Genomic DNA, 65,124 nt, shown 5'->3' with positions numbered 1-65,124 from the left:
GTTGGTACTGAGAATTGCTGATAATTACTGAGAATATTTTAAGGCTCAAAACAGCAATATTAAGATTCTGATAATATCATAGTTTTTGTAAAGTTAACATTAGTCTTTGTTTTTCCTGTGTAAAGATATAAATTATTTATGATATGAACAAATTTAAACACAAACAACTGATTTGAAAACATTCTATAGGTATCGGAACGTTTTTAATTTTAAAAACGCACTGGAATATAAGGCAATCTAAGCAAATGACTATATAGCGTGAGATAAGTTGATATACGATATTCTGACTGTGATTAAGGTTTATATAAATATGCTAAAACTTCTCTCAAGCCACGCGATGCAAATGCTTATTGGAAAAAATAAAACATGTTGTGGTACGTTGGTTTTCTTTCTTTCTCTCACAATACCTTTGTCTCTTTCTCTCTGTCTTTCTATATCTGACTTTCCATCTCTGCCTGTCTATGTCTGTTTCTCTCTCTCTCTTTGTTTTTTTTCTCTCTCCGTCTCTTGTTTACTAAAATAATGCAATTAACTGGTAAACATTGATGTTTAGTGTCCACATTGTGTTGGTGAGCCTCCCTCTTCTTGTGGCAGACGCTGCTCATGAAACACCACAACAAGTGGTGACTAGATACAACAACTACAAGGCAATATGTAATGGACTGGGTTATGAAAATTTGGGTTGCAAAGGTGAGAAATACATTTCATATACATGTATTTTGGGGAATTTGCATGTTAGATTTTAACTAATGAAAGGAATGAAAGAAATCTTAAATTAAAAGTAATTGAAAACACGTTTTACTCAAGTCCACGTCAAATTGTTTTTTAATACGTTATCCTATTATTAATATTAACAGTTAAATCAGAAACCGTTGTTTTCCAATCTTCACTCACCAAGACTATGACAAATATGAAAAACGAGGAAACAGTTATTTTTGACGACGTTTCGTTAAACGAGGGAAAAGCTTACGATAGGACCACTGGAATATTTACAGCGCCGTCTGATGGATTTTTCTCATTTACCTGGGCAACATTAACAAAAGGAGGACACTACTTCATAACTGAAATTGTGCATAATGGTCAAAGAATGGCATATAATCATAATGATGGAAGGGGTATCGATATATATTCAATGTCTACTTCCCATGCAAACATCAAAATGAAGAAAGGTGATAAAGTGTGGATACGAACCCATATAAACTTGGGTCAGTATGTTTATGGTGCAAAATATTGCAATTTCTCTGGAGTAAAACTCTAGCACATATATATATATATATATATATATATATATATATATATATATATATATATATATATATATATATATATATATATATATATATATGTATGTATAACTTTGAATAAGAATATATTCGGCGAAATATTCAGGGTTAATCGATTTTTTGAATAAATTAGAATATTAAAATGCATTCAAAGTCTTTAGATCTTTTATACCACGGGTGTATTAAACACAAACACTGGTGGGATATTTTTCAATTTGAATTAGAGTTTCAGTGTCAAAGGTTAGCACCAATTTAGATCAAGTAAACAAAAACCCGCATATACCAATCTGATGATTCGGTCTAAGCAATATCGGTATTTAAACCACACAGGTTTATTTTACTGAATATCAAAATCGCCAACAGAGGAAACTTCATGATCAGCATGGCTGAAACATCAACCTATTGGAATCCAGACCTTTGTTGAAAAAATATTACCAACAATCAGAGTAGATGATTAGCAAAAAGTCCACATGAACCAGCAACTACGCGTAGTAATACACACAAACTTAATATCTCTTGTTCAGCGAGGAGTAATAAGAAATATCGGATGAAATCCAGAAATATCGGATGAAATCCCGGTATGTTTAAGCTTAACACTACACGTAAAAGGCATTGTCCGCCATATTTCTCTTTCATCGCTGCCACCCGTACAATCTCTATATAATAATCAAACATATTAATTACAGAGTATTTCCCTGTAAACCTCTCACCTGAGTTGAAGTACATCTTGATTTGATGCTATATTCCATGAAATTAAAAAAAATTACGCATTATTTTAGGCCATAAGATTACTAACGTTAATTAAACAAATCAATGCATTATTACTATCAGAAAATGCACCGCAAACACGAAATACACCAGAAAATCTTAAGTCTACAAAAGGAATGTTACACTCGGCCACGAGTTTCAGGTGTCCAATCGGATGTAACGAAATCGAAAGATCTATGTGAATATGACCATTTGCAAGCGGTGTTAAGCTATTATTAATACATTTATACATGTAACAATAGCTGATAAGATATCAGTAATGATCACAAAACCAAAGAAGTATGACAATACAACTAGTTGCATAGTACATTTTTAAAAATATACATTATCTTACCAAAGATATCATGCAATGCACATATCACTTTGAACTGTAAACATTAATTACGTCATAAAATGACATCAATATTATTGCCAGGTTTTTTTTTTCTGCGTTTCGATTGTGAGCATGAATTCACGGGATACACACAGCAGGACGGGTAGATTTGGATCATAAGCTAACAAGTCATTGGTTATGGATTTTATTTTACTTGATTGTAATCAAGAATGACAAAAACAAAGAAAATGAGCATCCACACATCACCATTATTGAACATTGATTAAACAGGCGCACGTGCAGTACAATCTGTGGTTTGTTTTGGGAAAAGCTGAAACAGTTTTAAATGTACTAGTAAGTACTAGTATTGGTCCAACATTTGATTTCCACTTTGAACTGTAAACATTAATTACGTCATAAAATGACATCAATATTATTGCCAGGTTTTTTTTTTTCTGCGTTTCGATTGTGAGCATGAATTTACGGGATACACACAGCAGGACGGGTAGATTTGGATCATAAGCTAACAAGTCATTGGTTATGGATTTTATTTTACTTGATTGTAATCACGAATGTCAAAAACAAAGAGAATGAGCATCCACACATCACCATTATTGAACATTGATTAAACAGGCGCACGTGCAGTACAATCTGTGGTTGGTTTTGGGAAAAGCTGAAACAGTTTTAAATGTACTAGTAAGTACTAGTATTGGTCCAACATTTGATTTCCAGAATGGCCTCTATACACTAACACCAATGCATTGCTGTTTTTTTAAACTGGTAACAACGACATCTACGTAGACAGTAATGACGTCACTTGCCATTTAATGCTACATGCATAACAAAGCTCAACAAATCATAATAAGTCATTGTATTTTTGTAAACAGGCAAACAAATATCACTGTGTGTAGACTATAGCAATTTTATTACGACATGCTACAAACAGGTACATCTAAGCATATCAAGTTAATGCATGTACATGTAATTGCGATATTATTTTGTACTTTTTGAAAAAAAAATTTCTTGTTTTTTTTATTTTTTTTTGTAACGTTAACATTCTTAACTTCTCTAGTTCATACTTCCTCTTGTTTGTTTGTTGTTGTTGTTTTTTTTTGTTTTTTTTGTTTTTTTGTTTTTTTGTTTTTTTTGTTTTTTTTTAGTTTTTTTGGGATTATGTTAATTTCTTGGAGTTTTGGTAAAAGTATGATTTTTTTTTAGATATTTGAGACATTTTGGAGTGATTCTCGCATTGCAAATGGAACTGCAAGGAGGGGACAAGCTTTTCACAAAGAACATCGTACCACATGTTGGAGACAGTATTTCGGTTCCATCGTTAAAATCACTTACATAAGATTTTTACGAATCCTAGCATGAATTACATAATTATAGATCAAACAGTATATATTATAGATACAAATAACATTGACATTCTCTTTTAAAAGATATATCACTATGGTCTTTTTGTTAATCTCAATATAACTATCATCGAAATTGAAATTAAATACCTTAAGATAAGGAATGCATTTTATATTGCTGTTTTGCCCATATGTATAGTTTTATTTGATCTTAACACAAACATTGATTGAAATTAAGAAATATGGATTTAACAATATTTGTTTTAAATTAAACATTATCGCAATGCATTTAATTGTGGTATAGTTTAAGATATATATTAAGTGTCGATAGTTTGCCTTTTTTTAATCTCATTTATTTCAATAAACATGGTTGTATTCAGTATGTTTTCGTCGAAGGAACGGTTTACTATAAGTTAATGATCAGGAAAATCTTCATATCTACCAGAGCTTTATGAAACCAGTTTATTTGAATAATTTAACATAGCTCAAATAGAGTGTTCCATATAAATACTCTACATTGTTACATATTTGACAAAACATACTCAGTTTTCATTGCAACGGTATCACAATGCTTCACCGATCGTCAACAACAAAAAAAACATTTTTTAAAACTTTCTTTATGTTTTATCTGCAACAAATCTAAACGGGTCCTTTTATTCTTTAAACATATTATTGAATAAAGAAGCGACAGAAGCATTTGTAAATTAAAATCTAACCAAACAATAACATTGAGTAAAGTAAAAAAAAAGTACAATCATACAAGATTATACTCATTTGGGTCTCAAAATGGTTGATTATGAAAATTTTATCACACTCAAAGCTTTTTTGATGAGAAGATTAATTAGAACTTTCACAAAAAAGGGGCAAAGCTTTTGGAATTAATTTTGAAAATCAGTATCTCTGAAATATGGAGAAATGGTCCAGATTATTTAAACCATCTATGTAAAAATTAAGAAAAATTCTTTTTGGAAAGATGTGTTCCTCAGCTGGTCAAAAACATCTGAGCAAACTCAACTTAGTAAACCCCAAATTATAAATAATAATATATGGCACAATCCCAAAATCACCATAGATAATAAATCATTATTTTTTGCGTATTTATGAATTCATGTCAGCTTAAAGTAAGTGTAACTTTCATATTATGTAAATTGTACCGATGCCTGAAAATGATCTGATGAAGAAAGTTCAAATGTAAACGTTGCAATGTGGGTCGATATGACGTCTTTAAATTGTTGTTCAACCCATATTTCCAATCCAAGTGTGTAAACATAATGAATGTATGTGTTCTCTTAAGATAGCCTGGACAAAATCATTTTGAATACACGCGTGTCCCAAGGCAGCTCGTGGGTTTTCTGGCGTCTCAATCGAAGCCTCGACGTAAAAGTTGACCGTCATAGCAAAATCATGCATTATCTAAAGTACATCTAATAACTAGTAACTTCAAAATATTTCTATAAACTTGAATTATATTAATTCGAATATCAAATTATCAAGTGATATAAACTCAAAAACATGACATAAAAGGTCATGCATATTTCGACACTAAATGATTGTCGATATACCCCTGTAGCTCTTCATTAAAACTTCAAAATTGTGTTTTTAATTGTATATATATATATATATATATATATATATATATATATATATATATATATATATATATATATATCCAAGAAAAACCTCAGTGGTCGGTGAAATATATATAAAACTTAAATAAATGAAAACACAAAGATCCAGTAAAACATAAGCGCTTTCATATATATATATATATATATATATATATATATATATATATATATATATATATATATATATAAATATGGGCATTTTATCATCTTATTTCATCGTCTTAACCACTGCTAAAATACTATTTTTCTAAATTACATAGTTACTCAACCTGTTCTCAAAAAACCTTCCCAACCTTTGTACAGTTTGCACGGAAACGGTTCTAAGATTACTTACATTCTATATCTGTTTACAATGATTTCCAATCAATTTTTCAAGACTCTTAACCATGACAACATCAATGTGTGAATCTACAATCTAATCAGATTCCATATACTTCCTAAACAACCACGCACCGAGACCCAAATCATTTTTCTCACTAAAACTTATACTAAAAGTATTAGGCTTGACACACTATTAGGCATATCATTGCACACATTTCGATATATCAACTGACTTTAATACATACATCACAATCTAGCAATGAAACTTAGAAATTACCTACTTTTAATTTCATTTTCAGAGTTTTTCAATACAGACTCATTTTGCTGGAAAACAAATATGACTTCACACCACGAAAGTTTAACCAGAAAGATACAATTTATGAGCTTTCATTCAAGAGGCCTCTCGTTGCTGAACGAACATTATGGCGGGAGCTTTATATGAATCCTAACGTTAACATTACCGCCTATGGAAAGGCATTAGTTGACTACACTCATAATAACACTACATAATTATGAAAATACAAGTAAAGGTTATACATACGTTACGTAGCTATGGCAATTGTTTTATCAATAAAACAAGACATGCATTATTGTTTTTTAAATTTGTAATATAAAAACGTTATTAACATGCCTGCTGAACATTTCGAGAAATTGCTTAATTATTCAAGCACATGTATATTCTAAAGTATATTTCTCCAATTTTGTACAGGTATTGTATTTTATATTGTATTAATTTTTCTATAATTGTAAAAACAAATATCCTTGTCTTATCCTGCTTAACAAGAAGAAAGTATATGAAGATAATGCCAAATTTTAATCATTTTTGAATGTGTTTTGTCATATAGTCTAGCAGTTTTATCTCTCCTGTCCAGTGCAATCCAACCCACAAACGCCATTCACTGTCTATACTCAATCCGTGAGGATTGTACAGTTCTAAATCTTTTATCGTTGTCAAGAAATGTCCATTTTGATCTATAATGTGTATACATGAATTATTGCTATCTGTTACAATGATTTGACCTAATGAATCTGTAACTAAACATTTAGGCTTGAATGGCTTCCATGTTGGCGTAACATAGTAACGGAATCGAACTCTTCCTGACATGTTTAGCACCATAACACTGTCTGCATTACGATCACAGACACATATATCTCCATTAATATTCTCCGTCAAACAAAGCACGTGAAATCCGTTCTTAAAGATTGGTTTTCCATGTTCATTTCTCTCAATATTCTGCGATATTTTCATTTCGTGATAACGAATGATTTTCTTCTTTCGACTATGAGATACAACAACTAAAATGTCGCCTGATCTTGTGTAACACAATCTATGAGGTTTCCAGCCCCTGGGTGTGGTTATCAGCGTCTCTACTTTTCCGTACCTGACAATGTTGACTTTTCTTCTATTACAGTCACTGTATATCAGTTCTCCTTGACCTGTCACTGCGATACCATTAGGCCAAAATCGACAGTTGGTGTCGACCGTTTCTTTAACATATCCATGTATGTCAATACGTGTAATCGTTTTGTTATTGCCGCTGATCCAAGCCTGATGTTCACCAAAACATGACATGTAATATAAAGATTTATAAACAGTTGGAACAACATCAACAGTTTCGCTTGTAAATAACATTTTTCTTGATTGATATGGATCATCGGCGGATAAAAAGGATGGATATGTTTGTCTCAATGAAGCCTCGAGTTCACCAAATTCAAAGCCAAGTTTTCTACCTTTTACTGTCGTTTTTATTAAAGATGGTATTTCGAAATCGACATCTGTAAGAGCATTTCTGAATTCATGTAGTTTTGATTTATAGTTGGTGACATCTAATGCTGACTTACTTTCCAGGATTTGTTTGTTTTGATGAACTGTTTGAATCATATCTTTAATAAGATCTTTAATTTTAGTCTGGTGGGTTATTGCAGTTCTTAAGTTGCTGTCTTTTAAAGAGTAAATAACTGAACCAAATTTATGAAAAATTGTGTCTACTTCTTTGTGCCAAAGTTTTTCCAACCTCGCCTTTTCCTTTTCAACTTTGGATAATTCTGCTGTTATTTTGCTTATTTGGTCATTCATATAAACATCTCTTTCGCTGTACGACGGAATGAGTGAATTCTCAATTTCTCTTGTCTCCATCTGGATTTCCTGTTTCTTCGTCTCAAAAAATTCAACTAATTCTACTGCAGAATGTCTTTTATGATAACCAATGCAACACATAATGCAGATTGGAGTTTGACACTTTTTGCAATGAACCTCACATCTTTGACTTGGATGAAACTTGCACAAAGGGAACACAATTTGTGTCTTCCGATTTCTGAAGGGTACGATGTCATGTGACACGTATGGTAGTTTTTCCACGTGTTTACTGATACAAACTACACAAAGATTAACTTGACAACCATTACAAAACTGTTGGGCAGACATATGACAATGATCACAAATTATGGCATTTTGTGCCCAGGATTTAGAAGTCGCCATGGTAAGTCAGTCATTTAAGCACATCCTGCAATGGATAAATATGATTTTAAACCAATCTGAGGCTAAATTACTGCAGCGCTCTTAAGAGGAGTGTACGGCCATCTTGTACGAGAGTTGTCCCAAAATAATGTAGACAGGACACATAATTTTTAATCGGTTCACTGCAATTTCATCAGACTTCTATGTTTTCTTCAATGACCCTTTGGCAAACAATACTGAAAAAATCAAATCTGTACTTTATTTATTTCTCGAGAAAATGAATAATTAGTAACAGCAGGTTTTTGTCAGGCGGCGCAATGTGTGACGTCGAAAATTTCAAGTTTTACGTTGTTGCTAAACCCTCCACATTGTTTACAATTACATTTATGTTTTATTTCCGAGAATGTCTTAGAAAAAATATTATCTTTGAAGATGGACCATGAGTGCATATTCAACATATATTTATAGTTTTGTTTTGTTTTTTAAATATTTCTAAGTACACACATTCTGTCAGCTCCAAACTTGCCCTGTATTACTTGTGGTCTAACGTTCGTCTTGCCGAAATGTGTCGTTCAGCATTTTGACGTCCATTGATATCGTTCGGGGTTTCTTTTTTCCACTTATTGTGATCATAGTTGATTAAATATTTTCAATGTTGTTTAACTACTTATTCACAAAACGCATATTTAATCGATTTTGTTTATTTCAATTAATTCCAAAGCCGCTTAGGATTTATTTTATGGTCTTTACAAAATTGTATCAGTTACTGCTGCGCCGCCTTAAACGCTGACGTCGTCATCTTATTACGAATTAACTTTTCGACTTGTCACAAAACGCACTTTAAAATACTTGAAAGTTTTGTTATAGCCGAAACATTTTCTTGGTAAATCATAGAATTATATCAAATATCAGTGTATGTTTTATTAGAATTTTTTCATTAGAAAAGTACTTTTTCTCGCAATTTTCTTTTCATTATGTTGATTTAAACTTTTTGTTTTTGACATTGCGCCGCATGTCGAATTTCTGATCTAACATGCTTTCATTTCACTAATTAAATCTCAAACAATATTTGATTTTAAAACATTATTTGAATGAAAATTTCTTGAACCCTTTGTGGCACAAATTTCATCTTCCTTTGTCTTCGATTAACTGAATAACGCCATTTGTCTACGCTATTTTGGGACAACCCTCGTACATTTGAGGATCAAAATGTTAACATCTCTTAAACTGGCTTGTTTCTGCCCGAAACTGGCCAAAATGTTTTGCAAACAGATATAAAAGCAATAAATATAAAGTCCTACATGTCATTTTGTTTGAAAAGTATGCATACAAGAACAGGACAATGTCTTTTAAATCAGTCAGAACAGATGTCGAACTGCACAGCTCCAGACTTATTTAAAAATCTGAAAAAAATGAAGTTGGTTCATTGGTGTTCTCTCTACAACCATTTATTGAAATAAAAAAAAAGTTTGATTTTTTGCTAATATAAGTTATTACTTTGCCTCAAAATATGGTACCCAATTTTTAAAAGTCGGTATGGGATCTATTTTTAGAACAAGAAAAAAATCCAGTTATACATAGAACTCATTTGTCTATGGAGACATATTGACGTTATATTTATTTTCATAGATAAGAATGAATGCCAATTTAAAACAATTTTGAATTTTTTTGAATTTTTGAATTTGATATACATCTCAAATCTAAACATTTATCAACAAAAATTCTAAAATAATTTTTGTATCATTACTCAAGTCAACTGAAATGCCTTTTTTAGGTGATAAAAGATCAATTATCAATGCTTTATTTCTATAGAGAGAACTATATATGATATGAGTTAAATTTGGCCCCCACAAATCGCCATTTTTTAAAGTGTTCCGGGTACAATAAAATGTTATGTTATATTTTAGAAGAGTTGATGTGAAATATATTTGTCTCCTATTTATTTGATTTATTTGCACTCACTGGCAGTATATGACGTCAGAAGTGACGCTATTTCTATAATTCAATCAAAATTAGTCAAAAATTTATCTTTTTTATATTCGTATGAATGGGAATATAGAGCGCATGCTTGAACAAGGACATTTTTTGGTCACTTATTAGCCTTGGCTATATACATATCTAAATAAAATATTTTGTATGTTCAAGAATGCGCTCTATGTTTTCTAAAAGAAAAACTGATTGAAAACAAGCTGTTTTATGCTAAAAATGCAAAAATGGTGGGAAAAGGTTGTCTTTACGATGTCATATTTCTAACTTGTGGGCAGTTGAATCAAAATGAACATTATGTAAAAACATCACATATATATCTGTACAAAGAAAACAAAGAATTACAGTAAAATGATGATGTTCATTTTAGGGGGCCAATTTAGGCCCATATCATATATAGTCCTTTCATTTAAAGTTTTGAAGTAAACCACAGATTCAAATTTTCTCGGATTTGATTGACAACTGCTTTTCATTTACATTTCAACCGGAAATGCCTATTGCTATAGACGCACTCGCAAAAAGTGACGGACAGCTTGTCTTACCTCCAAACTGAACAACTCAAAATAATACTTATAATTGTTTTATTACTTTGTTACCACTTTGCTAATCATATACAAATAGAAAGAACTCGCACTTGTTTATAGTCTAGTGTCCGTCCTGCTGCTTTACTCTCGGGATCAAGTTCCTTACTAATAAATGCATGGGGTCTCGTTGGATGAAATAATTACAGTCAGAGAGACCTCATAAAATATTAAGGTTCATATACAGTACACTCGTTGAAAATATTACAAATTATCATTAAAAGTTACGAAGGTTTTACTCCCAGTGATGTCATATATATGGCACATTTTAGAGAGTCGAAAGCCACCTTTTCACTGTCTCCAAAACACATGAAGGTAAAACATCCCAACGATGACAAACTACGCCATGCAGCCTCGGATTTTGGTGCATAATCTCAACTTTTTGGCTTTTGTATCTAGGGTCTTGAAATACACCTCTGTGGACAGTATAATCCAAAAAAAAATATTTCTCTTTTCTAAGGGAACTATTTCATCTGCTTGAGGGTTCACGTTCCGAGTTCCACCACTTCTGACGGTTTCTTTCATTGGTTATACTGGGTCTGCACCAGCAATGGGGACATTCCTCAACATCGTTGTTCTGGGGAATGTGAAACGTCTTTTCAAAATTTTCCAGCATATCACCATTCTCATCTGTCTTAACAGCATTGTCAGAATACCTTCATCTGTTGCTTCTTCTCAATCCTGATATTAAAGTTAAAAAAAACTGTATAATTTGTTCTCTTTGCTCTGAATTTACCCTCAGTGAAAATAAACTTTTTTTTCCGCCAGTATTTTGTTACTGAGTATTTTGGAGGGAATTCTATTAGGGCAGAGGTAAAACAAAAGGAACTTTAAGTAATGGTACATTCTAAAATACTTTACATCAATTATTCATAGATATCTTGTAAAAATGTTTGAGTGTTTTTGGGCAAATGCTTTTTCTAAACAAAGAGAGTACAGAAGTAAGTTTACAGCCAATTATTTCATAATAAATAGCTCATTATTCTGAAACACCTCTGTGGAACAACAAAAGTTGATTTGGACGCTGATTTATTGACATTTGGCGGGAGGGGTTCCCCACAGAGCCAGAACTCATATGCATTAGACTCTTCCAACGGAGCTCTCATGGGGGTTAATCATCCTTATTTTTACCATATTTTTAAAAAGTTTTACACATATCATGAATTGAGACTTTTTGTCTTTAATCAAAACAACATTTAATGAATAATTTCACAAGCATATCCAGAGTATTACAATTAGATTTACCATTAATTGTGGAAAATACAAGTTTAACAGCAAGACTTTTCGAATTCTAATAATAGTCAAAGACCACTGAAATATGATACTGGGGGCATATGTGTATATACAAAATATATTTTTATTTATTGCCATCCATAACAAAAAGTACACATTGTTATTAATCTGAGTCTTTTATTTTGACCAAGGAAAAAGCAAACGTCAACGCCACCTACTTTTAAGTTTGAAATTCAAACAAGTGCTAAAACGAAGTAGGAAATGTTGTACAATCTCTAAAGTGTGAGAGAAGGTCTTGTAAGAAAATATGGAAGACATGTCAACAATACAGATATAATGGTTGCTTTGTTGAATTCTTGAAAGTTAGCTGCTGAAGATAAAGAACAAAGTCCTAAAACATCAGGAACCTGTATCAATGTTAAAAAGACAGGTATGCCAAGACTTTTTTGTGACATCACTATCTCCTATCGAGAAGCTTATGGAAGGTATTGTCATGGAAAATTAGAAGTTAGAAAAGTGACAAAACGAGGAGATGCTGTCTCTTTGAAGTTATGCTGTACAAAACCAGGACATGCTCCAAATAAGTACATTTGGGTACATCTCCCAATCTGCCAAATGGAAAATATTTAATAAACCAAAGAATAAACCATGCTTTCCTGTGTAGTGGCATGCTTACTTCCCATTACTCCCGATTTTGCAGTTCTGAATGACTTGGAGTGCTGTCGAAAGAAAACAGAACGTCTTTCAAAACATTTGTTCAACAGGAGTATGAGGATTCCAAAAGTATTGCATTGTTGGAGGAAATCGGTATGTACGAAGATTTAGATGGAATTGATATCATCACGCATGTTCGGCATGGGTGGCGGAAAAATACCAAGGACACCAGTATAATAGCAGTTGAAACTAGAACTCACAAGATTTTAAATTGCGTGCACATTGCAACTGCCGATGATCCTGTGACACAGCGACATGAAATGAAAAATTACCGTCAGAAGCAGAACAAGTCACAGTTCAAATTCACACCCATGACCGCAACATGTCCATCAATAAAATAGTAAAGGAAACAGCGAATACAACAAACTAAAATTATATTTGACATGAGATTAAAAGTGTAAAAAAGACAATGTCATTAGTTTTTAGCGGGTCTAGATACAAAGAGGGGAAAACCTGGACCGAGGAGTTGCATGACAAACCTAAACTTGTAGCAACTCATTTTTTGGGCGATAAAGAATTGCTATGGAGATTCCAGCACTTTAAGATCAATGTTAGAAAACTGCGTGGAACTCTACAAAGGCAATCACAAGCAGTGTCATTCAGAATCAAGGTGTAAAAAGGACCCTAACTATGAATCATTGAATATTGTCATACAGAACCCAGTGGCTGAAAAATTGATTAATATCATTACCAATTCACTAATTTATAAATACCCTGAAGATTTTAAATTAGGACATGACACTTACTACGTGGAAAGTTGTAACAACACTTTAAATATATATGAAGACAAAAGGATTGTTTTCGTAGTGACCAGTATAAAGTGCAGGCATTTCAGGTACATATCACTAGAATGAAAATGTTGGGAGGGATTTTACTTCAGTTTTTTACAAAAGTGACCCTAATGCCCCATGAAGAAAAGTGGGTAAAAAGAACTATATACAAGAAACAAACATATCAGTTCAAAATAACATTTGGAAAAGATACATTCAATTTGTGTTTTCAAAACGAAGAAAATAATAAAAAATAATCATGCTCCTTGTTTGCTTTTAAATCTCTTAAATCAGCACGTGCTTGTGGAATGTAGCTATCTCTAAATTACTTCTCTCTGTAGTGTTATCAGTTTGGAGGTGTAACCTGCTTTCCTATATGTTTTTACTAGGTCAACCCCGCTCTTTAAAGATATAATTTAGTTCTTTAAGTATGAATTAAAGTAAATTCTTTTTAGAAATGGGATAGAGGTCCAAAAAAGAGATTGTCTTAAATAAAAAAGTATACATCATATTTCAATAAAAATATACTTGCAATGTATCTCAATAGACACAAATATTGTTAAGGCCTATTTTTAGAATAGAGTACCTTACTTGAGACAAAGTTACAACTTAAATTAGCAAAATTCAAACTTTTTCTCAACAAATGGTTGTAGAGAGGAAACCAATGAAACTACTTCATATTTTTGAGATTTTTAAATGTTCCAAATAAGTCTTTAGCTGCGCAGTTCGACAGCTGTTATGACTGATTTAAAAGGCATTGACCTAACCTGATCTCTAAACATACTTTGCAAAGAAAATTGCATGTGGGACTTGATATCTATTGCTCTTATATCTTTTGGCAATATTTTCTGCACGTTTTGAGCAGACACAAGCCTGTTCAAGAAATGTTAACATTCATATCCTCAAATGTACAAGATGGCCGCACATTTCACCTTCAAAACACACTTAAGAGGGTTGTTTTCCTAAACAACATGTATTAGAATACTTTTGTAAAATGTTTTGCATTATTACGAGTATAACAATATTTTATTAAAAGAAAATAAATAGATTAAGTTCTATCAATACAAACAACGACCTTAGGAAAGAAACTAAGTATAATTACCTCAGTGCTGCCGGACTATCAACTTTCGGTTTGATGTTTGTATAGGATCCTAAAGTCTCGGTAATGGGACGTTTCGCTCCTATGGACGTTTCCTCCTAAACCATTTGCTCCGTTAGACGTTTTGCACTAAGAAGTGTCGTGGTTATATTATTTATTTATTTAAAAGTATATTTTTATAGATGTTTTAAGATATATTATTTCAAAAAAAGTTTTCAGTAGACAATAACACAATATTCCTTTTCTCTGAAATTTAATCCAAAGCGCTTTTGCCTGTTCGACCCTTCGGTGGATTTTATATAAAATAATTGTAACAGAAATAACAAACAATGACGTCGTTATTATGACGTCATAAAATAGACAATGACACGAACAGTGTACACAATATCTGGAAAATGCGGCAAATGATTTATACAAACTAGTGTAAATTTAATGAAATATGTACAAATGATAATTGTTTTAAAATTAGAGGTTATAAAAATGAAAGCTAAATAAATTCAATGCAGAATAAATATTGCAACTATCGATTAAGTTTAGGTTTAAATTAATTTATGAAATATAGTTCTTTTGCAAGTTGCAGCTGATTACTTTCTACGCGAGCTTTGTAAAATGGAAATATCTCAAACCGGCCTCTTCCGCACACATCAAAATATTCACTACACGGAGTGTTACGAACAGAAGGATCCCTTATCTGCTACTTATGTACTCTCACACGGTCGGCTAATTTGGTGTATATATATATATATATATATATATATATATATATATATATATATATATATATATATATATATATATATATATATATACTAGTATGCTGAGTATTATTCGTTTAATTGTGTTTTACTCATTTCAGTTTTGTGGCTGAATCGTCTGTTAGGCATTTTGGTGATATTATATTTATATTCCAAAAAGAGAACCAAACCGTATACTATTTTAGATATTTATCAGTTGTTTAATTAAGGAAAACATCATAATCACAAATGTGATGCAAATATGACTAGAAGAAAAATTAATATACACGTTACAAATTTACTTGTTAGTTTATTTTGGACACGTCATTTTGAGCGTTATTCTATGGAATATACTAAAGTGTCATCTAATATAACCCTAAACGCTGCTGCTCTTAGAAAAAAAAGTGTTCCTTATATATAGAGCAGGGTCGATCGTGGATTGAATTATAAATGTACAGGTTAAATCTACGATGATATTCATTTTATAAAACTGTATATCCTACTTTTTAAACAAGTTTCACTTTTTTAATTAGGTATTGTTTTATGGCTTTGCGAGTTTAAATTAACAGAAATTAATAAAGGAATTACATGTAATATATATTTATATTTTACTGATGTGTTATAATTGATTTAAAAACAAACTATCTTTGCATATTTATTTCTTATCTAAATGTATTCACAGAACCATGCGCCTCTCTATTTGTTTCTCCCTCATTCTCTTTTTATCTCTGTCTATCACTCTCTTTCTCTCTTTTTCCATCTCCCTCTTGATCTTGTAATTTGTATTAGTGAGGGTATATCAAAGTTAGGTTTTCACCGTCTGCTGTTTGTTATTGATTGTTTCATGACACATATTTTATATGTCACTTCGAACGGAAACAGATACCTCACCTACGTATGAAAGTGTGATTTACGACGTCATAAAACATGGGATGTGGATTTTGTTTTTTATTAATTGATATGTCATTTTTTTTTATATTAAAAGCAATTCAAGAAAAACAGATAAATGATTGCCCTAGAATGTATGACAGATCAAATTTACATAGAACAACTTGTAAGGAAAGTGTAAATCTTGTCAAGTTAACCGATCTTAAAATGAATTCATTACAATACAACTATCGTGGCATATCAATTTTATCCGAATTTGGCGGTATTACTGTGTATTGTAAATGTTAGCATATGTAATGGAAAACGGTACTGTGACCTGTTGACAGATAGTGAGACCCAAAGTGTGCCAACAAAGGAATACAACAATACAAAGTAAACAATTTTGAAAGCAAAATATTTAACACAAGAGTTCGTACAAATTGTGGATATTACACTAGAAGCATTTTTCGAACCATACCAATCTGATTCAAAAGTTTGCAAAAAAAACGGTACAAAGAGATTACAAAATTCATTTGGAAACTTAATTTATTCTTAGCAGTGTGATCCTCTTGTTCAAATACGCAGCACAGTTAAGGCTGTCAATAAACTCCGTTCAGACAAAAAGTACGGGAAATGTGCATTATGACATCACAGTATATTACAAACCTCGAAAGTACTTATTAATCTATTTATTAGTAAAATTAACTTATACTAATCTTTTAATTAAAAACAACAAATGCTATTACTTACAATTTTGATGTCCATTATATCGTACACACTGAAAAATAAGCGAGATGTCGTTCTCGCTGTACTACAAAATATTACGTCATATGCTTCAAAATGACGCATTAAGTTAAATCATTGAAGGCTATCATGCAGTTTTTTAGCGAAGAAAAATAAATGTCATACATTAACGGAAAAGTATAAATGAATATTTTGTTTAAAATTATTATTAGTAGAATGCTACCTATATAGTCTTATTTTCATTTTGTTAAAAGTATGCATCGTATAAAGAAGCCACCTCGGTTTTGTATAAAATATCGTATATCTAAAATCTGAGTACCAAAATAAATCACTTAATTGCAAGGGCATACACTTACCTGATCCCGACAAACTTTTACATGTGAATTTGAAATATGCTATGTAACTTAAAAACTTCTACGATCCTTGTAAAATCTTACAAATTAATTATTTTTTAATGAAATTAACCCCGTGACCTTCAAAACTATTCAACATATGCATTATAAATTACGGTTTCTACTAACAAATATTCTTATCTTAAAAAGTTCGCACCGTTTTTCAAAATCTACGATATAACATCAAGTTATTTTATAATTCAGTTGTGAATTTTGGCATGATTATGCCCTTGCAATATTGAATTTTTTAAATGACCTCAAAACCACAAATACATCTGCTTATACCATGCGACTGCCATATCACGTGACTACTATGAACATAAAATATTGTACTGTTATATATATATTTTAGAAATATATTGCATTTGAGTGACTGTTATTGATTTTAAAAAGGACATGCCAGTTTAACTAAAGTATACGTGTTTTCATCACAAAAATTTGCCCGTATTTTTATTGACCGCCTTAACTGTACTGCGTATTCCAAAAACCAAAATATACATAATCATTGTGAATATGGTAAAATTCTTAGTTAAAATAGTTTTTTTTTATGTTTTGTTTACTTTACAGATCGGAAAAACAGAAATAAATTGTATTAAAGTACAAAACAAATAAAAAGTAACTTTTGGTAATCATTTATTATGTGATGATTTTATAATCAATTTAATATACAATTAATTTTGTTTTTCCTTTTTAATGTCTGAAATTAACATGTTATTTTACTACGAGTATGTGTGTACATGCAATGCTATAAATATTTTACTGAGTACCATATTTTTTGTTTAAAATAAAAGCATGGAACTGAATCATGAATTATAAAGGATCAAAATAAGAAACGAATTATTAAAAGATTAGCGGAGGACAACTGTCCTTTTGATAGCAATAGTAGTTGCAAATAAAAATTGAATAAAATAAAAATCTGAGCTGATTTTATTTGAATAGTTGCCAGCAAAGAACAAGATAGGATAAGGGCCATTTATGGCCCCCTCAGCAAATATGTTCATTTTACTACCATGCATAGTATTGACCTCAGTTATCAACATGGTAGGATTTTTTTCTTGGTAACCCTTCAGTATAGTTGCCTTGCAACGAAACAAACGGGACCATGGTTACGGTCTAAATTAAGAAAAAAACCTCTTCATTCAATTGGGAAATCTTAAGTTACTGTTATTTGATTAGCATAAGTTTATTTAATTTCAGTACCGACATGAATTAATGCATTAAATACATAAAATTATTTACTCAGCATTTCAATGACAACCATGGATTTCCTTATTAACCAACTAAATAACTTCTATTTCAAGCCCGATTGCATTATGAGAAGTATACAAGTTAATAAAAAACTTTTAAAACCTTTTAAATAAATAATGTAACATATTTTTTTACATTAAGTTTCATGACATTGTGTTTCCTGTTACCGAAAAAAAAAAATTCCATAGCAACCATATGAATATACTATTAGATAGATCTGCAAATGTGTAAGGTTGTTTGTGCTTAACATAGTATTGACCTTAGTTCTCGACATCTTAGAGGATTTTCTTGGTAACCATTTGATTTACATATACATGTAGAATCATGCAATTCAAAAGATATGAGTGAGGGTTCTGTTATTAAATAGATAAAGGAAATACCTTGTCCTTTTACTTATATGGTAGTTACAATAAATTACGTATTTGTCATCCTTCTTTTTAAAACTTTTAAAACTATCAATAACATTAACACATCAAAAGAAAAACGTAATTTAAATTCAGAATTTCATTTATTCAATAACTATTTTCGTTAACCAATTTAATAATATTTCTAGCCCAAATACAAACAGCATGCACAAGTATAAAATGTACATAGTATTTAACATTGCAGTTATTTTTCCCTTATATTTTCTACAAATTGAAATGTGCATGTTTCCTAGCTATACACATTCCAGAATATATGTGTTCACAGAGAGAAAAAGGAGATAATGTACAAAATAGTATCATCTATTATATTTCAAATCCAATGATTGGTACCTGTACAAGTAACAAAGAATGGTACATACATGTATCTCCCTAAAGTATTAACAAACATGAATGAAACACATGTAAAAATTAGTATCGTCCATTATACTTCAAATATAATGACTTAAGCAAGCACACATGACATAAATTATTGTATTTATATTAAAGTAATGGTTTCAAGAAATCATATTATAGTCAACAACATTGTGATTGTACATGTACACATGTTGTATACACATCAAAGAATTCTTCACAACAGGGTACATGTAAATTAAATAATCAACATAATTTATCGTACTATCAATGTCTGATACATTCATGTACATTAGCAAATACATATAACAATTACATGAACATATGTGCACTGTAATAATGTTTCATTATCTGAAAGAAAAAAATCAACTTTTAACAACACACGTTTAAAAATATATGCTATATACATACTGTAAACTAACATTTATTCGCAACGACTTTATTTCGCAAGCCTAATCCACGTACGTTTTGTTATTACAATCATACGCCAAAGACTGGTTCATGGTGAGATATATTCGAGATGACAAGGCCCTTGCAAAAATTTATCGCATACAAATAAAAGTTGGTTTACAGTATATGCCTGCTCACAAAAATTCTGTTATATGCAATATTCTTTCATGGCCATTTACTTTGCATTTTCATCTGAATTGAGTCCAATTTTCATGAAGCAGATATACACAAGCTAGCACATACAATGAAGATTCATGATCTGAAAAAACAAATCAACAATACAAAACACATTTCTTAAACATATGCCATGAAATGCATTCATAAGCAATATTTCTAAGGTTTCACTATTCTGATTTTATTTAATTGATTAAATTGTCTTATAATTCTTCTTATATATTTTGATTAAGACACTATTCTTCTCAAGGTCACTGACTCGATTACTACATCTGTTTACAAGCTCAATACCTTACTCCTGTGCTATGATGATGTTCAACCATAATGTTTGATACAATTTAACAAAGCATTTTTAAAAATCAAAATGAGGTACCTTGCAATTTTTTTTATTCATATATGTTTGAAAAATATGAATGTTTTAATTTATTTTCATAAATAATTTTTAATAAAGAATAAATTGTATAATTAATTCATTTGATATTAATATTATGCATTTATTGAAATAAACATATTTCCACTTTTTCAGAAATACAACAAAAATATTCTACAAAATAATTTTAAAAGCATATATTCTTCTTTGAACAACAACATCTGGTTTTAGATTTGATACTTAAACGATCCATATGGTTATGTGTCAGTGTAATATTCCACCTTAATGCAAATACAATCACTATCTGCGTTTCATTACTTTCAGTACTTTAATTTTGTACTGGCAACAAAGTTGGGGGCTCTCTATATTCTAAAAATAGATTTCGAGGGGTTTAAAGATGAATTTGGTTTTCAGCAATACAATCGTGATTTAGCATTTTAAAATGTGAAAAGGATTAACAAAAACCAACCAGTACTTACATTACTTTGAGCTACTAAGTACTATAGCTACATGGCTTATGTGCACAGTTTCATTGTATAGGCTACTATAGCTCTATAGTGACATCAGGCAACAATCGTCGTCTGTAAAAAACGAATGTTTTTGTTTACACCACTTTTTTCATAAATTACAAATAATAAAACACATTCTATTTTAATTCATATGAACATTTTTCATAATATTTGTTCTAAATTAGTAAATTTTAACCTTTTATAAGGATATGGTATGTAGTCATTTCAAGCAGTCGGCAGCTGTGCTTGCAGGAACGCTACGTAAGCCACGTCAATCTTGGTACTTATTGTGTTGTTCACATTAAAATTCATACTTTAAAGGATAAAAACTAAATTAAATCATAATGAAAAGTAACATTGCTGATAAGTTTGTGAAAATACACATATGTAACTACATAAAATAATGTGCACTTACCAAACTTCTGCAAGTTCAGCTTCACCGTCACAATGTTTGTTTCCGGAAAAAATAACGCCGATCGATTCAGACTGATTATCATAATTTTTCACACGATTTTTTCTCCGAATTTTCGATATTTGAACACGAGCGACTAAGAATACCACGAAAAGTTATGGTATTCTTAGTCGCTCATATTTTTTAGAACACAGAAAGTTGAAAATAGTGGTTTTTTTGGTGTTTTTCAGAAATAGGCATGCACTCCATCCATTTACTTTTATTTTACCAAAACTTGTGAAGAAATCAAACAGTTTCTATAGTTAGTGCTTGTTATCAACTTTATAAAAAATATGATATTTGTTAATGTACGTGCAGTTTAGTTTATAAAAACATTGGGGGCATTTCTACTATATATATCCTATCGAGTTCTTTGTAAAACGTCTACAACAAATTATAGCATTGCGTGGTGTCTTTGTAATTCAATAGTAAAAGTGTTTGAGCTTTTGTATAAATATCAACCCGACTAGCAATATCAATGGGTTTTTTTTTCAGGCAAGATGACAATTTGATAAGGTAATTTCTCTTTCCCTTTCTCTTTCCCTCTTTCTTTTCACTTTTTCTCTCGCTTTCTCATACGAAGACGATTACTAAACGGTTTTGTCGTTTTATTTTCAGAACTTTCTATTTGTTGTTAAACTTCGTCCTTTTTGTAGCGGGAAATGCGCCTGAAACTCCACAACAAGTGGTGACTAGATACAACAATTACAAACTTAAGCAATATGCAATAGAATGGGTTTTGAATATTTGCGCTCTAAAGGTTCGGAAAAACATTGTTTCGATTTTAAATTTTGATTTTAAAATTTAACTTAATCTAATTTAAGTTAAAGTAGGAGAAAGCCACCCATGCAGCATACTTGTATGTGCGCTATAGAACTAACTTTTGTTAACTATAAAGAAAACGTTTAAGGATTGTGTTATTGATATGGAGATTAATGATATTCATTTTTAATCGTTTATATGTATGTTTGCTTAAAATTATCTTAATATTCTTATTTTATTCTTTTCTATATGATATTTTATTCATAATCCTAAAATTGATACAATTGCTTTTCAATCTTCACTTTTCAAGACTTTGGAAAACATGAAGAACCAGGAGACTGTGATCTTTGATAAGGTATCGTCAAACGAGGGAAACACTTATGACAAAACTTCAGGAATATTTTTACCACCGTCGGACGGAATCTATTCCTTTACGTTTACAATGTAGACAAATCCAGGGAAATAGTTCGTCACTGAAATTGTGCTGAATGGCCAAAAAATTGCATATAATCATACCGATGGGAGACAAAATCAAAATGAGGAAAGGCGATAAAGTGTGGATCAGAACCAATTCAAGCCATGGCCAGTATGCCTTTGGTGGACATTGGTGTTACTTTAATGAAGCAAACTTGTAGCATGCCTAGAACCGTACCAAAATAAAGCATTTTAAGTTCAAATACATTGAATTCAATATGTTTTGAAAGCACGATGGAGATGAAATTCAAAGAAATGTGTGTGCCTAAAACACAATCACAAAAATGTTTTTTATGCAATGAAATTTGGTTGTCAATTCAGTGTTTCAAATTCTTTTAGATTAGCTAACTCAAACGAAAATGTACGTTTGCTTTTTAAACTATATCAAAACTTAATTTTTTTCAAGGAAAGTAATATTTGGGTTTTTTTTTCAGGCTAAATATACGTTTAGTTGAAAACTGCAGATTATATAATCTAAATAAAGGCTCTTAAGGTATTGAATATAATTTCAAAATAGTTGTACCTACTGGCCTGGACTGTGAAAGCTCCAGTTTGAGCTACTCATATCACTTGAAGTCACAAGCTTTTTCAGTGTCGTGATTGGAATGTTGGTATTTGGCTAAAGTATTCAGAGAAAACCGAAAAAAAAACACCAATTAAGTATAAGGTCCCCCGAAAGGTGTAATATTGACGTTTTAAGTATTGTCTGGTCAGGACAAAACGTTATTATTATTCAATATTCATTTGGGTCAGAGATAATGATTTAGAATTATCAGAATTTCCAGTCCGTTTTAGGTTACTATACGCAGCTCTGTACTATCTCTGGCGAGTTGCATTCATTTTCTGTTGCTTATAGGTTTTTTTTATTTACAAGCAATTTATTTTCATCATTGATTTTCTGTTTCTTTGTCCAAATATTTGAGGATCACAGCTTAGAAATCACAGCAATTTAATTTGTTTTCTATTATTACAATCAATTAAAAAAAAAAAATGAGAATGTAATAAACATTACTTAGTCTCAGCGTCAATTGACGTATAAAATAAATACAACATATTTATCTACATGGTTACCTTGAGTGTGAATTCATAGTCAAAACATTACAAATCACTTCACTCACTCACTGTCAAACTGAAAATGTAAATATTTTTTTTGATTTTTTTTATGTTCTTCAAAATTGTTAATGATTGAAAATTAAAGTTGAAAAAGAAATATTGATGTTTAAAAAAATGATGATGGGATGATTTGCGCAAGTAATTATAAATTAACTTAGAATTAGTGTTTATCTTAGACTACTACCCAAATATCGTCCATAGTACATGTATATAGATTAAAACTTTATTTAAATAGTACTACATCTTTATTCTAGGTTACTGTTTATTGATACGTGTGCTTTACCCATCGCATCTAACATATTTAGTTGAATCTCTACGTCAAAAAAACAATATAAACTTCATTTAAGTACAACGCACATTGGCAATCTGTTGGGATGTTTAAAAGGAAAAAAAATCAATAGTTAAACAACTGTGATATTATAACGGACAACGGGAAATAATTAAGACTTTTATAAATGTCAGCTTTACAGAGAATTTTGTTCCATTAAAACAATAAGTAGATATTTAAACACCTCTAGTCTAACTTTGATCAAACAATATGTACATGAATATTTCGATCTCTGAATACATTGTGTGTAACATGTAAGGTATGAAAAATGTTATTGATCAATGGAAAACTAGTCATCAGTAGTTCTCGTGCCGACATTTTTGAGAATCGCTCTTTGCGACATATACTGAAAAGTTCTAAATAAAAGTAGAAATGTCCTTCAAAATTTTGCTTTGCTTTCATTCATTTAAGTGATTCTGAACTTCAATGCTAAGCACATGCCCATGAAATCAAAGCCTAAGAGATTCTAGATATAATAATAGGTATATAGAGACTCACATTTGTCAAAAAAGATAAAAACGTGACTTGCCTCCTGTAAGTTTTAACTTTTACAAAATGCTAAATTTCCGTAGCTAGTCAGTAATGTAGCAGACATATTCGCTGATTTTTTTTGTCGGTATTCCACATATTTGTAACTCTGATATAATCTTGATTTCCGTTTTCAGCTTTATATTTCATAAGAATTGATACATGTGCAATTACTTGCTATAACTAATTACGCCTTTAAAAATATTAACAAATGATTGAATGGCGTGAGTAATGTGTAATTTGATGCCCTAGCCATGAGCGTAGATTTCATATATAAATATGATTAAAATGATTTCAAACCACGGAAACGAACGGAATTTTAAAAAGGGAAAAACTATGAAAAGGTAGTCTCTCTTTCTCTCTCTCTCCCCTCTTTCTTTCTTTCTTTCTTTCTTTCTTTCTTTCTTTCTTTCTTTCTTTCTCTTTCTCTCTCCCTCTCTCTCCCTTATAAGAAATTGTGATTTACTGATCTATATGTAAGTAGCATTTTTCAGCCTCATATGTCTTTTGTTGAGCATCGCTATTCTTGTGGCAGAAACTGCACATGAAACGCCACAACAAGTTCTGTCTAGATACAATAATTACAAGACCATATGTAAAGGACTGGGGTTTGAAAATATGCACTGCAAAGGTAGGAACACATCTTTAATATGCATTTTAAAATGTAGGTACGACTGCGCTTTTTTCAAATTGTGTTGTGCGCGGGGGTGTTAAGGAAGCATATGGAATCTGAGTTGCATGTAATTCCGTGAAATCACAAATCTTAGTTATGATATACATATTCAAATATATAAGCAACGAAACGTAGATCAAAAACAAATAAAAAATACTGAAGACAATTTTTTTTCCAGAAATTAGTTTGTGTTACGTAGATTTACACATTGATGACGACATGACTAAAAGTTGACTGTCGTGTGAATTTGATCGGAAAGCATTGTAAACATATTCAAAATATAACTAATCTAAGAACTCTAATAAAGTATTGTGGTGTAATTTATTGAGATTGGAACATGAGAATACAGGGGGAGATGTTAGTTTTATCAATCATTCGCTAAAAGGTATGTAAATTTTCTTTTATTTCTCGGCCAGGCTTTCCTCTGTCGTTGTTTATGATGTAAAAATCCGACTAGAACAACACTACCCCGTATATATTGAACTTTGAATTTTATACGTATTGTTAGTCTGATCAATGCTTAAATTGAAAAGTGCTACTAGAATAGCATGTTGTGTGTTATTTTGATGCAATTTGCCGTTTTCCGTGCAAACTATATAAAAGTTAGGACGGTTTTACTAGAACCGGATAAATAACTTTTTAATAAGGACAAACATACGATTCTAGCAGCAGTTTTGATTTAAACTGAGATGTTTCGCTTTCACTTGGTATGCTTATTTTATTTTGGAAACCGCGGGGGAGTGTTGTTCTATCTCATTTTATGTTAAGGAATATACGTAAGCTATTAATAGTTGTCACTTGATAATGTACCAATGCGGCAGTAATGTACTACCCGATTTTATTGCACTGACATCTATTTTAAAGGATAATACTAAGGTTTTAATCTTATTCAAAATCATTATTTAATTTCACGATTTTGAATATGACAGTCAAAATAAGACGCTAAATTGCCTATATGCTTCCTTAACACCCCCGCGTGAATACAATTTTTAAATTCAATATTTTTTTCCATTTATTACAGTCAAAACAGACATCATTGTTTTTCAATCTTCACTCACCAAAACCATTGAAAAAATGAAACAAAACGAGATTGTGATCTTTGATAAGGTTTCATTAAACGAAGGAAATGCCTACAATGTCACTTCTGGAATATTTACAGCACCGGTTGATGGAATGTATTCTTTTTCTTGGACGATATTGACAAAAGGGGGTAAATATTTCATCACTGACATAATGCTCAATGGTCGACCAATTGCATTTAATTATACCGATGGAAGAGGACAGGTTGGATACTCTATGTCATCTTCACATTTTAACCTTAAAATGAAGAAAGATGATAAAGTGTGGTTAAAAGCTGATGGCATTCATGGGCAGTATGTTCATGGTGGAAAGTGGTGTACTTTTTCTGGACTAAAACTGTAATAGAATTGTTACTATACTGAAATATTTAAAGCTACTCATATCTATTTTTTTTTAAAACAGCAACCTTTAAATGAAAAAGATTACGTGTGTTGACTTAGTCATCAATTAAAGATATATTTAACTTTCAGATTAATACCTTTCAAAAGTTATTGTAACAATTTTAGATTAATGTTTATTTCGCCATGTTTCATATTTTTAATGCTTGCGTCAAGTAGAAATGCATATTAAACGCCTAGTGCGCTCCTTTCCTTTGAGACTAAATTGTTAAGGTTTTCAATGACATAGATATTTCACAATTCTTTGGGATCCTGTTTAATTTGTTTCCCTCTTAAATTGAATGAAAAAAAACGTATTTCATTATTGTAAACATCTAAAATTAGTTTAATTCAATTGATAAAAAAAGCAATAGTTGTTTCAAATTTATGTATTAAAACCAGCGCAAGCATGATGGAATAAATTTAAAAAAAAAACGTGTCTTAATTGATGGTATTCACCTTAGCTCTGATAGATTTGTAGACTGTATTCTCCGTAAAAAAAATGAAAAAAATAGTTATTTAACTTATACTTTTGAGTCTTATTGAAGGAATCTTACTTTTGATTCATTTGGGTTGGTTGTCAAAAAAGAGTTTTTACATGTACATTTAACAAAGTATTTCTGTTAACCAAAAAAAGAATTAACTTAAAATCAAAATAAAGTTTTCGTTTTAAAAAGGAATACACTGTTTGATGTCTACTATTAACATTTCTTTTTCAAATATGCATAAAATAGACTGCTGGCTATTAAAAACGTCGATGTGTATTCAGGTACTCCAGTACTCGTTCGGTTTCTACGACCAACAACTAAAACTTCTTTCTTGTTATAAAGTCTTGTTTTTCCTTACAACACCAGTTTTCGGGCTAGGAATGAAAATAAGAGCTTCTTTTTTTTTTACATTGTTGGTGCATACGTTACACAGTCGTTCAATAGGTGCCCTTTCTATGCAGTATGCTACTTATGTATTGGTACCTTAGATCTCTTTTAATTTTGAAGATCCATTTACTATTTTGAAAAAAAAAAGTTTGCATACAATAATGAAGCTACAGAGACCGATTTTGTTCTTCTTTTAAGGTTAAAAACCACTGCAGTTTATAGTTCGATTTGATGTTTGTATAATTCAAAATTTATTAATTATATCAGTTATTATCTCAACGCGTTTGTTTTGATAATCACTGATCTTAAATTCGTGATAATGGGCGGGGAAGTAGCTCAAGCCTGTGTAACCATTCCAAAAAAGAACTATTCAGGACAATTTTAAAAGATATTTCGATTAAACGATATAACAATTAACATTTAAATACATTTATGTTCATTTAGAGACACAATGTTGTGCAATTTTGAAAGGATATATTTGTTCTATTATGAATAACATACCGTAGGCAATTACTGAACATTTGTATCTTTTATAACTTGAAAGGTAGCTCAAGAATCAAACAAAACAAAATGATTCACATTTATGCTTTATTAGGTGCCTAGTTTGATAGGTTTTTTTTTTTAGATAATAATAGTCAAAAAAGTGTATGGTAATACATGTATTACCAAAATACTAGTTTTGTATTCAAACAAAGCTTGAAAATATTGGAAAATGGATTTCAGATGTAATATTTTGAAACAGTTTCCACTTGTTTAATGAAATAAGGAAAAATCGATAATGACCCTCACTGTGCTATACATATGACTAGTAAAGTTGATATGTATGTAATAAAGTTACTCGTTATTTTCTTTTTAAGATAGCGTTATCAACATTATCTCTTGCAATTTGATTGCCACTAGAGGGACATTTTATATAAACCTTATGCTGCTTCGAAAAGACATTGTTGCCCAGTGTGGAGATCAAAGTAGATCGTAGGTTTAATTACCGACGTACAGCTGTTGGTTATATACGAGGATATTTATTTAATAAAACTGTACATATCATATTTTTTATTCAAGTCTCGCTTTATAATTCAGATATGTGTGTGATTTTACGAGCTTTAGGTCAGAAAAGATAATGAGCGAATAAATAACAATGTTAGTCTAGTGTTTTCTCTTATCCAAGTGTATTTTACAAGGTTAGAAAGAACGTGCAATGTGTATATTATTTGATACAGTATATCATTTTTAATATTTAAAGTAGGACACTAAAATAAATATTTGATGGTCCTATAAGGTATAAAGATCCAACTAATATAGGATAATTTGTGAGGCGAATGAACATTTCCTCAAGTTAACCGAGCTTAAATTTGTTACATTTCGATGCAAGTGTCCTGAAATATCATTTTTTTTCAGAATTAAGCAGTATCACATTATGAATGGTAGTGTATGTCATGGATAACAGTGATCTTTTTACCAATTTTAGGACCTCAATTATGACAAAAAAAGTCATAAAAAAATTATTTTGAAATCAATTTTTTTTACGCAAGACGATCAACAAATTATTATATTACACCAGAAGAATTTTTGGACGATACCAACCTGATTCAAAATTCCGATATTAGAAACGGTACAGAGTAATTGATTTAGAAAAAAAACATCATTCGGAAACTCATTCTTAGTTCAACAATGTAATTATCTTGTTTAAAACGCATACTTTAATAATGAACTCAATTTTACTTTACAGTTGTGAATATGATAAAATTCTTAATTAATATAGTTTTTATGTATCCATCCTTTCTCTTATTTATATAATGGATTGGAAACACAACAATAAATAGTAGTAAAATGCAAAACTATGAAATGATACTTTTGGTAATCTTTAATGTAATAAATTTGTAATTGGCTTCCAGGAGCTACTTTTCTTTTAAATGTCTGAAATAACATGTAATTCGTATAGTTATATGTATACCTACGAGGCTCTAAAATGTTTTAATACTAGTAAGTACCTTAATGAATACTTGATACGAAAGCATCGAACTTAATCGTGAATTACAAAGGAATAAATAAATGAATAAAAAAGTGTATGTCTTTTGATAACACTCAGCGTCGGATGAAAAGTAATGTGTAAATGAGTAAATTTTGTTAGCTATGTACTTGTTGGTTGCCAAACAAATTGATGCAAGCAGGCGAACATTTTTTAAACATACATGTATCCAACAAATGATCGTTTAGCGTGAGGTGTTTGTTATTTGATAGTAAAAGTGGTTTGAGCTTTTGTATAAAAATCATCCCAGGCCTTAAATTTTCTGTTGGGTGTTTTCGCAGGAAAGATAACACAATGAAAAGGTTCTGTGTCTCTGTGTCTCTCTCTGTCTCTGTTTCTCTCTCTCTCCCTCTCTCTCTCTCTCTCTCTCTCTCTCTCTCTCTCTCTCTCTCTCTCTCTCTCTCTCTCTCTCTCTCTCTCTCTCTCTCTCCCTCTCTCAGATGAAAACAATTACTGCAAGATTTTGTATTGAACATTGTAAATATTTTCAGAATCTGCTATTTGTTGATGACCTTCGCTTTTCATGTTGCCAGAACTGCACATGAAACGCCTCAACAAGTGGTGACTAGATACAACAACTACAAGGCGATATGTAATGGACTTGGTTTAAAAAAAGTGCAATGCAAGGGTTTGAAAAATCTTTTTATATCTAAATTTTGACTTTAGGATTTAATTATGATAAAGATTATCAGGGGTCGGTATGACCTGTTGCACAATACAGAAGTAAGACATGTATACACTGTTTTGGCCTAACACTAAAAATCACACTACTTATTGATAGCTGGATTCCATGCACAAATTCCACATATTATCAGCAGGTGTACGACTTATTATTAGAATATTGACATGACTATCCTTTTATCATTTTTGTTAATTATGGAAATCCCGCTTGCGCCCCAGCAAAACCTATAAGGTTTGTTGGAGCGTACAATGTGAAACCGATTTGTTGTGTTATTACAGACAAACACACTAAAATATAAATATTTTAATCATTTTCATGTCTTTGGATTTCGTTTATAATATTTTAACTTTCATTTTTCTCCAGTAGATCCTAAAATTGATATTATTGCTTTCCAATCTACACTTACCAAGCATTTGGAAAACCTGAAGGCGAAAGAGACTGTGGTCTTTGATAAGGTTTTGTTAAACGAAGGAAACGCGTACGACAAGACTTCCGGTGTATTTACGGCACCGTCCGATGGCATTTATTCCTTTACATGGACAATATTAACAAAACATGGAAAATACTTTGTCTCTGAAATTGTGCAAAATGGCCAAAAAGTTGCATACAATAATTCCGATGGAAGGGGTCACGATGGATGGCCTATGTCAACCTCACATGCTAACATCAAAATGAAGAAAGGCGATGAAGTGTGGATCAGAACCAAGGACACCTCGGGGTACTATGCCCATGGTGATGATTGGTGTTGTTTTTCTGGAGTAAAATTGTAGTATATCTATAGCGACATCAAAATAAAGCAACATGTTGAAAAAAAACCGCAGTGAGGTATTTTTGTTCTTTCATTTGAAAATCAATTTTGACAATATACATTGACCTGCTACACTTATACTTATATTCTAAAAAAAGCGAAAGTCCAGGATGCCTTCCCTATTATTGAGTGCTGTTGTTTACCTTGTGTGAACTTGCTTAACCTTTCATAATCCTTGACTGCAACGTGATATAATTTACGGTAAGCGTGTTCGACGTGACCTTACATACCATTGACCACCATTTATGCGAATATATTATCTCTCAGTTGAATTTTCAGCAGATTTAATTACTTATAGTTTATTATTATCGCAACTGGTAAGACATTTAGTGATATATAAACCCATGTGGTATATAAATATGTCTTGTCCGACCTGATGAATTCAATTTACATCTCTAATATATCGGTCCACCCATTCCACTGATCTTTATTAATTAAAAAGACAGTGTTGCAAACCAGAACAAAATCCAATGGTACATGATGTAAAAACCGACGATACTGAGTCAAAAATTGCTATAGAAAAGACTAAAGCTATTAACATTAATTAGGACGTGTCATTTCTATTCACTCTAATGATAAAATCATCAAAATCATTACATATTTTCTATTATTCATTAATTTATAGGGGGCTGTGTTCATGTTTCGGAGGGTCATCCTTCCCCGATCTGCAGTAACAACATATCTAGGTTTTTTTTAAAGATCTTTTCCCAATTAACAAGAGATTTAAAAAAATGAACCATTTATTTTTAAACCTGTTTAAAAAAAACCTAACGTATTTGTCTCATCATATGCCTACCACTGTTGCAAACATGGGGTAGTCCATGTATGTACAACGCGGACTCAGGACCTAACATAATTGACACAATGATGATCGTCTTCCACCTTGTCAACGGCAACAAAATGAAAACAAAACGGAGACATATGAAATAAAACCGCATAAACCACATAATTTAATTCCCAATTTTCAGCTCAGATGGCATACAAGTTAACAATCATCATGATAAGTCCTTAAAAAAAGATAAAGGAATGTTAATGTAAATCTGCTAACGGTTGATATTTTGAGGTACAAAATTATAAAGTAGAGCGTTCTAAATCAAGCATTCTCTCAATACATTGTTAAACCAAATGAAAATACTGTTTTTAAGAAGACAAAATAATTACCTGGGTTTTTTTCAATCGTTTTGTATAAGAAGTATTAGTCTTTTTAATAAACTTGTTTCTTTCTTTTTTTGTCTCAGTTGAATGAATCTCCTGATAAACATGTCTAGCATTCCGATAAAATAAATTTGTATGGTACGTACGTAGCATCGACATGCGAAATGCAGTGCATGTTTTCTCAGCATTTTTGAAAGAATTTGAAGTATATGGATTGCTTTCTGGAAAAAAAACAAACACTTAAAAGGAGCTAATTTGCTCCAGATGCTGTTGACATACGGCTGAATTGAAATTGAAGGAAAGGACGCACATATGACTCTCTCTCTCCCCCTCTCTCTCTCTCTCTCTCTCTCTCTCTCTCTCTCTCTCCCTCTCTCTCTCTCCTCTCTCTCTCTTTCTCTCTTTCTCTCTCTCTTTCTTTCTCTCTCTACTAATATCTATATTATATCTACTTTTTTTACGTCAGATGTTTGTTATTGATCAGTGTCATGACAGACGCCCAACCTGGAACACCAGTTGGTAACCAGATACAATAGACCTACATCCACGCATACTTGAAAAGTTAAAAAAAACATGCAACACTAAAAATTTATATGATACATTTATGGATTATTTTATGTATTTTTTTTAAATATTGGAAGAAATAAATTATAAGAATATAAGATAAACTTTGTTTGGGCACTTTTTATGAAGCCATACCCTCATTGCATCAATTCACCTGATGAAAAGTACACATTTGAACCCGAACAGTTTTGTTTTAATTTGACAGACCTGAATTTATCAGATGTGATCAAAAAGGAAATTGAAATATCCGCTAAGGTGTTATTAATCAAAGGGAAACAGTGAAATTACTGCATTACAGCTGGGGTTGGGGAAAACAAATTAAGAGATATCCAACACTTTGACCCATGGGCTTATTAATATGAGCTTAAAGAAGATGTACATACTGCAACCTAAGAATATATATATCTGGAGAAAAAAAAACTCGGTTTCACAGACAATTTTATAATGCAAATATCGTGATGTATTGTTGTTTAAACTAATTATGGGGCTGATGCAAATGTTTCTCAAATCTCAGAAGTGATACAATGCCGTCTTTTTAATAGGGGGCTTTGAAAACAGTCGCACGACGATGCATTTTTTGATACATGCATACGTGTAAAGGAATCCTAAAAAAAGTATAAAAGTATATTCCCAATGCAGATCGCAGACTCCAGACCATTAGGTCCTAGAAGGGATCAAAATCAAAAACCAACAAAGGAATATAAAACTTCAGGGACAGTCTCAACATAATTAGCAGTTGTTAAATTACTACTTCCTTGATGTTCTTAGAAATGACAAATATTCTTTTTCATTGTTATTTTAACATGTTTTTCAAGTCTGCATGATTGTTATGTGAAAAAAAAATGCTTGCGTCATCAGCTCACATCACATCATCTTGTCTTAGCGACCATGACAAGGATTTGAAAATGAATATCACAAAAATAATGTAGTGAAAATAAAATAATAGTCAACGATCATCTGTGTTTTAAGTATAGATCATCACGTTATTTTACAACTGTGTGCGTGTAGATGTGCAAGGCTCTGAAATGTATGAAATGTTAAATATACTTCACCAAGGACTTTTTTGTATATTTAAAGCAAAGTCAAGGCATTTCGTTAAACAGTATAAAGATCCGAAAGAAGAGATATTTCATATATATATATATATATATATATATATATATATATATATATATATATATATATATATATATATATATATATATATATATATATATATATATATATATATATATATATAATACATTGAAAAGCAATCATCATTTTATATTCATTGTCAGTAAGTTGGATGAAATGAAAACACTCGAAATGGTTGCCAAAGAAATGAAAATATGGTAGCTGATAAATTTGCATTCATTTTGACCGTGCGCCAACGAAGTTTACAAGATTGATATAAATAGGGGCAAAAATATCCAACAAATGATTGTATAGCGTGAGTAGTTGGTAATTTGATAATAACATTGCGGTATATACGTTTGAGCTATTCTATAAAAATCCAGCCAAGCCAAGTGATGGGAAGGTTTTTTTTTATCAGGAAAGATAAAAGATATGACAAGGTAATAATACAATCCTTTTTGCTCTTTCATGAATGCCTTTACTACAAGTTTTTGTGATTTTAAATAACATTTCATATTTTCAGAATCTGCTATTTGTTACTGAGCTTAGCTCTTCTTGTGGCGGGAAGTGCACATGAAACTCCTCAACAAGTGGTGACAAGATACAACAATTACAAGGCGATATGCAATGGAATGGGTTTTGAAAATTTGAGCTGCAAAGGTTTGTAATCCATTTAATTAACAGTCGTTTGTTTTATATCACAAAGGATCGGAAAACAATAAGTTCATGTTCAATATTTATATTTTGATTTTAGGGTGTGTAGTTAAATATGACTAGGGTTTTCTATGAGACGTTTAACTGTGTAATCTAAGTGTCACCGTAAACTTTTATTTTTCCTAACAGTAAATTTATCTAGTTAAGCTGTTGTAAAGTTTCCTGTCTTACTCCTCTTATTATATTATTTTTTTTTTAAATTGAATTCGGGAAATTGACAGCAACAAGAATCATTCATTTCAAATCACTTTACAGCACTAAAGTTATTTTTAAAATGATGGAGAATCCTTAACATGACCACGAAAAACATTAATAAAAATAATATACATTAATCGAATTCAAACCATTTCGTTTCTTTTTGTTTTATAATACACTGTATTTCTTCTTACTTTGATGTTGTATTTCTAATTTTGAAATAGATCCTATTGCTTTCCAATCTACACTTACAAAGAATTTGGAAAACATGAAAAACGAAGAAACTGTTATCTTTGATAAGGTTTCACTAAACGAAGGAAACGCTTACGATAAGACTTCAGGAAAATTTACAGCTCCGTCCGATGGAATCTATTCTTTTTCGTGGACAACATTAACACCAGCGGGAAAACATTTTGTCACCGACATTGTTCGCAATGGAGAAACGATTACAAGAAACTATACTGATGGAAGGGGTCAGAACGGCTAGACCCCGCTATGTCAACCTCAAATGCAAACATTAAAATGAAGAAAGGCGAAAAAGTATGGATTAGAACCCATGGAAACAATGGACATTTTGTCCATGGTAGTGGAGAATGGTCTTTCTTTTCTGGAGTTAAATTATAGCAACTCTATAACGATATCAAAATAAAGATTTTTGAAAAAACATTTCAAAAGTTTTGTATTTTCAAATCCTGAAACACAAAGAGATACCTCTTTCGACAAATATATCTTTATAAAATTGTTCATACTAAGACAGTTTTATTTGGTTTGTAAAAATGTTATGAATTAACTATCTCAATAATGAAAAGATGAAATTAATTCTTTTATTTACAAAAAGGTCAAATAAATGATTTCCAATAACGCTTTAATAGATAAATGACACAATGTGTCATAGATTTTGTTGATAAAGTAGATTAATCTTTGTGCATCATAACTTGTTTTGGTGAGGAACTGTAGTTAATAGCGTGACGATCCAAATTAAACATTTCCCATCTTCAGAAACTTATAATTCAAGTCATTTTTCTAGATTTTAATATTGCAATGTATTATCAACAAATCAAACAAACAACTATGAAACTTAAAGCTTCATATGCCGAATTCAATGAATGATTTAAAAGAGAGGTATGTTTGTGTTTTTTATCGAACGACATGTACATATGTTATGACCTGCAAATTATAGAATTAGATTTAAATTCTTCAGATTTTAAATTCAAATAAATATTGTATTATACAAATTATTTAAAAGTGTTGATTATAATTTCCATTTTTCTACGTCCGGTACGGACTGTGAAGTCCCCTTTGAAATATTCATTATCGTTATTCGTTATGTAGCAAATCATTTCAGTGTCGTGATCGACAAGGGGCTATTGCATTTAAAGACAAAAGAAAAAAAAAGAAAGAACAAATGTTTAAGTCGAGGGACCCCGGAAAGGTGTCATATTCATGTCTTGTGTGAAAACGGTTGTATACATGTATGTCTATAGCAGCAGGACTGTAACTCCCGGTCTGTAAATAATCGGATGGAAGCCCGGGGAACCCAATTCCGTTCTTGTTACGGTGTACACAAACTGGCACTAGTTTTGAACTGATTAACCTTATTTCCGAACACATTCTGTGTTAATAATTGATTCCAAAACATTTCTCTGATATTTTACTACATTTATCGTCACGTTAATCGCCTATTTGTGTAAAACTCCATCACCAGCTCCGTAAAGTGAAGTGGTGCAGTGTGTTTAAATGTTAAAAAATGGCAAAACCTGGTCTGTACGTGAATTTAATAACATTTATATTCTGATTTGTCCGTGGCTTGAAGCCCTGTTTATCGAATTGTCATAACCTGCAGTGATATAAAAAAAAAACATCACACACTGCACCGCATGCACGAATTAATCATTATGATATCAGACTCTAATTTCCAATAGGAGACGATTTGGTTGTTCCTTTTAGGTGGCGTACTGATGTACATGAACAGAATTTTTAGTGAATTTAATTACTTTTTACAATCAATTTATAAATTTGTTTAGAGAAAAATGTTAATATAAATAATAAAATGTTTTCTTTGATGATTCATGCGAGGTATGAAAAAAAAGGTTTATGCTGACCTTTTCCTATTGACATGTTTGAGTTAATTAATTTCTTAGTATGTATTTAATTTTTGGTAAAACAATAAATTGTGATGAATCATTTTCAAAGCAAACAACACTCATAATGTCGCAATTTTTCACATTGTTTCATTTATAACACACTTTTAATCTAACATTCTCTGCGTGCATTATTGTTAATAAATGATTACATTTCCTAGCTTTTTCTTTACCATAAATAATATTATTCTGGTTAAAGCTGCATTGATTAGACAACATGAAGGTTAAATTAGTAAATGTGTTTTGCCTGTGCTTTAATAGCAATATCAGCAAAAATAATTCAGTAAATAAACACAAACAATCCCGAGACATATTAGATTAAACAGATAATACATTCATCGAGTCTTTAGAATGTTTAAAACCCTAGTAAATTCTAAAGTAGTTGTAGATTTTTTGGGGAAAATATTTCCACGAACAATAGCTAGCAACGGAAGGGATCGAGGTACTTCATCATCAAATGCAAACAGGCAAAATAGTGCGGATCAGACTTTTTGCACCTTGGAAAGTGGTTGGTGTTGTTAACCTGGTTTCCGTAAGATAGTATATACCTTTTAACTGGCTATGAGAACGATATCAAGTTTATTGTCCCCAAGACAGCAACTATTTCACGAGGCGAAGCTGTTGAGAGGGGAGGGAAAAAAAACTTGCTATGTCCGAATAGTCAGTAAATAGGTTTTTTTAGTATACCTGTAATTATCGGCCATGCAGAATTTATTGATGATTAACACATAAGAGTTACTGGACTGAATTAATTGTAGCGATCGGATTATGTCAGCGGTGTTCCGAGTCTAAAAAGGAGATTATTGAATGCCGCAGGTGAATAGTTTCGAAAACTATTCACCATAGGCAGACAGCACGGAAACTACTTCTCGGTTACATAGAATAGCATACTTCTTCATTGTAATATTGCTCAGAAGGTATAATACATGCATATACAAATCAGTATTTCTATTTAAATTAAGTATTCTAATTTCAAAAAACATCTGTTGTATTTGTGTGAATTCCGAAATGTTTTCTTTAGTATTTAATGTGGTGATGAAAGAAAGGAGTGTTACAGAGAAATCACAGCATAAACATGTTTAGGTTATGGGGTTATTTGATCCCTGCGGTCAAATTCGTATGATCTTTCGATGAAATGATATTTATTCCTGGTCTGCATTTCTTCCTCTCTCTCTTTCTATCTCAAACTTAAAGAAAGTAAGAGAATGCTACTTTTATTGCCGATCAGTCAGCTACACAGGAGGAAGAGTCTGTTCTCCCAATCGATAAAAGGTTTAATACATTTTTTTGTTTAATAGCAGTCGGACATTAGTTCGTTATTATGGTATCTGCAGTTTGTTGTTTCAGTAAAACATAATTTGCTTTCACAAAACAGTTGATTATAAAATCTGCAAAAGTAAAAAAAAGAAAGTACACAAATTAACAACGCAATGGTAGTCACTTCATAGACACAACACTCATTTATCAAGTATTTGAAAGTAGATTTGAAAATTCTATACGTCAACTTTTCTTATTAAAAAAAGATAAAAAAAAAAAAAAAATAAGCACTTGGGTCAGTTTCAAATTTAATAAATTTTAGGAGCAAATCAACTCATTTTTTTTCTAAATATCCACATTGCGTTAATATTATAGTAAATATAAAAAATATCTAAAGAAAGGAACAAAAGCTCAGTCAGTTTGAGGTTAAACTCAGTTTGTATATCTAATTCACATTTTCTTTAGTGTAAAAATATCTGATTGCATAACATATTTAATGAAAAAAGTACAAGTATACATTTCGACGGGTATACCCAAATAAGTATTATTTAAACATCTGTACTGAGTTCTTAAAAAATTATAAAAATTACAACAAGCACTGACTGTCCTTGAGTATATACTATTGGTACAAACACTAATTTAGTAAGAATTAAATATTAATTTGTTTCAAGCAAAATGAAGTGCATGTAGTACCTGTCAGATGTTTGATGAGTGAATCTTAGACGCACAGAATCATACAACTCTATGTACTCTTCTGCTAATCGTTTGTGACACATCACGTACACTGAAGTTTTTACAGTGAAAATTGCACAGACGTGTATTTGAATTTGTCGTACAATGTTCATTATTGTTCAACAATTCCAAGATGATAATTCGATGTAGATAGACGAAGACCACGTAAAGTCCACGTACACTCCACATCACTGATAATATTTATCCCAATATATCAGATGGTCACAATGTATATTATTTGCCTGAACGAATGGAGTCCACCGTTCTAAAGATCACCATGAAACATCACCACTGTGACCTATTACCAATTTATGTGGCCGCATCCGGATGCTTTAATAACAAGGTACATTGCACTCCATAGGGCAAGTCATTTGGATCTATATATACGCGTTTCTCAAATGTTTGGCAGCCAATTGCGGTGTTTTGATAAATAAATAATAAATATACATTACTACTTACAAATTTAATATATTTATACAGTTAGATGTTTAGAATATTGATGAATTCAATTTGTTGTAATAAAATACAAATTCAAAATTAATTAAAATTGCTGATTTTAGAATAATTTACCAAAAATTATGATTGGAAAGCAAAGATAAATGCGCATACTGGGTACAAGAATGTAATTAAAGTAAAGTACTTTCACTTTCATTTTATTATTACATATCATTTAATTAGGGTTTTTATTTAAATCATATATCCCGAATTGTTAGTTAATGTAAATAATTCATGGAAAATCTAACATTACAAAAAAATAAGCCGTATAGAATTATACAAAAAATTCACGATCTAAAAATAAAATTGTGTTATGCGGTTCGTCTCGGTTCTAAATCAACCCAATTACAAACAGGTTTGTTATTGCGAAATTCGAAATAATGAGAATCGGATATTAACCGTTATTTAGCCTTGATCGGCTTAAATTGCAAGCTACAGTAAAATTGCAAATAAAAGTCTACATATTCTACATATATGGTAATCTTGAGTGTGAATGAAAAATCTAAACGTTACAAATTACTTCAGTGCTCAAATTATGAAATTGTAAATTATTCTTTAAATACGTTGAAAACGTTTATAAATACATACCAAAGTTAAAAACCAAATATTGATGTTTGATCACAAAATGATGTTGGAATATTTTGTTTTTGTAAATTGGCTTTTAAGGATCGTTTATTTAGCACCTGACTAGCGTCCATGATTACATACATATACACGTAATGTTTATTCTACATAGGACTACATCCAAAAAGTTTGCTTGTTGTGGTTTTTCCTATCAAATCTAATATTAATGGTATTTGTTTTATGTCTTCGTCAAAAAAAAAAAAACACACCATAAACGTCATTTAAATACACAAGGTATATTGATCAAATGTTGAGATATTTAAAGAGCAAAAAAATTCAATATTTTATCATACCGAAATTTTGAGAATCGATCTATGCGACAAATATTGAATAGTGCGAAATAAAAGTAAAGATTTCTTTATTTTTACTTTTTTTTTTTTTTGGTTGCTTTGCGTAAGAATGCATATTGTCATATTTATTTTGCCATTTTTTATCTCTTAAACGCTTAATAATGAATTTACATTGGTTAGACTAGAGAACAGATACGTACAGGACCTGTCAAATCTCTTGCACCAACGATATAAAACAGCAAACGTACATGTCTTATTTCTCGTATATATACAAAAATACATATTTATTATCGCCCGTCTACAGTGCGTCAAGTGAGAATGTATGTCAGCGCCTTGTGCGCCCTATCCTTTGAGACTTACTTTTCCGATTTGTAAACGAGATCGATATCTCAGAATTCTTTGTAAACAAAAGCCATTGGTTTTTGGGGTTTTTTTAACTTGAATATGAAGCATCAAATTGTTAACAAAATTAAACATCAAACTGGAAAAGCCGTCTGATCTTAAAAATTTTAAAATCGAGGTGAGTTTATAACTTAGTTTGACAATTTTGACAGTTGATATTGAAATAATAGATAACAGAAATTTTTTTATGACTGTAAGCACTCAAATAATTAAGTTCAAAAAATAAAAAAAAAGGTATAGCCACTCGTTGTTAAGAAATGCATAATATCATCGTGGGTACATGTATTTGCAATAATAAGTTTTGTATACTGTATTCATTTTGCAATATTAAAAAAAATACTTTTAAGTCTTCTTGGTGGAATCTTACAATGATATTGTCATGTTTGCTGATAAAAGAACAATCATATGCACATTTAAATCGAAGTAATTTTCTTTACAAAAACGTAGAGTAAATTTGTAATGGTTGCTGCAGGGCTTAACGAGAGCGTGCTTTGCGCGCTCGAGGCAACCTTGTGACACCATTTTGTCGCATGGTCTTTGTCTCTAGATTGAATATAAAACGTATCATGGGTTTGACTGCTACATTTGTAAGGACTACAATTAGATAAACAATAAAGAAAGTTTTACGATATATTCATTTTTTGTACGTGGATTAAAAGCAACAACATGAACTTTTAACCTTCACCTTCCATCATTGCATTTGTACAGTTAAGCACGATCTATTTTTACTTAAATAATTTGTTTGTTATACTTCTTACGCAAACCTGTCTAATAGCTAACCTAGGTGATTGGTCCAATGATTAATTATTCAAATTTTCAAAAAGACCCGTGCATGCATCAATGATATACCACGAGCAATTAAGTAGAAATTTGCGGCCATTGGAGTGGAACCATTAACAAGAGTTATATGAATGGATTCTTTTCTTGAGAGGTGCTTTACATTTGTGCAGTCATAAGCGACACATGTAAGCATTATCATTAGTTTCAAATAACATAAAACAGAATAGAGAACAAAACCACTTTATATATTAAAAGATATATTTTTTAAAAAAAGCAGCAGCTTATCAAATTTTATGAAATTCTAAAATCTTTTAACAACCCCTTTTTAAAAATCAACCATAAATCTCATCATCTTTAAACCTACAGAAACCAATAAAAACGATTCCTTTTGAACAGATAAGTGTTGTTACACGGCTTGACGAGGGCGCACTTTGCGCGTTTGAGGAAACCGTGTAACAGCCATTTTAGCGCGTGGTCTTTGTTTCTAGACTGATTGATAACACTTATTAGGAAATGATTGGCAAGGACTGTAATTAGATAAACAGTTAACAGAGCTATGATATATATATATATATATATATATATATATATATATATATATATATATATATATATATATATATATATATATATATATATATATTAACTCTTGGGACGATAAGAAAAACGAATTGGACACTTTGTTAGCGAATATGGTCAAATCTTAAAACTTTCTGATAGCTGAGTGATTGGTCAAATCAATTAACACTTTCCATTCAAAAAGATATACCACTGACACTTGAACTGGAATTTGCAGTTATTACGGTCGAACAATGCGAAAAATAATTAGAATAAAGTTTGTTTTAATGAAGGATGGGGGATATGAATACAGTGTTTAATGCATTGCATCAATGATTATCCAGAAAAAAAAGTATTTAATGGAATTTTCATCGTATATATGAATACTGAATATTTGAAATGTCATTGTCGTTTTTGTTTATTTTAATATTCGACTATATCTCGGTCGCTAAGACTAAAATTGATTATTTGTTATAAAATGAACACCAAATTCAAAATATTAGTTTATTCTTAAATGGACATGGTCATGATTTTTTTTTCAAATATTGTTTTCTATTGTTATTGCTTACAATGCTTTAGAAATACAACTCTACAAAATTTGAAAACTAGAAGCGAGAAACAGATTCTTTGTAATGTAAACAAGGCTCGTGACTTGTGTATGTTTACATTGATTACATTTTATTGTATAAATTTTCTAATTTGTTTATCTACTCATTCCTTTTAAGCAAAAACAAACATTTCCTAACGTTCAGATCATGTATTTAAGGTCTCAAACTAGAATGTTCACTTCAACATTTAAAATGACAACAAAAAATTGATGTATGCTTTGTTTAATTTCAAAGAACTGATAGGTTTGTTCCTCGCTATAATAATTTAACGACTGACACTAAAGTTTTGGTTGACTATTAAAAATGCCTTTCTGAAGCAATGTAAACATTAAACAAGGGAAATAATTTTTGGCCAAAATCGTAAACAGGCATCCTTGCGGCAGCAGGTTTGGGGGGAGGGGTGAATTCATAATGTAATCATATTAATAATGTTTTCAAGGCGTTTTGTTTATTCTCATTAATCTTATTGATCTTTGATTTCCGATGAGGGGCGTTTATATAGCTCAAGCATGTGTTAGCATCCCAAGAAAAAAGAAAACGCCAGAATGTTGTAAAGAAAATACTAACATTTAAAATGATATTACGATTAACAATCATAAAAAAATACATTCTTAAATGCTTTCTTCATTAAAAGACACGATGTATATACCAGTAACATTATCAGAAGTCGGACAACATAGTCTGCAGTCTGTCTTCATACGGGTTTTAAGTATGTACAGGAATTTATTCGAAATTGAGTTTGTAATATTTGTATCTGTGGGGTTAATGTAACGATTTTCTATTAAAATAAAAACATATAATTGGGGGGTTTTTGGTATAAAAATTTTTCAATAATGAAAATAACAAAAAAATATAATGTTTTAAGAAATTTGAGTCTTACATTAATAGCTAAAGTCTTCAAAAGTTTTTCAAATAGACTTATCTGATACAAAGTAAACTAGATCACCCGGAGATGGGAATTTGAACAGTGTTTGTTTCGTATAACGGACAATTGAAATTAAGAAATTCGTCACACAGAAAACGAACAGTTTTCAAATTCAAAAGTCCAAAGAAAAATTACGAAACAGGAGCTGAGCAAACACAAACCTCTAAAACATTAGAAGCAGGATAAGGTGCCGTTGGAGGAGATAGCATCTTCTGCTGACCTGTCACACCTGCCGTGTGCCCTTTGTCGTAATAGGAAAAAAGAAAAGTCCGTACACAATTAGGTGATTAATTATGGTCTAACAATGCAATTTCAAAGTTTGAAAAAAGACAATATGCTGATGATTAGACCGTCGTTAGCTATTGCCAAACATTTGTAACATTTCATACTTAAGGGGTAGCTTAAGAATAATACAAACGAAATGGAACACATAAAACCACGGTTGCTGAATGAAAAATGTTCAAACCATTAAATAGATGTTGTAAAATATTTGTTGTTGAAGTAAGGAACGTTTCTTAAATATTTTTGAGTAAAGATCTAGAACTTTCAAAACCAAAAAAAAATATATATAAGAAAAATAAACACCTTTTCTGGAAACAAAACCTTTCTTAAAGCAAATTAGCATGATTTATTTCAAAATAAGGAGATTGCCTATAGACAAAATGGCAGCTTATAAAACATTAAAACGAAAAGGTATTCGTCATTTTTTGATTGAATGTAACAATATTGATTAACAATATATACCCTATATTTCAGGATGGCAATTGATTTTGTTCATTATAGCAGACATTTTTGAACGTGTATGTTGATTTAAACAAAAGACCCATATTTTGAAAGTTAAGAAAAATCTAAAGACAAAATGAAGATAGACACTTACAAGTATTTGTTGCATAGTTTTAATTGAACAATACAAAGAAATTTAAGTTTTGAAAAAATCGATTTCATGAAACCATCTTGGAAATATTTTTCACTTACTTGTTCAAAGAAGTGTATGACAGTACATGTATTATTAAATTTCACGTTTTGAATTCAAACACAGGTTGATCATGTCTAAAACGGATTTAATATGTAAAATTAAAGCGTTGTATAAAGTGAAACAATAAAAATGAAGTAATTGAATTGTATTTGTGTATTGTAACACTTTTCTACAATTCTCATATGCAAAAGTTTTAGGAAGTGGCCCTGTATGGTATCCGACTATGTTAAAGTACATTTACTCGTATATTCGTTAAAATGCCAATAATTCATCCCATTTTTGGTAATTCATCTGTGAGATATTTGGTTCCATAACTTTGTATTCAAAACGAGAACCAAACTGTATAAAACATTGAAATAGTTTTTAGTTTTATAATGACGGAAAATCATAATGATGACTTTGAATGTGCTATTTACATGTATACATGTATGACTAGTATATGAATTGATTTATATGTAATATTTACTTGTTGGTACATTTTGGAGGAGCATTTTCTGCATTACTCCCAAGGATACTACTTGAAGGCCATCTCATTTAAACCCCAGACGTCATTGCTCAACTAAAAAGGCACAACTGTCGGTTTTATATTGATTTTTTAAAACTGCACATATCATGTTTTTAATCGTTTAGCTTTATGGTGTCAGTATTTGTGTGATTTTACAATGTCTAGGTCACAGAAGTTATTGAACGTATTAATTATTACATTTGTTTGGTGTGTTCTAATAGATTTGAAGACAAATTATCCTTGCAGTGGTAATTCTTATTTAAATTTATTTACAGAACCCTTCGCCCGTCTATCGTTTTTTTTCTCTCTCTCTCTCTCTCTCTCTCTCACTTTCTCACTCACTCAATCGATCACTCTGACTCTCTCTCTCTCTCTTTCTTCCTCTCTCTCTCAATTTTCTAATCTGTATTAGTGGGTTTTTTATTCATATTAAAAGCAATGCAAGAAAAATAGATTTATGATGGCCCTAGGAGGTATGACATATCCAATTAAGATAGAACAAATTGTGAGGAAAATGAAAATATTGTCATATGTTAACATAGTTTTTTCATATTTTAATTGTGTCCTTTTGTTTACTTTACGAATGGGGAAAAGAGAAATAAATTGTGCTAATTATAAAAGTCCAAAAAAAAAATGAAAAGTAACTTTTGGTAATCATTTATGTGATCATTTTGTTATAAATTTAATCTTACCTGAGCTTTTTTCCTATTTTAGTTTGAATTAACATATTATTTCTCTACAAGTATGTTTATACCTGCAAGGCTAAACAATATTTCACGAAGTACCATATTGTATGCTTCAAACGAAAGCATGGAATAAATTATGAATTATAAAGGGTCAAATTAAGAAATAAATTAATGAATAAATTAGCGGAGGGCAGTTGTCATTTTGATAGAAGTAGTATTTGCATATAACGTTGGATAAAATGAAAATCTGAGCTGATGGGATTTGAATTGTTGCCAACAAAATTAATGCAAACAGGGGCAATTTTTTTTAAATGTGTCCAACAAATTATAGTTTCGCGTGATGCGTTTGTAATTTGATAGTAAAGGTGGTTGGAGCTTTTGTATAAAAATCCATCCTAGACTAGCAATGTCAGTGGGTTTTTGTTCTCAGGCAAGACAACAATATGATAAGGTAATATCTATCTCTCTCTCTTTCTTTCTCTCTCTTTCTCTCTCTCTTAAATGAAACGATTATTAAACGGTATTGTCATTGTAAATTTCATTTTCAGAATCTGGTATTTGGTGTTGAGCTTCGCTCTACTTGTGGCGGGAAGTGCACATGAAACTCCACAACAGGTTGTGACTAGATACAACAATTATAAAGCGATATGCAGTGGAATGGGTTTTGAAAATGTGCGCTGCAAAGGTTCGGATTTTTTTTTTTTTCAAATTTTGATTCTTAGATTTAACTTTTGAAACGTATAGTTTATATAACCAATGTACCCAATGACCCGTTGACTACAAAGAAGCGCCACAGTAAACTTTCAAACTTATTATGCTTTATTTTTAAAATGCAAGCAGCAAAATAAGTAATAAAAATTAATCATTGCAGATTACCTGTTAACACTTTGTATCGAATGCATAAGCACAATCTACCTTATCTATTGACACGTTAAAGTGGGAGAAAGCCACCTCTAAGCAGGTTTTAACCATGCAGAATATGTGCGCCATGGAACTACTTTTTTAACTTGAAGTTTGGTTGAGTATTTATATAACGTTTAACTCAGTTTTATTTCAATTAATTTACCTTAAGAGATGCAAACATACATAAAATACAGTTCAACCTGTTAATTCAAGAATGCACATTTTATCTCACGCGTAGGAATTTCGATCGAAAGCTTAATTCAGTAATGCAGTTGACCTCGATGAACTGACCTCAATCATAAGAAGATGCTCCATGAACTGACTTCGATCTGTTGGTGTTCCATAATAGTAGCTAGGAAGACGGCTTGATTTATAAACAAGGTTATGTTATAATGCGACCTCAATAGCAAGTTATGATGGCATTTAATGTTTTTCAGTCGCATTAAATTTTTTTAAAACAACTCTTTCTTTGTATACGTGTTAATGCTCTTTGAAAAGCCCTACTCAGTATTCTGAGGAAGAAGAAGATGCATTAACATTTAATAATTACGTTAAAAATATAAAACTAGACAAGGTGTTTACGAACGGTTTTCCCCAAATTTATTTCAAAATTAAATTTGTTGATGGTTTATAATGATGAAATTATCGTGTACAGATTCAAAATATTCTGTATTTTTCAAAAATACAGTACTTTTTAAATTATTTTACATCAAACTGATCTTGTTGATTGCTTCTAGCTATCGATATATTATTGTTGCCGATCATTCCTTTAAATGAATACTTGTTATTTTAATCTTTCTTTAAGATATTACATTTATTATCCTAAAATAGATCCGATTGTTTTCCAATCTTCACTTACCAAGGCATTGCAAAACTTGAAGAACCAAGAAACTGTGATCTTTGATAAAGTTTCATTAAACGAAGGAAACGCTTACGACAACATCTCCGGAATATTTACAGCACCGTTGGACGGAATCTATTCCTTTACATGGACAATATTAACAGCAAGTGGAAAATATTTCGTCACTGAACTTGTGCTGAAGGGCCAAAGAGTTGCATATAATCATGCTGATGGAAGGGGTCACGATGGATATTCTATGACAACTTCACATGTTAACATCAATATGAAGAACGGCGATAAGGTGTGGATCAGAACCAATGGTAACAATGGGCAGTATGCTCATGGATGGCATTATTGCTACTTTTCTGGAGAAAAATTGTAGCACATCTGTAACAATATCAAAATAAAGCAATTGAAGTTTAAAAAATTCGATTATTTTGTATTTTAAAATACACGACTTATGATGCAGAGGAATTTGTGTGCCGACCAAATTATCATAAACAATATATTTTACACTGATTTCAATGAAACCATTTGAGCTTATTTTTACTTGAAAATCTTTTAAAAAACTAACTCAAAAAATGAAAATATTCAAGTTCAATCCCTTAGATTAACAGTTTAAATAAATGTGTTTCGATATAACATTGATAAATAAATGACACAATGTAGCATAGATGTGTTGATAATTTATGTAAATTGGTCACAATCTTACGCAAAACTTTTTGCGCCGTTTCTTTTCTTCTTTTTTTTTTGGGGGGGGGGGACCTAAAATTTTCTGGTCTTTAAAAACGATTCAAGGCATTTTCAAGATTTAAATGCTACACTGTATTATCGTCAAATAAAAAAAACTGTTTGCTACAACTCTTCATTTTCCAAATTTGTCTAAAAAAGCCTATCACAGGTACTTTTCTCATAATATAAAATCACTGTCGCAAATATGGGATAATTTTGTGCAATGCCGACTCCACGACCATGACTTGATATGGTAATGATGATCGTCTATCAGCTTAATTTCAACGGCAACGTCATGAAAGCACCATGAGATATAAATAATATCATAATTATATAAGTTTTCATTGATTTTAGTAACAATAACTTGTTTTTGAAAGTCACAAAAAATTAAGCTTGATTATTTTCCAAATTATCTGTTTTATTTATTTTTATGAAAATTGTTATTTTTGTTAATGTTCAAAGTTTCATTTGCGCTGGCTAACACAATCAGCACACAAATAAAATGCATATGGAAATTATAGAATGACTATTTCCTCCACCCCGCGTGCGAGTTTACTCGATACTACAGTATTATGTCATGAACATTCCATTATAACAAATTTGTTATGAAAATTTTAACCTCTTTTGCTAATCAATAAATAGATCTATTGATTAACGATTTTGAGCGATCACTTCATTTATTAGATAATGTTAAATAAGCATAAACTTATAATAAATGATATTTTAATCCCGGTGTAACGTAGAATAACAAATAATGACCCCCCCCCCCCCGTCATTATTCTACGCAGAAAAATGACCACCCCCCCCCCCCCCCCCCCCCCCAGTCATTATTCTACGTCGAAAAATGACCATTTTGCCTGAGGAATAAGTGTCATAATCATAAAAATAAGCACACTCTTCATGAAGAAAATTGACCCCTGTAGAATAATGACCCCCTTATAGATTAAAGTTTTTCAGTATATTTTTTGACTATTTGTGAAGTAGTTGTTATGATATTGTAATTTGTATTGTAGTTTACAGAAAGTAACAGAAATTATAATTCATATTCAAATAAACTTAAATTGAAAGAAGGGGTTTATCTTAGAAAATAAAAAATCCTTCCGTTATAACAAGATAATGACGTATTGCATCGGGGTATGGTTGTCATCTTAACGATTACATTTACATGTATCTATGGTGTTCCGTTAGAGCCACTTCGACCTTCGCACTTTTGCCTTTAGGGGGAAGATACGAGAGTGCGAAGATGCGAAGGCGAAAGTGCGAAGATGCAACGGCGAAGCGCGAAGATGTGATGGCGAAGGTGAAAAGGCGAAGGAGCGATACTACATGTACTATCGCTCCTTCGCCTTCGCAACTTCGCACTCTCGCATCTTCGCCTTATTGACGAAAGTGCGAAGGTCGAAGTGGTCCCATCGGAACATCATATGTATCTCATTATTACGAGTGACTACACATTAAAATTATTTCGAGATACAAGACACTATGAAACAAAATTCTGTTTATTGGCGTCGATATTGTTCATGAATTATACTTGCATTGACAATTTTCCCAACTTCAAACTGCTGGGTATGCAAGTGCATCACGCGGAATTCATGATGAAATCAAAATTATTAAAAGTTTACTCCATTGTTAGGCATTATAACCAAGATGAAGTTAACAGCCACTGAGAGCAGCCATTACGCCAGTAAAGGTTAACGGTCAATAAGGAAAATTACTGAAAAGTACTGAGAGTACTCGAACAGAAAATATATTTTACTTATCATCGGCATACTTTAGGTAATATCAAGATGATTAATGCAATAGTTTGCATGAGTATTGATAACTTTGGATACAATAAAGAGCATGTGATCAAAATCAAGGGGGATATCAACCCCTATCATAGGCCCGAACCCTTTATCAACGCTTTTAGAAACAATCTCTTCTTCTTATAATCGAAGAGTGTTTATTATCTATTTAAGATGTTCTATAGTCAGATACTCTTCACACATTTGCTCTAAAAGATACAACATTACAACAAATGCTTAGAATATCGATGTTGATGTATTACGTACAAGGAAACAAAACTAACGTAAAATGATTTTTATTAAAATCACTTTCCCCAAGAAATGTAAATAAGAAGAATTCATATTCCTACGTTACCTGCCCCCTTGTCTTTTTCGATAAAAATATATCCTCAGTAAAATCGATTGACGATTCATTCACCTATTATTACGACAATTATTCTTTCATGAATATTGTTCGTTAATTATCACACAATATCCTCATTGTGTATGAATTTGGTTTCTTTTTTATTTGCGTCATATCACGCCATATGTCGACGAGAGAAGTTAAGTAACTGTTAACAATCAGTTTGTGGCAATGTAAGAGTGTTTTGTGTGTACTTGCTACGGATATAAAAACTAAATACGGCGATTAATATAAGTTCGGTGTTTATTACTTCAAAATCAGTTGAACAGTGTAAGTAATTTCAAAGTCGTATCTTGGATACGGGGTAACAAATTTCTACTCATGTTTACAGAGGGGGTCATTTTTTTTACGGGAGTCATTTTTCGTCATGTTTAACATGAAGAAAAATAACCCCTGATTTTTTTTTCTTTAGAAAAATCCAATTATTCTTCAGCTAGGAGGGTCATTATTCTACGTCGAAAAATGACCCCTGGTCATTATTCAACGGGGTCATTATTCTTCATTACACCGGTTGTAATCACTATTTTTTTCCAAACGAAAACCAAACACTTGTTTTACGGTGTATTTCCCGACTGTTTACGTCTGTTTATTCCGAGGTTACAAGGCATATACACAAGTGGCCAATTGTCACACTTTGCTGCAGTCACCCTGTCATGTGTATAGTTTGAACCTTGTATGTTAGTTTGACGGGTTTTTCTTATCTCAAAAATACCAAAGAATCTGTTCTGCGCATATACACAAAGAAAGAGACAGGACTCCGTCCGTCATTTAGATTACCTTTTAGCGTGGAATTAGAATATGACCGTCGTCGTATGATCAAAGAAAATCAATTTGATTTTGAGTACTTTTTTGAATTGAGAAATTGAACCAAAATTACACACACCCGCTGGTTATATTACTGCAAACTGATGCATGATCAAAGTATGTGTATACGAGAGAGAGACGCAGAGAGAGAGAGAGAGAGAGAGAGAGAGAGAGAGAGAGAGAGAGAGAGAGAGAGAGAGAGAGAGAGAGAGAGAGAGAGTCTGTAAGCGGGTCAAAACGTCATTGTGATGGAACATGTGAAAACAATCAAAGTTCTGAGAGTACTGAAAGACTGGAACTGTCCTTCATAATTTTAGAAAATTGACACAACGGTATTTTATGTAAAAGCTAGACTTTAACCCGTCATCATTCATATTGTAAGATATTTTTAAAATAAACAATAAATGTGAATATAATTCTGCTATTTTTTTGTTTAAAAATTGTTGCGTAACGGAGTGGCGCAGAACTGGTTTGACCCCCAGTTAGCTATAAATCAAGTCTAAGTTCGAATCGCGCCGGAGCTTACATTACATGTATAACTAAGGTATAAGCCTACTATAATGTTATTAATTTCATTGCACTCTTCTTAGCTAGAAAAATCTAACTGTGTCTTAGGACATGCCCTCATGACAGTTATAATGCCTCCCCCATACCTTTAATGTAGCAGAAAATTGCAGAATCGCTCCGAAACGATTTAGGAGAAAATTAAGTTTTGCATTAAAAATAACAGTCAAATCAATTATAACACTCCATAACGTAAATGCCTTTTATAAAAAATCTTAATCCATATAATGGAAGCATTCAGCACTTTTTCACCAAAGTTTTTTACTCGACTCGAATTTACACACCATGTTGACATTCGGAACTCTCGGAATTTTTCATAGTAAATACAGTTAGAGTTATCTCCCGTATTTTCTTTGCTATATACAAAATACACGGAACACATTCTAACGTGTAACCGGGTCCGTATGACATTTATCATTTTAACGATAGAACATTCTATTTTCGCTCTCCTATAATGTGAATTTTTATTGCAAGGAATTAAATATTTCTTTGCTCCACAATATCACATTTGCATCGAATAAACTCAAAAACGATAATACAAATACGTAAAAATGTTAATCATTATTGAAAATTTGCTATATATTCTGTTCATAAATATTTATATCTTATGAGAAGAATTGTAAAATAAAAAATATATATCAACTTAGTACACCAGCGTGTTTGAACTTGAATGTAATGCGCACGCGCAAGATTGTAAAATCCAAAATATCAAAATCATTTTCGGAATTTTCGTTGATTATTAATTAGCGAAGCTTCATTGAGAAAAAAACAAAAACAAATTGGTAATCTTCATGTACCAATGATGTTTAAAATAGATCAAATGCAAGACATAATCTTCCGAGTTATCGGTATTAAAGGCCAAAAATTAAAGTCTGTTATTTATAAAGTAGTATAGAGACTTATCTGAATTCATTTTTGGCAGCGATTCATGTAAAATTAATAAGTAAAAATAAATCCGTTCGCCACTTACTACCTTTTTGTGTAAACTCGTGCATCATCTATACGAATTACGATACAACCGTTATATCTATTGAAAATCGATAAAACTAGAAAATGGAGACCAGAAGTGATTGAATCACGTCATACTTTAGGGTAGACCTTTCCTGATTGGCTGTTATTTGTCGTTAAAAATCAAGCAAAAGAATGATAAAGACATATTTTAACTGATAAATGCACAGAGATTACTCAATAAAAGGACTGGTTCATGTTAATGAAGGAGAGAAGGTGTCATGTCTAAAAAAAATATTCACATGGCGGTAATATGTTTGACTGATAATTGATAAAGCAATGCTTATTGTATGATAATTTTAACTTGTTAATTTTAGCTATTAATTCAGAATTTTTTGATTTTAAAATATCTAATATATGCAAAGTTACCGTTTTTAACAACAAATTTAACAAATGTTGTAGGAAAATATCATTTCAGGGATGTGTGTCTTTTCAATACACTCTCGTGTATTAAACGCAAATGTTCATGCGTGTCTTGAAAAAAATGAACTTAATTTCGAAAGCGATTTAGTTTGATTTTTTTTTTCGAATAGCTTTAATGAAGGATTTGTAAATCAGACTTTAAAACTACGATATAAACAATGAGTTTTTATCTTCTTAAAGTTGCTTGGTCCGATTGTTTTTGTTATTACTGTATTAAATAATTTTCCATACAAACTATTTATCTTAGAATAGTTACGGACTTTCTCTTATTTACACTTGACCAGCAGAATCTATTTCCGTTCAAAGTTAAAAATATTTAGAGTAAATAAGAATAATTTCTTTTTGGACAAACGAAAAAACAAACCAAAATGCATCATGGGAATGTTTATCAAACAGAACCGTTTGGTTTCGTCCTCCGAATGATTGGGGTTATTGAGCCGGCATGATATGCATCGATTGAACATGTTAACAAAGCAAAAGTTAGAAATACTAGAAAAACAAAACGAACACAGGTTTATTTGTAATGTGCCTGGACAATACGACCTTTATTTATAGCGATGTCAAAGTCGTAATACAGTGGTAACAACGTTATTGGTAACAAGCCAATCGTGTTAATTATTTCGTGTAACGTGGGTGATCGTACGTGTAACGTGCGGAATCGTGCGTGTATCAGGAAAATTGGTTTGCGTTTTTTACCGTGCGTGTTCGTGCGTTATCGTGCGGTTTTTTCGTTACGTCACCTTTTTTACGGAATGCCAGGATTTATTCTGAAAAAAAGAACGACAAGTAGTTTTTGTAAAACAATGTGAATATTAAACTTTTTTAAAAGAAGAACATTGATTCTCTCTTCTTTTTGTTTTATAGAAGTACATTCATTCTCTCGTTCCTCGTTAAATACACTTAGTTAGTATTTCCATAACTCATTCAATACTTTGTTCGGTCGAGTTAGTTTTGCATAATTTTATAATCAGCCTGTATCAAGCATTCATTGTGTCTTGACACATAGTTTTAATAATATTAGCAAGAGCGACACGTTGAATGAAAGCTGTCAAGCTTATCCATGCCCCGTTTTAAATCAAACGATTATTCCCAACGTTTTTCTTTCAAATAAGAATACGATACGCATTCCTATCTGGTACATTGTATAATTATTTGTTTGAAATAAAAATCAATTATGTACAGTAAATTATGAAAATATTGGATGTGAAAAATCGAAATTCTCTGGAACAAGGTAACAATTTTACCTGTATCCCGCATAATTAAATCGTACATAAAGGAATTGGATTACATAAACAGTCAACTCGTATGTAAATAATTTTGAGTAGTTTATTCATTCTTATCTTCATTTCTTTTACACTTAATTTTTTTAACTTATGATTTAAGTTAACATTCGTTATGGAGACAAAAAAAAAATCAAATTGTGTGTGAATCCTATATATTTGTGCATGAATGTGTAAAATTGTTTACTCGTTAAATATAAAACAGTGCATGACTTAAGTACATGCCGCTTTTCAATAAAATACAAACATAAAGCAATGCAAATTAAAGAAATACGTTTCCTTAATTCTAATCTTAAAAAAATAATTTTGATTTTGCGTGTTTAATGGTGTAGAATTGCGGTTGCGTGTTTTATCGTTTTTGTTCGTGTATCGTAAAAATTCAGTAAGTTAGTGATCGTTCATGTATCGTGCGTGATCGTTCGTGTATCTAAATCGTGCGTGTCGTGTGTCAACAATAACGTTGCTACAACTGTACAACTATACCCGTCTCGACGTCAAATCTTAAAACTGTCTGATAGCTGAAATGAGGGATTGGTCCAATCAATTACCACTTTCTATTAAAAAAGACACCAGTGCAGGCATCAATGCTAAACCACGGACAATAAAATAGAAATTTGCAGTCATTAGAGTAGAATCGTGCGAAAAAAAATTAAAATATCGATTTTTTTATTGACGGAAGGGAGGGGGGTATGAATACAGTGTTTAATGCATTGCATCAATGATTATCTCGAAAAAAGCATTTAGTGATATTTTCATCGCATATATGAATACTGAATATTTGAAATGTCGTAGTCGTTTTCGTTTATTTAAGTATTCGACTATTTCTCGGTGGCTAAGATTAAAATTGATTATTTGTTATTAAGTGAACACCAAATTCAAAATATCAGTTTATTCGTAAATGGACATGGTCACGATTTTTTCAAATATTCTTTTCTATTGTTATTGCTTACAATGCTTTAGAAATACATTTCTAATGATTAACCAAAATTTGAGAGCTAGAAGCAAGACACAGATTCTTTGTAATGTAAACAAGGGTCGTGACTTGTTTATGATTACATTGATTACATTTTATAGTATAAATTTCTAATTTGTTTATCTCCTCGTTCTTTTTAAGCAAAAAAAAAAATTCCTAACGTTCATCTCATTTATTTAAGGTCTCAAACAAGAATGTTCACTTCAACATTCAAAATGTCAATTAAATCATGATGTATGCTTTGTTTAAATTCAAAGAACTGAATGCTATGTACCTCGTTATAATAACTTAACGACTGACACTCAAGTTTTGGTTGACTATTAAAAATGCCTTTCTTAAGCAATGTAAACATGAAACAAGGAAAATAATTTTTGACCAAAATCGTAAACATGCATCCTTAAGGCAGCAGGTTTGGGGTGTTTGAATTCAAAATGTAATCATATTAAATATTTTTTTTAGGCGTTTGTTTTTATTCTCATTAATCTTATTGATCTTTGTTTGGTGACGAGGGGCGTTAATATAGCTCAAGCATGTGTTAGGATCTCAAAAAAAAGAAAACGCCAGAATGTTGTAAAGATATTACATTTCAAATGATATTACGATTAACGATTATTAACTTATACGTTTTTAAGTTTTTTCTTCATTAATAGACACGATGTATGTACCAGTAACACTATTAAAGGCTGTAGAAGAGTTCAGTCTGTCTTCATATGGGTTTTTAGTTTGTACAGGGATTTATTCGAAATCGAGTTTGTAATGCGTATCTACGGGGTTAATGAAACAATTTTGTTTTAAAATAAAATCATATAAGTTGTTTTTTTATATATATATATATTTCAATAATGAAAATAACAAGTATATATAATGATTAAAGAAATTTGAGAAGTACATAAATAGCTAAAGTCTTCAAAAGTTGGTCTATTTTACAAAAAGACTTATGTGATAAAAAGTAAACAAGATCACCCGAAGATGGGAATTTTAACAGTGTTTGTTTCGGATAAAGGACAATTGAAATTAAGAACTTGGTCAAAAATTGAAAAAATTTAAAAACAGATTGGCACATGTAAAATACACCTCACTCTTTGCCAAACTTTTATTTTGTTTATTTTAATATATCAATTTAGTATAATAACGGATTTCGATTTTATTATTTTAACAAAAAATAGGCATGAACAAAGAAACAAATCAAATTCTGAAATAATTATTACTCATCAGTGAATAAAGAGTCCTTTAAAGTTTTGCGACCTGATGCGCTTAGATGCTTGATCTGAATTTCATGTCTTTCAACAACAAGAAATTAGACATAATATAAATTATAAAGTTTACTGATGATAAATGGTGATAACGAACATTTTTTAAATTCAAAAGTCCAAAGAAAAATTACGAAACAGGAGCAGAACAAACACGAACCTCAAAATCTAAAAAAAAATTAGAGGCAGGATAAGGTGCCTTTTAGGATCCTCTGCTGACCTGTCACACGCGCCGTGCACTCTTTGTCGTAATCGAGAAAAAAAACAGAAAAATTCGTACACATTTAGGTGATTAATTATGGGCTAACAATGCAATTTTAAAGTTTGAAGAAAGAATCATATGCTGGTAATTTATCGGGCGTTACCAATTACTAAACATTTGTAACGTTTCATGCTTAAGGAGAAGCTTTAAAGAATACAGAAACGAAATGAAACAACACATAAAACCGTGGTAACTAAATAAAGAATGTTCAAGCTATTAGGGAGATGTTGTTGAATAAGTTTATTTTGAAATGTGGAACATAGTTTAAAATATGATTGAGTAGAAATCTAGAATTTTTAAAATCAAGGTGAAAAAGATAAAAGAAAAATATACCTTTTCTAAAAACAAAATTTTAATTTACTTTAATATAGAAAGATTGCATATTGACATAATGGCAGCTCAAAAACATAAAAAAACCCAGACAAGTATGTATAAAACACGATGGATTAACAATTGATATATTTACGGATAACAATTTATTTTGTTCATTATCAACAGAGGTTTTTGAACGTGTATGTTGATTTAAAAAACTCAAACTTTAAAAGTTGCCAAAGGTCTATAGACGAAAAGAAAGAGAAACAAAGCCTATAATACTTTGAAATAGATTTTAGTTAAATGAGTAATTAAGGAAATTCTTAAAATGACCTTGAATGTGCTTTATATGTGTATTTGACTAATACATGTAATTAAATCAAAATATATGTATTATTAAAATTACTTTTCAGTATATTTTTGAGACGTCATTTTCAGCGACACTCCATTGGATACTAATGGATGGCCATTCTATATATAAACTTTATATACTACTGCTCTTAGCTAAAAAGGCATGTTTGTCCAATGTGAAGGTCAATGTAGACCTTGGCTTGATTGTGAATGTACAGCTGTTATATTTGATGGTATTGATTTTATAAATCTGTACATATTATACCTTTTAATCACGTTTCGCGTAAGGATTAGGTATTTTTATGACTTTACGATCTTTAAATCACAGAAAATCACAAAAAATAATGAACAAATTAAAATATTTATATTTTTCTAGTGTGTTATAATCAATGGAAAGACAAACTATCCTTGCATCGTTAATTCTTTTCTAAATTTATTTACAGATCCCTACTCTTCTTCCTTTCTCTCGGCCTTTTTCCATATCTCTCTCTTATTTCTCTCTCTCAATCTTGTTATTTGTATTAGTGAGGGTATATAATTATAGTGGGTTGTTATTTTTACCGTCCGCTGTTTGTTTTTGATATTGTTTCATGACAAATATTTCGTAACTTCGAACGTAAACCAATACAACGCCTACGTATCAAAGTGTGCTTTACAAGGTAATAAACATGCAATGGGTATTTTTTTTTAAAAATGAATTAATATCTTACTTTTTATATTAAAACAAAGCAAAGAAATAGTTATATGGTGGTCCTAGGAGGAATGCAAGATCCACTTAACATAGTTATATTTGTGACAAAAAATTAAAATTTTGTCAATTTATATCTTATAACAATACAACCATCCTGTCATACCAATTTTATCAGAATTTGGACTGTAAATGTTAGCGTATGTTATGAATGGCAGTGACCTGTTGACCGATTGCTGGACCGTAAAGTGCCAACAAAGACATATAATCATACAAAGTAAAACGTTTTCAATCAAAATATTTTACACAAAATCTCCTACAAATTGAGATATTACTCTACAAGCATTCTTTCATTTCACACCACCCATATTCTCAATTCTGATATAAAACACAGTACAAAGAAATTACACAATTTATTTGAGAGCTTAATCTAAGTTAAGCAATGTGAATTTCTTGTCGAACTGTTCTTTTCATACATGTAGTTACTGTTAGTACTAGTAATTTCTACTAAATGTTTGACAAATGAAAATGTGTTAGCCAATTTTATTTGAATGGTTGTAAGCAAAATTAATGCAAGTACAAGCAATTTTTTTTTTACAATATCAACAAATGATCGTTTAGCGTGAGGTGTGTGTAATTCAATAGTAAAAATGGTTTTAGCTTTTGTATAAATAACCTCCAAAACCTAGCGATGTAAATGAATTTTTCCCAGGAAAGATAACAATATGACAAGGTAATCTCTCTCTCTCTCTCTCTCTCTCTCTCTCTCTCTCTCTATCTCTCTCTCTCTCTCTCATATAAAATATATTACTACATGGGGGTTTTTAATTCTAATTGTAAACTTCATTTTCAGAATTTGCTATTTGCTGAGCAGCTTTGCTCTTCTTGTGGCTGGAACTACACACGAAACTCCACAACAAGTGGTAACTAGATACAACAATTACAAAGCAATATGCAATGGGATGGGATTTGAAAATATGCGCTGCAAAGGTTCGGAAAACATTAGATCTATAAGTTTTAATTTTAGTATTTAAATGATAACACGCATAGTAACTATTTATAATCAGGTTCCTCATGATCTGATTGATTGTGCAGAATCATCGCAGTAATTTTCACATGTTAGTGATTTTTTTAGATGGCATGCAGCAAGGTAAGTAATAAAAGTTATTCATTGCAAATAACCGTTTAAACCTTTGTATTGATTGCATAAGCACAAATTAGCTCATCCAATGACAAGTTAAAGCGGTAGAAAGCCACTTAGGAACGGATTTACCCAGCATGCATATTTGCGTCATAGAACTAAATTTTTAAAACTATATTAACATTATGTAAATTCTTAACGCTAGTGTTATGATTCCATTTGATATTTTAATTTTTAATCGCTTCTATGTCCTTTTGCTTGAAACTCCTTTCTATTTTCATTTTTTTTCTCACTTTAGCTATTTTATTTATTTTCCTAAATAGATACAATTGCTTTCCAATCTTCACTAACCAAGACTTTGGAAAACATGAAGAAACAAGAGACTGTGATCTTTGATAAGGTTTCGTTAAACGAAGGAAGCGCTTATGATTACACTTCCGGAATCTTTACAGCACCGATGGATGGAATCTATTCCTTTACGTGGTCAATAGTAACAAAAGCGGGAAAATATTTCGTGTCTGAAATTGTGCGGAATGGCCAAAAAGTTGCATATAATTATTCCGATGGAAGGGGTCACGATGGATGGCCTATGTCAACCTCACATGCTAACATCAAAATGAAGAAAGGCGATAAAGTGTGGATTAGAGCCCAAGCAACCTGGGGGCAGTATGCCCATGGTGGAGATTGGTGTTCATTTTCTGGAGTAAAATTGTAGACAGTATATTTATATGGATATCAAAATAAAGCATTTGAAGGTTTAAAAAGTTTTTTCCTATGCAAAGGAATTCATGACAGTTTTGAAATACAAAAATATAAAATATTATACATACACATTGTTCATTTTATGGTTTTAGAATTGTACTCAGGACAGTGGCTTTAGACGCTAACGATCGTCTATCTCCTTAATTAATTCCAAAGGGAACGAGCTTGAAACAACATGGAGACGTATAAAACATTGCATGTACAATAACTAATGCAATACATTACGAAAAATTGCATACAATGTATATTAAAACCTAGAGGCATACTAAAAATATTATATGCCGAATTCAATTAATGCTTTTAACGAAACAAATTGTGTTTCTTATCAGGCTACACAAATAATGAACTTTCTACAAATTTAATTCAAACGCACTTAAAAGCATTGAATATAATTTCGAATTTTTTCGGTCCTCACCTTGAATGCCCGTTTATTACATTTGTTCATAACGTTGTCTCAAGCTTCTTCATTTGACAAGAAGTTAACGCAAAAGCTTGATCGGAATGTTGGTTTTGGGCTATAAAGCATTTAGAAACAGGCGAAAGAGGAGGAGGGAAACGAACGCGAAAAAAATGTTTTGAAGCCGAGGCCCCCGAAAGGTATAATATTGAAGTTCTATTATATTTACTTTTTGTGCAGGGGTGAAAACGGTGGTCTATATTTTTTATTGAATCAGATATTGTTTTCATTCTTTCGTACGGAATGGTATGAAGGAATAGCTTTTATCGACATAAAAGTATTTCTATAGTATTTGTTTTTTAAAACTTGCTGCCATGCCTCTTCTCCCTTCTGTTTCTCTCGATTTAATTTCCCGTAAACATCCACAAATATACAAATAGTTTGTGAATTGTTTTGATATGACACACTTCTGATCTGGTTCTAACATGGCAAAAATAGCGCTTTAGACCAGATCTAGTGTCAAAGCTAAGAAAAAAACCAAGAATGTATATTTTTCATTTTGACTTTAATTAATTGTAAAATATACAGTTTGTGTACAAAATAGTTTGACAGTTCTATGATATTCTGACTTGGTAGCACACTGACTGCACTGGGAGAAAAATATGGTCACAATTCCGATACAGTCGGACCATCAATCAGTGAACAATATTACAAGTCTCGTAAAAAGCATGGGCGAGTTCTTTCAGCTTTGAATAATAAAAATAACATCATATTTGTTTTAAAAGAAAGCATTATTTTAAGCTGCAGAGAATATGGAAATCTTTTTTGTCTAGATTTTAAAACAATTATGTTCGAAAGGTTTGTAAACACAACTCATGAGTAAGTCAATCAACTGTAATACGCGGGCATGTTAAGGCTTCCCCATTGATTTAACAGCGATATGTAGAACGTCACTTGCCTGTACTTCAGACGATATGACGTCATAATTAACTTTCATTAACTTTCACGTCACGATCTGCATTCCTGTCGATGGTTCTCAGGGAATGTATCTTAACGTTAAAAGTGAATTACATAAAACCAGTGTAAATCCGCATGTTTCCTTTACATAGACTGCCGTTAATGCTAGACGTACAGAATTCATTCATATTAAAAACCAGTATCAAATAATTCGCAGTTTTATAGCTTCGTTTTGAGTAAAAGACTATTTATAAACTAGTGGTTTTTACTCTTCCTGCTGCGTATAAACAACTGAATGAAGACATTTTAAAAACCAGCTTTGCGCAGGTGAAAAATCAACACAATTTTAGAATATTTTACGTAAATTTGGTAGAGAATATAAGTACCAATGTGAATCGTGCTTGGGAAGCCTACGGATTTACTGCGATTTTTTGTAAATCGCTCTTGATTAAAAAAATGTGCATTATTTTGATGATATTGTGAAATGTTTCAAAATCTTCCGTAAACGACATATCTATTTAAAGCCCAAGCAAGAACTTCAAAGTATATGGCATAACAGACGATTTTTCTTAAAAATAATTACGATTATTAATTATTATTCATTTATTTATTAGTCATTAATCACCTGCGCCGATGCGATTTAAATAGATCATTTGCAATATAAGGACTCGCCCATCACGTGATTACGAAGTATATATGACGTCACAAATGCATCAAATATAATGTTTAACATCGTTGTTAACAAATGTTACATAGATTTTAAGAAATACTCCCCGTCAAAGTATTTTTGCGATGATTCTTATAATATCGTTTTCCAGCCGTATTTTAGCATCTGGACGCTTTAACATTGCTGCGTACACAGATTCTCGCCTTCCTCTACACCTAATGCATATACTTCTAAAACTATTCAATTGACTACTAGAATTAAAAGCCATCAGCACTTTTTTTCTCCTAACAAAAAAATATATTAAACAAAGAATTGCATTTTAACAACAATCGTCTCTCTGGAAGGAATAGAAGTATTAAATCCTCAACAAAAACATGTATTCCCCTGCAATTCATAATATAGGGTGTACATTTAAATGTACTTGTAAAAATTTTAACATATGTAAACCTTTATTTTACCTAGTTAAAAAGTCAATTTAGTTCCCTTGAAGTGAAAAAGAAGACAATGGACAGAAATCAATTTCAAAAACTTAATGAAGTGAGTTTTTAGATAATATCCTAGGCTTAAAAAAAGAAAAAGAAAAAAACGCCTCCATGATGTAAGCTGTCACATTTTACAACAGGAATGATATCCGCCAATGATTAGTGCGATTACAGTCGGTTCAAGCATATCTTTTACTACATACACAATAGCATAGCATAGCATTGAAATCTCATAGCATAGCATTGAAATCTCATAGCATAGCATTGGAATCTCATACCATAGCATACAATCTCATAGAATCGCATTCGTCATAGCATACCATAGCATACCATAGCATAGCATAGAACATTCTTTTAACTCGGTTTTAAATGTTTTATTTAAAAAAAAATGTTAACATAATAGATTTGTGGTAAACTTTGGCTTCTTATTATTTTACTTCGAAATGTGTGGAACTCTTCTGTGTATGGAGGCGTTTTTGTTCAAATCTCATAGCATACCATAGCATAGCATAGCATACCATATCATTAAGCCCTTCATTTCAATTTCTCATTGCATAGCATACAAATCTCATAGCATAGCATACAAATCTCATAGCATATCATTAAAATTGCGTACCATAGCATAGCATAAATTTGTAAAAGATATGCATGAAATGACTGTATATCAGTTAATACAAATGATGAAAATGGTGATAATGATGATGAAGATTAATGAGAGAAATGCCCTATGTACAATGAAATCAGCTGCTTATCAAGATTTGTAACAACAGAAATATAATTTCATTCAAGAACTTTAACATAATAAAAACATTGATGTAAAAAATGAGAATATCCTCATTAGGTTCAAAGATGATGATCAAGAACATTCAGTTTTTCTAGTCCGATACATAACTGCACTATCACCAACAAGTTGCGTTCCTTTTCTGTTGTTTATAGTTTTTCATTTTCATCATCGGTTTTCTGTTTCTTTTCCTGGACAGCTCCAACTACATGTACTTGAGGTCTACAGGAAAGAAATTACAATATCATTTCGTTTTTCTAATTTCTACACAAACCAATTGGGGCATAATTTATACCACATTTTACATATAGTCATGTAAAATAAATATTTTAATAATATTTCAATAAGTATTCTGCTTAAACAGTACCTTTAGGTTAATAACGTAAGACTTCTTCCACAAATACAAATTGTAGAAATTTCTTTTTCAAATTGCAAACAGCAAATTTTCAAATTACAAATTGATCTGGAAGTGATTTGATTACACTGACTACCAGCGAATAGTTCGATCCCTCCAATCATCTCTGATTTAAACTGAAAAAAATCTTAAACTATCAAACAGAATTTCATCCCAAATCTTCATTTGAGTTTGAAGCAATTGATTGATTTCAAACCCTGTCTGTAAGGTGGATATAAAACAACTCCATTGCCCACTCCCTCCTACAGTTCTCTTCTGGGCAGCTGGACTCTTGGCATCTTGGGCAAAAAACTAAAATCACATAAAATTTACATCTTAATAAAGAAAATGTTGATCATTATCATAAATGCTTTAAAATAAAAACAATACTCACTGTGGTTTCATCAAACTTATGACCATTAATTTTCTTGGATATAATGAAAATTACAGTCTCTTGGATGCAAAAGTTTGCTAATTTTGATCCTTTTTTTAATACAATATTATCAGAATTTGCTTTTCAATGAACATCAAAGTTTGTGGATCAACTGAACAAAGAAATCCATGAATATTGGTATTCAACAAATATTGATAAAACCACAGTTTTAGCCCAATCATTTCAATACATGCTTTGTATTCTCAATATTTCACACCAAAAATATATAAAAATAACAAGTTGCTATTTGCAGAGAAATGTATCTTAATTGATTTTGTTTTCCTTACATCCAAACTAATACAAAAAGACTAAATATCTGAATTCAACATGAAGTAAATACACAATTTCAAGAAACTGTTTTTATCCCAATAAAACACCAGGACTTTATATATTTTACTAAAGATACCTAAAAGCTACCTGGTCTGCATAGCAGGACCGTATCCCGTCTCACTGCGGGCGGCAATCATGAAGATTATGGCTGGTTTGGTTGTGTAGTCAAAGTGGGCAGAGGCCAGACTGTCAGCAGTCACCGTACCTCTACAAGAGGAGGCTTGGCCACAGTACAACTGCACAAATGCCAGCTGGACTGTAGTCGGTGATCTTTACCGCGGTGTTTCGAGGGGGCTCCCATGAAAGATGTGCAACCTCCGTACTCAGCAAAAGTCACTCATGTGAATATTAGAGACAACAAAGTTGGCATCTGACCCATTCAAAAAAATTGACACATTATATAATTATGCTTTAAATGCTATGCGCATATTTATATCATTTGATTTGTTTTCCAAATATTAAATGAAAATGCTGTTGCATGAATTGAAATGTGATAAAGGTATAAATTACAGATGCAAAGGAAAAACAC

General features: G+C 31.2%; 1 protein-coding gene and 2 long non-coding RNA genes across 3 annotated transcripts; all 3 read left to right on the top strand.

The window, feature by feature from the left end:
- The first annotated feature begins 24,741 nt into the window (after positions 1-24,741).
- Positions 24,742-26,558, top strand: LOC105343494 (uncharacterized). Its single transcript, XR_010712623.1, has 3 exons — positions 24,742-24,773; positions 24,924-25,060; positions 26,124-26,558. It is a non-coding gene; the product is annotated as an uncharacterized lncRNA (long non-coding RNA).
- Positions 26,559-29,712: 3,154 nt separating this feature from the next.
- LOC117682918 (uncharacterized) lies at positions 29,713-30,957 on the top strand. The gene is made up of 3 exons (XR_010712555.1): positions 29,713-29,762; positions 29,952-30,088; positions 30,506-30,957. It is a non-coding gene; the product is annotated as an uncharacterized lncRNA (long non-coding RNA).
- Positions 30,958-58,963: 28,006 nt separating this feature from the next.
- Positions 58,964-60,107, top strand: LOC117682919 (complement C1q tumor necrosis factor-related protein 2-like). Its single transcript, XM_034451564.2, has 4 exons — positions 58,964-58,984; positions 59,105-59,241; positions 59,387-59,401; positions 59,716-60,107. The coding sequence occupies exons 1-4, from the start codon at positions 58,977-58,979 to the stop codon at positions 60,105-60,107; spliced, it is 552 nt and encodes a 183-aa protein (XP_034307455.2). The 5' UTR covers positions 58,964-58,976.
- Positions 60,108-65,124: the final 5,017 nt, after the last annotated feature.

Source organism: Magallana gigas, chromosome 4 (assembly GCF_963853765.1).
Source record: "Magallana gigas chromosome 4, xbMagGiga1.1, whole genome shotgun sequence".
In the NCBI taxonomy this organism is placed as follows: domain Eukaryota; kingdom Metazoa; phylum Mollusca; class Bivalvia; order Ostreida; family Ostreidae; genus Magallana; species Magallana gigas.
Note: the sequence above shows the minus strand (reverse complement) of the source record. Positions and strands in the feature narration are given on the sequence as shown.